Raw genomic sequence first — 63,866 nt, 5'->3', positions numbered from 1 at the left:
TGGTACTTGTATGGTGCCATTGTGTTTGCACTCCTAGTGGTACCCTAGTCTCTAACGCTAAATTTGGTACTCTCTTCATTGAGTTTCTTTGTTGTACCTACTGAGCGGTTGCTCTCAGATAGTAGTCTCAAGTTCAATACGACTATGTATTGACCTCACTAGAATAAACATTACTTTGCGTCCCCCCTATATTGCCTTACTAGTGACCCGCCCCGGCTGTAGAATGTCTTTATTTATAGTGTGAAGCTAGCTTATAAGATGTTATTAACATAATAACTACAACATTCAAAAATGCGTCGTTAGATTACACGTTGTTAGAGAATGCGTTGAAGAAATAAAGTTTAACTGCTCGTTCCCCGAAGGTGTTAACGTATAGTAGATAACGTAGGGTCGACATATATAGCCTAAATGTTGACCCGACTTCTTACTAATATTTGTGCCAAATTTAAACATGCATACAGACATACAGACAAACAGACAAAGATTCTAAAAACTATATTTTTGGCTTCGGTATCGATTATAGATCACACCCCAAGACTTTCCTACCATTCACCTACAAAAGGAGTCCCTTTGCAAGGTTCCAAAGATACTGGCAGCGTTCTCCCTTTGAATAGCTAGACTAATTCTTTGTCCGAAGTAGCTGCCAGCTCTTCGGTCTTCTGTGACGTCGAATAACATTTTGGCTATTTCCTTAAAAAGTATTACAGCGCTAGGACAAGTTAACCTATTTCTGAATATATTAATAATTGAATCACTAAATTTCAAAATTCTGTTGACCGTCTCCTTGAAAATAGTCCAAATTATGCACTTTGCATCTTAAAATACTATCTTTTCGTCCCAAAATTTACGTATGCGCTCCGTTACTTCTCCTTTTGGAAACACCCAGATCTTTTAACACAAGTAGACGACTTAATCACAATTAGCTTAGAATCGATTCTTAATATGCAACTGAACGAGCAATCTTGAACCCAAGCATCCCTACCTATCCGTTATGATGGTTTAGGGATTCGCAAAATTTCCAGTGTCGCTTTACCAGCCTTCCTATTGTCTGTCCATAGTTCAGCAAATCTCATAAGTAAAACTTTAAAGGCATCCCCTTCAAACTTTGAGATTGCTGGTTTAGAATAAGCTAGAAACGCTTTCTTAATTGCATGTCCAGGTCAAAATTTTCCAGTTTCCCCAAATTCACAGAGGAGCTGGGACGACATAAACTGCAAATTGACTTATGACAATATTTTAAGCTGTAGTACAGGTTCGGCGCGTGCTAGGCTTTTGGCCGTGGGTACGCACGAGGCCGACTACTTATTTCACGCGTACCCTTCGTCAAATACAGGAACATTTCTTGAGCCTGACACGCCCCAAATCGCAACCTGTCTACGGCTTGGGGTTCCGGTCTGCGCTCCTCATAAATCTCCCTGTGGCAGTGATATCGACAAGCTAGGACATCACGGTCTGTCATGCCAAAAAAGTACTGGCCGCTTCTCGAGACATGCCGCACTTAACCGCCACCGTCAACGTGCCAAGTATACTTGAGCCGACTGGTATTGCAAGAGACAATGGCAAGAGACCGGACAGTATAAGTTTGATTCCATGGAAGATGGGCCGGGTGCTTGTATGGGAAGCAACCTGTTCAGACACGCCGACCCCTTCCCATCTACATGGAACCAGCAACAGAGCTGGTGCGGCTTGCGAAGTGGCTGAAAAAACTAAAGCATACAGGGGTCTAGGTTCCGAATATGATTTTGTCCCATTCGGTGTCGAGACCCTTGGTCCATGGGGTCCTAACGCTATAAGACTTATTAAGGAAATAGCAAAAAGGTTATTCGACGTCATAGAATGAAATTAGGTAATAAAAAGTTGATACATAATCCTCACACCATATTTTAAAAAAATATAATAATAAGTTTGGTAATTGTGTTTGTGATTGTGAGGACATTTTCATTTTCATACAGATAAAACGTGACATAATAGTAGCCTAGTAAGTATAATTTAGTGCGTTCAAAGCTTAGGTACTTCAAATACTAGTTCAAAGTTTCTTACTTTCTTGTATTTGATTCAGTGGATTTGCTAATTAGCCAATAATAAATCAGTAACGCCATTTAACTCATAAATAAAGGATTAAGATCTGTTAAAATTTACTCTACATCTCTATTACATCAATATTTTGAGATATTGCTCACTGATAACAAAACATTAAATAATTTAATTCGAATAGATTTGTATCTGCAATTCGGAACGATCATATAGGTACGTCACTGTCAGCGTGACCAGATTTAGTAGATTTCTACTTTTTTGGTATATTTCGAGGTACCGGTAACAGTATCTAGTAGGTAAAAAATATTTGGTATATTCTGATAGAATTCACGATTTTTGACTATTCTGGTACTTTTTTTCCTTCATATGGCAAACCTCTCGAAAAAATGCGGGGCGTTCTCCTTTTTCATTGTAACTACTCTAATATTAATTATTCGAGAGGAAAAGCTGTTGGGGAAATCCCACATGTGTTAAAAAAAAATTATGTACGTTCATCTTTAATTTTTATTCTTTTTGTTACCATTCGTACCGTGAACCAGTGATATAAAATTACCGATTTATTAGTGGAACTCCTGATTTTGGTGAATAAATACCGATAAAATTATTTTAGTGTATAATCTCTCGATTTACTCTATTTTAGCACATGAAACTTAAATTATTCGAGTTTTGAGGTTTGTAACACTGTTATTACCTAAATTTAACTGTATGTAAACGGTAATTCCTGGAATCGTTTTACACAGGCCTCTTATTAAACAAGCCAATATAAGCTGTATTTCAAAGGTATTAAGGATTGAATATTATTGTCCTTGGAATTTAGGGGCTTCCCACAGTTATCGATTCCGAGTGAGACACAAAATTTCAATAAAAAGTAGAATAGGTTAAAAATGCTAAGAAATAGGGCTTTCAAATCAAATTAATGGACTCAAAACAGCTCTATGACAATGTTACCCAATATAAAGAAGAAGAACCATAACTCGATCACAATTTAAAAATATCTATATTTCTGTAGATTTTAATTTTAAGTAACAAACATTGATTTATCTAATTTATGGTGTTTTCTTCATTGCTTTAATGTTATAATCAAGATAACAATTATGCTTCTTTGTTGTAACACAACAGCGAAAAAATTTAATAGTTTTTTAGTATTATATGGTTCTATTTTGGTAGAATTTAGTAGATTTTAACCTCCACAAGCAGTAGATTCACTAGATTCGTTAAATGAAGTCTGGTCACACTGTTTGTCATTTTTATTCGTTGTAGGTAGGTAAATAAACAATGATAAAATTTGGATAAAATATCTCGCTTAATTGGAGGTGGCCTGTGATTACAAATTTGATTGACGTTATAAAATATAATGCAAAAATTGAAGTATTAATTAATTACCCACTTTTTGTTACAACCAACAATGTAAGTAGGAAGTCGTGCGCTTAAATTACCTTTGTCCTTTTTTTACGTTACATATTTATTGTATTTAAAAAACCTAATTATCTTATATCGCAGCAAGATGAAAACAGCAGTGACGGTGTTGCAGGAGCTGATGATTAAAAATGGGCAACTACCACAATACGAGTGCATATCCCAAGTAAGAATTATGAATTATTTGATTTAAAACAGTTAAACCATAATGGATAACTTAAAATACATACCCTGATATGGACCTAATAATGGCCATCAAAGTTTCCTTCAAACTGTAATGACATATTACGTTTTTACGTACGTTTTTATTTTTCATATATAGGTAGGTATAATGTAAAGAGTCATTCGACATGTTTCATTCCTGGTTATCTATTTTATTTCGATCAACCCTATTTTCTTCCATCATTGTGTCTCAAATACCTCTTGTAAAGCTATGCTTGAAATCTAAATTTTTATTGGTTTTATCTACGTTTATAGAAATAAAGGATGTTTTTTTTTCCTATTATAAACTGCAACTGCAATAGGTTTCCAATGCTTATAATTTTTATACATCTACAATTATTTAATTTATGTATTAAAAGCCTTACAAAGAAGGGGTAAAACGTAGGAAATTCAATTTGGTTTGAGACTTGGTGTAGATGTTGCAAACCTCAATCACATCATTATTGTGGAATATCCTAATCATTAATGTGTTAAGTGAGCTAGACGCGTGCTCTGTTCTTTCCTTATTATTCTAAATATTAAATGAACATTTAACCACGTCAATTTTTTTTTTTTTTTAACATAAACTAATAATGTTCAAATCAAATCCATGTTATTTGATTTCAATATGTAAATAAATAAATATGTATAACACTACTGAGTTTTAGTATCAATAAAATTTATTTTTGTCACCTGAGTCAATGGATTTAGAAAAGGCCTATAATAGAGTGATGAGGAATGAATTGTGGTCAGCATTGTCTGTGAATGGTGTGAGCAGTGTCCTCATACGAGCATTGCAATCTCTTTATAGGGATTCTAGTGCACTGAATGGTTTAATATCAAAAAAGGTGTTAGACAGGGATGTGTAGCGAATTACGTTTACTGCAGCCGATGGATCGAAAAAAAACCAAAATGACTTAAAAAATACTTTAATTAATTAAAATAAAATTACAATTAAGAGAGGTGAAACCTATTCGATGCGAGAATTAGGAATGACAAAATTTTTTATAAAAATTAATAATGAAATTAAATTTAAAATATGACGAAATCGCTGCGTCGGCGGCTCGTGGCTGGACGGACGTTGCGACATGGGCTGCATCGGTTTTCCGTTGTTTATTGAATATGGATATTAAATGCATGCTCGGCATTTTCATGGATGAGCTTAGGGTACTGTATGATAGATAGTACGGTTCCGTACTTAACACCTCCACCCGCAGAACAGCAACTATTTTGTCAGCTTCAGAGAAAATGTTGCTGGAAGTTCATCTCGTCTCTTGATGCCTTTATCCACATCTTCATATACTGGTGTCTTAGGCGTTTGCTGCTTCTCTTCATTTTCTGATTTTAAGGGCCAACATCTATATTTTCGGCTTACTAATACAACGATAACTACTGATACACATAAAATTAAGATATAAAATGGTATCGTTGTATGGTATAAAACAATTGATTGTGTCTTGTCAATCTGTATAGGGGTTTCTAGTAACAATTTATCTTGGATGCTGTGAAGATCATCTAGACTAATCATCTTGGAACCGGTATGGGTATAGGTAGTCGTTTGGTTAATTTGGTTGTATGGGATCCTTGATAGCTTCAGCGGCTGGCCTTTTATCTCATCATTTTCGTTGATAACGGTGAATTCTTTAGTTCGCAACAGGCAGTTCATGGGAATAGTGGCCAAATAGCTTCCTTGTAGTATATTGAATTCTTTTCTCTCACAGGCTAACTGTACTTTCTCCGGCTTAGGTAATGAAATAACATAGTGTTGATCATCCAGTTTATCTATTGCTAAAGCAGACAACATAACCTTCGTGAAGTGGCAGGTTTCCTTAAGATTTTGGTTGGTAATAAGCTCTTGAATGCAGTCTGGTTCTATACGAATTTGATGACTTATTTTTTGGTCACAGAGATATAATATCCTGCTATACTTCGGGCATTCAGCCTCTATGTACACGAATGCTTTTTCGTTTGTTGCTATATAAGGAAAGGGAGGAATAAGGGCTAGTTGTTTTTCATTTGGAACGATGGATAGTTTGTACAAGTTATACCTGTCTATGTATATTATAGGAAATTTGTAAACTATAACTATTGTTCTATCATGATAGTATGAACCTGGTTTGATTAAGTCATAATATTCCCGTAATTCTAAATCAGGAATTTGCTCCTTACTGTATATAGTTATTAACTTATCTAGCATCGTTTTTAATACTCCTATATCTATCATAGAATGATGAGTGCTGGAGGCACGAATAAAAGCCATTATATTTTCTAATCTAATTATTTCTAGCACTAAATCCTCTACATTATTACTTATAATTCCTAATAATTGGGCAAACTGAGCAGACTGGACTAAACTGTTGTCTCTACGAGTATTTACTTCTATAAGAAATTCTAATGTGTTATTAATTTTTTCTTGATTTATAGTTAACTGATCTAAAATACCTTTATGTTGTAACATCCATTCTTTACTAAGACTAATATGACTATTGAATTCGGAAATAATTTTATTCTGGTTGTTTTGCAATATTTGAATAGCCTCATTATACTTTTGAGCATCAAGATAGTCTAAATTACCAGTAACACTTTTTATTAATGATCCAAGACTATCTACAAGACCTCTTTTAACTCTAATGGGTTCTAAAGATTTAACTTGATTTAGTACCTTGTTTAGCTTGTCTGTAAGATAATTAATCTGGTACTCGTAAAGAATGTAAGTTTCATTGTTCAGTCTGGTCTTAAAAGTGTTAAGTTGTGTCTGTACAGAATTTATCTTATCTTCAATATCAGTCAATTTTACATACTGTATAAAGGAGTGGTAATGTGATATTAGTCTGGTCGGTCCTAATTTGTAGGGCAAAAGTCCAGGTCCATCGGCTAAGCTCTCAAGTCTTATGGTTTGAGGATGCGTCACGTGTATTGTCAGCAGTAGCAGAATCCTGCAACAATCGGTTATTTTTAGGGGCGCGTTTTAGACGTGACTTAGCTACGGGGCCTCGCTTTTTTGACGTGTATATATGAATTGGTAAATCAGCTAAGACTGTGTCTTGTGTGTAGCGAGGTGCAGTTTTCTGACGAGAAGCAAAGGGATTTTTAATAAAAACTTGTTGTCCTGGAACATATTCTACTTCTGGTTCGCGAGATTTATTTCTATTTTCAATTAAGGCTGTTCTATTGCTCAGTGAGGACTCATTAATTATGTCATAAACCTGTTTCATTAGTTGTTTATGATTCTGAGCGTATTGTTGCAAAAGATGTTCGGTAAAATCTATGTCAACGGGATCTCTAGGATCGAAATGTCCGTTCAATAAATCAAAAGGTCTACACTTTGTAAAACTGTGAATAGTACTGTTGTATGCTATAATAGCGTATGGCATTAATCTAACTACTGGTTCATCTTTGTGTTGTAACTTAAGAATTCTTATGTGTTCTAATAGGGTCGAATGAAATCGTTCAATGTTACCGTTATCATTAGGGCTATGAGGTAAAGTTTTATGATGGATTATCTTATGGAGACGAATAAACTCTGAAAAAAGCTGATTAGTAAATTCCGTACCGTTATCGGTTATTATAGTGAAAGGTATTCCGTGGTGAGTACTGAAAAGTAATAATGCTTGTAAGATGCTAACAGCGGTTCCATCTCGTAAATGATACGCTTGACCGTATTTAGTAAAGACATCAATGAAGGTGACATATTTTTCGTTTTGAACTGTAAAGAGGTCCATGTGGATAATTTCAAATGGCTTGGTAGCAGGGGGTACTATATTAAATTGAGGTTTAATGGGATTTCTGTCGTATTTACTTTGACCACAAATAGTACATTCATTAATGTATTTAGTGATCTGCTCTCTCATTTTCGGCCAATAATATTTCCTAGACAGAGCGAGGTAACATTCGTTAATACCACGGTGGTTCGTTTTACCGTTATGATAATTCTGAATGATGTCTTGTTGTTGAAGATAATCTTTAACATTTTCGAGCTCAGTTTTACTTAATACGAGGTTAAGAGAGGAGCTTTTAAACTTTTCTTGTAAAATTGGTATTATCGAATACATTTCTAAGGGAGGATCTATCAATATAGCTGTTTTAACTTTCGGGTTAACGTATTCATTAATAGAATTGATAACATCGTTTTCTAAACTAGATTTCGACAACTGAATAGCTATCCGCGTATGGTTTTCAAATGGCTTAGTTATAATCGGTCGTCGTTTTACATCACTAACTACAGTAAAGTAAATTTGTCTGTGAAACTTGTTAAGGGGAACGTCAGTGATCGGGACTTCTAATATAGGTTGTTCATTACTAGTGTGTACGGTGTCAGTTGAAGAGTTTCTATGTTGAGATGGGGGTGTTTCTGATGGGTTATTAATCATTGACTCAAGCTCTCTAATACTATCCATTACCGATTTAATTTCGTCAGTTTCACTGATGTGAATTTGAACACGAGATAGAGCGTCTGCGTTGGTATTAAATTTACCTTTCTTATATATGACCGTAAAGTCGTATTCGCTCAGTCGAAGTCGCCATCTTGTTAGTCGTGAGTTAGGTTCTTTTAGATTCATCATCCACTGTAATGGTCTGTGATCAGTAACTATTTTAAATGTTCGGCCAAATAAATAAGGTCTAAAGTATTTCGTTGCCCATACTATTGCTAATAATTCTTTCTCTATTGTACTATAGTTGAGTTCGCTATCATTTAATGTACGAGACGCGTAACAAACAGGCTTGTCAGAACCTATGGGTCCCTGAGATAATACAGCTCCGATGGCTACATTTGAAGCGTCTGTGGTGAGATTGAACTCTTTGTTAAAGTCTGGATACTGAAGGATGGGGTCGTTAATTAAAAGAGTCTTACACTTATTAAAAGCTTCTATAAATTCTTGACTGTGGACTACCTTACTACCTTTTTTTAAACATAACGTGAGGGGCTTAGTAATACGGGCAAAGTCAGGGATGAATTTTCTGTAATAACCAAGAAGACCTAAGAATTGTTTTATTTCCTTGGGTGTACTAGGTATAGGGTATTTTTCAATAGCTAAGATTTTGTCAGGATTAGGTTTAACACCTTCTCCGCTAATAATATGACCGAGATAGGCGGTCTCAAGTTTTAAAAACTCGGACTTGTCCATCTGTATTTTAAAGTTGGATTCTTTAAGACGTTGAAAAACTTTTTCTAGGTTTTCCATATGTTCCTGAAGGGATGTACTGTAAACTATTATATCGTCCAAATAAACTAGACATATGTTATTTTGAAGACCTTTAAGGACATTGTCCATGACTCTTTGAAATGTAGATGGTGAATTTTTTAAACCCATTGGCATTCGAAGAAACTCGAAATGGCCATGTTCCACATTAAATGCGGTTTTAGAAATATCCTGAGGGTCCATTTCGACCTGATAGAATCCACTAGCAAGATCAAGGGTTGTAAAATATTGACACTTGCCTAACTTGTCAAGGACATCGCTAATATTCGGTATAGGATACTTGTCGTCCATTGTTTTTTCATTAAGTTTTCGAAAATCGACTACAAGACGCCATTTCTGTTTACCGGATGCATCTATTTTTTTAGGGACTACCCATATGGGTGAACTCCATGCAGAGTCTGATGGTCTAATTATACCTTGTTGTAACATTTTTGAGATTTGGTCTCTAACCTCTTGTCGGTGAATAAAAGGATATCGATAGCTTTTAGTATATACAGGAACTTCGTCCTTCGTTCGTATGCGATGTTTAATTTTGTTAGTAAAAGTTAATGGCTCCCCATCTATATAAAACACATCTGCATAACGAGCACAAAGTGTTAACAAGTTAGCCTTTTCTTCTTCATTAAGATGATCGGTACGTAATCGCGACAATACTTCATTTACTCGGTTTGATTTTCCTAATGGTTTGCAATTAAAATTGAATATCTCAGCGTAAGCGGGTTGATCTAATGAAAATATGATGTCGTTAGGTGAAGGATTTTCTATTTCTACAAATCCGCGACTACCGGTAACAGTTGTAAGACATTCGTGAATAATGCAATTACATAGAACTTGTTCGTTAATAAAAACTTCGCCATCCGGGGCGTTAATGGGTATTTTTACTAATTTTGAACTTCTACCTGGGATAATATCTTCGTATAAATTAACGTTACGGGAATTGTAAACCTTAATAAAGTTTGTTGCATTTCGTGTAATTAATTTGAAATCTTTTAAATCTATTTTAGCTTGCCACTCAGATAATAAATCTAACCCTATTAAACCATCGAAATAATCATGAAAACGATAAACGAATAACTTTATATTATTATCTTCATTGAATTCGTTAAAACAGGGCAGTGTTACGGAATAATCATTTCTACTAATACCATGTACGTTTGTAACTTCGAAGGGGTCATAATTTAAAGGATAATTAGGATAAAAATTTTGTACGGCCTCGGGGCTAATAAACGATTGGTTAGCACCTGTATCTATCAAGAACTTTAAAGGTGGCTGTGAGATTTCAATATAGGGCAACTGTCGTTGAGTCTGTAAATTAACGTCTATCCTTGCTCTTTTGATTTTTTGTCTACTTGAAAATCCTGAGGTTGGGATTCACCGCTAGGGCCTGGCTGAGATTCTAACTCATTTACTATTTCATTGTCATAACTATCGTTACAGTAAGTCGGGTTGGCAGCATAATCATAGGGGTTGAAGTAGTCATTCGGGTCTGTATAATAGTCATAGTCCGGATAGTCAGTATAGTATGAACAGTCGGGTGAATAAAATTCATTTAGATTGACCTCGCGTGTTTTAAAATAATTAGTTGGTGGTGGGTTCCCAGATTTACGCCAATCATGACCTGATATCATAGGCTTAGGAGTATAATGTTGAACTCCACTCATTGGTTTCGCATTAAAATTTTGTGGTGGATTTGATCGGGGTGGTAAGCGAAACACATTACTTTGGGGGTTGTAATTCGGTGGTGGTGCGCGAAACATTTGTTGGGTTCGACTAGGGAAACGATTTTGTTGACTATTGAACTTAAAAGCTTGGGGCTGTGCGATAGGAGAGTTAAATCTAAAACCTTGGGGTTCCGGCTGGTAATAACGCGGTCCTACTGGAACGGGCCAGTTAGGTACGGGTCGCATAGCGCTGGGCGTATTTAATACTATGTTATGTGACGTAGCTTTAGACGTATTCTGAGTATTATGCTTAGGAAGATCATTACGCTGCTGTAAATAAATTACATTTAGTTCTTCTTGAACGAATTCTAAAGCCTTTTCAATAGTTTCCGGGCGCATGCAACGGATACGTGAACCTAGGGGTTCTTTTAAACCTCGTACGAAGGCCTGCATTGTAACCTTTTTATAAAGTGTCCGCTTAGCTTCAATTGTCGTCTGTAAGCTCTCATGTAACGTTACGTATGTCATTATAGTGCTGAACAAGGTTTGACATTGATCATAAAATTCCTGAGGGGATTTATTACCCTGCGTAGCTAAAGAGAGGTCATTGTACAAAGCCGTTTCATCTCTTTGATCCGAAAAATTATTAATTAATGCTGATCTTATACCAGTCCAAGTGTCAGGGATGCCGTTGGAATTAATAGTTGACGCGGCGGACCCTGTTATTTTATTTAGTATACCGTTTAAGAGACATAAATTACTTAATTCACTACCTGGCTCGGCACTCGCATATTGCAAAACTATTTGATCACATATATTTATGAACCTAGTTAATATATTCGGGTTACCATCGAACTCTGGCACCAGGCGTAAGGCCTTAAAAATAACGTCGGGATCGTATGACATGTTTGAATTATATGAAATATTTAAATTAAAATCTAATTTACTGTCTATATTTCTATAACTATCTACTATATAACGGCGAGCCTGACGGGATGCAGGTTCCCGGGGACAAGGCTTTTCGTGATGAAAAATCTTGAGGATAAAATGACTTAGGATAGAAGGAAGCAACACGAGAAAGATTCAAGTGTACTTACATATGTTTCATCTCTGGCTCTTTTTCGTGAATCGATGCTTGGATTCTCCACTCAGCTTGGCAGCTCCGTAGATTCTGGATACTCGTAGCGTGACTTGACAGCCTCCCGGGCGACTCGCGAACGCGAATATCGATATGAGAAAATTCTAATGCTCGCGAACCGGCCCGCGAGTATCCTACCGACTGCGCCAATTACGTTTACTGCAGCCGATGGATCGAAAAAAAACCAAAATGACTTAAAAAATACTTTAATTAATTAAAATAAAATTACAATTAAGAGAGGTGAAACCTATTCGATGCGAGAATTAGGAATGACAAAATTTTTTATAAAAATTAATAATGAAATTAAATTTAAAATATGACGAAATCGCTGCGTCGGCGGCTCGTGGCTGGACGGACGTTGCGACATGGGCTGCATCGGTTTTCCGTTGTTTATTGAATATGGATATTAAATGCATGCTCGGCATTTTCATGGATGAGCTTAGGGTACTGTATGATAGATAGTACGGTTCCGTACTTAACAAGCGTCACCGTGGCTGTTTAATCTGTTCATGGACAATTGTTGAGGTTGAGAATGAATGAATTACTTGTCAAATGTCTTCTCTATGCTGATGACCAAGTATTACTTGAATCTTCGGCCCTGGAGTTGCAGGAGATGATAACTGCTATGAATGGAGTTTTTGTAAGAAAGGAAATGAAGATGAATGTAAAGAAGACGAAAGTGATGGTGTTTGAAAGAGATGAGGCAGTGACAGACTGCAATATCGTGATTGGAGATGAACAAATTGAACAGGTGAATGACTTTGTGTATCTGGGTTCAAAGTTTACAAGAGATGTAAAGCGAGTAATATTGAAAGAAGAGTCCTTTATAAGCAGTCGGAAGATGTCTAACAAGGCTCGTTTGGCTGTGCATCAGGGGATGTTGGTTCAGACACTCATGTACGGAAGTGGAAGTTGGGTATGGCAAAAGAATCATGAAAGCAGAATAAATGCGGTTGAGATGTGAGCGTTGAGAAGTATGCTAGAAGTTCAACTGAGTGATCAGATAAGAAATAGTGAGATACGGAAATGTTGTGGTCTGAAAGAAGATGTAGTGACAAAATTGAAAAAGGTATGCTCAGATGGTTTGGCTATGTCGAGACAATGAGTGAAGAACGATTGACGAAAAAAAGTGTATAAGGCGAGTGTGAATGGAAGGGTTGGAAGGGGTAGACTTAGGCAGACGTTCCAAGACCAAATAAGGGACGTCTTGGAAAAAGGCCAGGTCAAGAGTACCCTAAACCGAAGAGCATGTATGAAGGGAATAATAAAAGTAGACGAAGCGAAAGAAGTATGTAAGGATCGTAGCAAGTAGAAAGAAGTGGTCTCTGCCTACCCCTACGAGAAAGAGACGTGATTATATATGTATATATAATCACGTCTCTTCACGTGTATGTATGTACCTGAGTTAAAGTTTTAAGTTGTTCTTATGAAACTCTTCTAAGAGAATTGTTTTTGTTAGTACAAAAACAATTCTCTTAGAAAACACACATGCATTTTGCATGCAAGTATGGGGAGCGCTTACTTTTAAACTTCTTTATTTTCATAACAATGTATTAATTTCATATAGAAAATTCTTGTGTAACGTTTGTTACAATACTCCTCCGAAACGGCTGGACCAATTATGAAATTTTTTGTGCATATCAGGTAGGTCTGAGAATCGGCCAACATCTATTTTTCATACCTCTAAGTCATAAGAGGGGGGGATTAAGGGGGTTGATAACATATATGGCAAAACAACGTTTTCGGGGACAGCTAGTATGCTCTGAAACGCACATTTTTATACAGAATACAATTTTAACTATAAATTAAATAAAGAATTTAAAAATGTATAAATAAATAAATAAATAAATACAATGTTTCAGTCTGGTCCGCAACATCAGGTCACATTTGAATATCGCTGCACAGCCCAGGGAATCATGGTGACCGGGCAGGCTCGTTCTAAAAAAGAAGCCAAGCAGGAGGCGGCGCGCCGCATGTTGACGAGGCTGCATACGCTGGGAACGCTCGTGCCGCCGCCCTTCGCAACGCCGCCCTCGCCACCGCCACCCTCGCCGCCTTTGCCGTCCGACGACCCTGCCCTGGTGAGTCCCTCGAACTGCCGTCTTAAAAATATGAACATTAATTTTTTTATATACAACTAGGACGGCAAACAAGCATTCGGCTTACCTTGTTATAAGCGATTAGAATAGGTTATAGACATCTGCAACACCAAAAGCATCGAAAGTGCGTCGCCGACCCTATTCCAATCCCTCTGAAAGGAGTTCTGGTCACCTAACTCCCCACAAGAACACGACACTGCATTAAAAAATGTTTATTTATTAGGATTACCAACAGAAATTACAAAAATAAAACAAAAATAATTATTTTACGTAATAGATTCACATATATTATGTTATTTTTGGCGTAAACTTGTGGAGGCCTATGTCCAGCAGTGGACTGTATAGGCTGTAATGTATGTAATGTATGTATTCACATAAGTCTTTCGAGGTCCACTACTGGACATAGGCCTCCCAAGGTCACGCCAAAAATGGTGTGAACTCATGTGTTTTGCCCATAGTCACCACGCTGGGCAGGCGGGTTAGTGACCGCAGGGCTGGCTTTGACGCACCGAAGACGCTGCTGCCCGTCTTCGGCCTGTGTATTTCAAAGCCAGCAGTTGGATGGTTATCCCGCCATCTGTCGGCTTTTTAAATTCCAAGGTAGTAGTGGAACTACGCTATCACTTAGTCGCCTCTTACGACACCCACGGGAAGAGAGGGGATGGCTATATTCTTTAATGCCGTAACCACACAGCATACACACACACAGCACATATAGATTAAAGAAGTTTAATTGTATTTCTTTTCAACGGTAATCACAGCATGCAATAATCAAACAGTAAAATCTAGTAAACAATTAGCATTAAAGAAATTGATCAATTTTAATCTCAAGCCATCAAAAGTAATGTCAAGGCCAGAAATCTTTGACGACAGATCGTTATAAGTACGTGCCAGTCAAGCCAAAGGGGAATACTTGCCCAAATTGGATCTATAGAGGGACATTTAACAGGGGGTGCGGTTCCCTGCGTAATCTGGATGGTATATTATAATGAAATAATTGAAGTATTGGTGGACAATCAATGCTGTTATTGAGTATTTTGTGCAGAAACATCATGTCCGAAATAATTCTTCGTGATTGCAGTGACAACATATTATATTGAATCAACCTACCTCCGTATGAATTACTACTATGATTCCCGTTCGAGCGGTATACAAGATGACTTTCAATTCGGATCGAATGGAATTTGTAGTGAGGACTCCAAATTTGACTGCAGTATTCTAGCTTACGTCTGGCCAGACTACTATGAAGCTTAATTGTAGTAGCTGGTTTTCTGAACTCTTTGGGATTCCTCAATACAAAACCCAGTGACTTTGTAGCTGAGGTGACTATGCTATCGATATGTTCGGTAAATTTTATTTCACTGTCTACACCAAATCACGCATCGATCGAACCGCAGCCAGTTTTTCAGTGTCAATATAATATTGACTCTGAACATAATTATGTTTTCTGGTAAACCTGATGAAGTGACATTTTTTGGCATTGAGAAACATTTGGTTGTTGTTACACCACTGGGAAAGACGGTTGAGATCTTGTTGCACTAGATCAACGTCAGAGATGTTTCTGATGGTTTTAACCAATTTGAGATCATCAGCAAACAGACACACGTTCGAGTAAAATCGATTATGTAGATGTTAAAAATACTCGTCCCAAAGTAGAGCCTTGTGGTACACCAGAATAGGCAATATAAGACTGTGAAACTTATCCGTCTATCACAACGGTCGAAAATCTCTTCTGAAGATAAGATGCACACCAGTTCAGCAAATTCTCTACCACACCAAATGTTCTCAGTTTATTAACAAGTAATGCGTGATTTACCCTGTCAAAGGCCTTGGAGAAGTCTGTGCATATGTGTATATAGCATCAACTTGCAGTTTTTTCATTGAAATGAAACAACTTTTTCGGATTTTGTCGCGGTTTATTATCTTTTTAGATGCCCGTCGTTTCGGATAGGGTGGATAAATACCTCCCGTGACCATGGTTGCTGTAAAGTATCCGTTTTAAACGTTGTTTTATTTCAATGAGTGAAATTCGCGTAAACATTAGAAAACAATTTTCAGTTTGTTATCAGCATTCTCAATTAAGTTGGTTACGTACAAGAATAAAATTGCGACTGTAGATCTACCAGAAATATAAAACCATGCTGATGCCAACCAATGTGTCGTACCAAGTCCTTGAAAAAATGATTTATAGACCAAGCTCTCAAGGACCTTTGACACAGTAGATAAAATGGATATAGGTCTATAATTAATAACATGTGCAGCGTTTTCACCTTTAAATACCGATACGATCCAAGCCTCTTTCTATTTTTCAGGGAAAATACCTGTCCTCAAGAAGGTGTTAAATATGAGAGTCAGAGGGGCAGTTAGTGAGCTTGCACATTTATATATCAGTACAGGTGGAATTTCGTCAGGGCCAGGACTTTTTGTTTTGTCTAACCGCTTTAGCTCACTCTCAATGTCTTGATTAGGGAAATAAGTGCTGCCTATAAAATACTGTCTGTGAGAATAAGTTGTCATTGATATTTTTCCTAACAAAAACTGACGAAAAATGACTGGCAAACAAATCACAAATATCTTGCCTACTACTTGCCTCATTCAGAGACATTTCTTTGGATAATTTGACACCTTATGACGCATGTTTTATATATGTGACCAGAAATACTTCGGATTATTGCTACGAATATTAGCTTCCTCAGCATGTAGAATATAACGGTATTAACATAGTTTCATAAGTTTGTAGCAGTCCCTCTGTAAGTAAGCGAATTCAATTGGTCGCAGGAGGCGGGCCCGTCGCGAGCCAGCGGGCCGGCGCCGGCGCTGGACGCGCGCAGCTACGTGGCGCTGCTGAAGGAGCTGTGCGAGGAGTACCGGCTGGGCGCGCCGGCCTACGAGCTGGTGGGCGACACGGGCCCGCCGCACGCGCGCCGCTTCACCGTGCGCGCGCGCCTGCGCCTGCACGAGCGCGTGGCCACCGCCACCACCAAGAAGGCGGCGCGCCAGCTCGTGGCGCAGAGCCTCTACACCTACCTGCGGGAGAACCTCGCCCGCCTCACCAAGGACTTCGTCGAGGTCTCTCTGTTGCACTCGATTTTCGTGTTGATTTTGAGTTTACTTTTTGTCGTTTTGGTACGCGCTGTGTGCGGTTTCTAGTAAATCTCAATTTTTTTAGTAGTATGAGGAAGTCAATGTATTCATGGGTATAAAAATATAGAAAATATACGTATTCGACTGTACTTCTCATCATGCTCATTAAATTACTCTTATCTATACGAGCTCTACACAGTTAGCTTCGCACGGTACTGTAAATAATATAAATATATATATTTGAACTTTTATAGTATCAATATCGGTCGGTCTTCATTAATGCTGTTCTCGTGATACAGGAGGAGGCGCTGGCGCGTGCGCACGAGAAGCGTGCGCAGGAGAAGCGCGCGGCTGCGGGGGCGGGCGGCGCCGGGGCGGGCGGTGCGGGGGCGGGGGCGGCCGGCTCCGGGGCGGGGGCGGACACGGCAGAGGCTTTGCGACGCTACGCGGAGCTCAGCGAGTCGACGCCGTGGCGCCATGACCTCGGCCAGCGCGTCGCCGACTACCACCTCGGTCTGCTTACACACATTGGTAACCCATCCCGTGCCCTGCCGCCTGTCTTTGTTTGTGTGTTTCCTTTTTTTTTACCGACTTTGGCGTGACTTAAAAATTTTATTACATAAAAGTCATTAATTGTTACAAAACTTGACCTTCGTGAATTTCCACGCGCGGCTCTGCGTTGCCAAGTTCATCTGTTCCCTACGTCTACATGGTATCGTATCCATTCAGTATAAAGTTCTGAGACGCCCTAACTTGAGCTCCTCATAACAAAAGACTCACTCACGCAGCGACTATATCTCTTGACAGGCAGAACCACAGAACATTATTAGCAACACATTTCTAAGACTTTTCCCTTCGATCTCCAAGGTATCTTGGACGAATTGATGTCTTGTATATACCTCCCCTCGAATATGTCGTATGTAGTTGAATCAGAGATACATATTCTAAAACAGGTAATCGCAAATTACCAACTGCGACAGAACATGACCAAATAATATTTATTTTTGGTCATGCTTACTTAGTTCTTGAGATATCCTTTTATACGCCACACACTTCCAGACACTTCCTCCGCACGGTGTGCTGATATAAGTGTACGTCTACGTCTCTCTGATCAGTGTATGAACTATGCAGACATTATAGGTCGGCTTCCTAGATACAGAACAAACTGCCGTATTGTCATGCGCCATCAATTCCCCTTATGTCTCGAATGATATTTTTGAAATCTTTTGCAAGTCTTGTCCTACCGTCATTTAAACTGCTGCTAAAATAACGAATATTAGAACCGCCAGGAACTATGAATGTCCTATTTTTATTGCAATTAAAGCAACTGCCTAAATACCAACAGCGCAGACGGCTTGTCTCCAGACCCTCCTGAGTGTGTTTCAATCTAATCCTACAAAACACCTTTTAGGTCAGATCCTTGCTTGGTAATCCGTAATTGGCAGCTAGACTTGACGTTTAGAGTCCGTTTATAGGGCGTTTTTAATGAGCGAGTTTTATGTAATGGAATTAGCGATAAATCAAACCGAAATGTCGTATAGATATTTAGATATTAATTATGCGTCGCCCTTTGTCTTGTTCTGTGTCGAAATACAGGTTGCTTTCCAATTACACAAAAAGCGACGCTTTGTAATGCAGTGTTCGATAAAGCGCTTTCCAACAACAACACTCGAAAATTGTTGTACACTGTTTGATACTCGAAAAAGTCGCGTTTGACAGTGTTTTACACAATACTATCAATAAAATAAAAAAAAAGCATTTTTGAGGAATATAAAGAAATCCAAAATAAATTATTAGACGAAACAATGAATATAAAATAACATCTGAATTAATTAACGGTTTTTTTATTAGTATTGTTATTGCGTATGCTATAAATTTCGTTACAGTTTTGGGGGGTGTGAGAAACAGTAATATTGTTACTTTTTTTTTATGTCACTAGGTCGGCAAACAAGCGTACGGCTCACCTGATGGTAAGCGATTACCGTAGCTTATAGACGCCTGCAACACCAGAAGCATTGCAAGCGCGTTGCCGACCCAATCCCCAATCCCCCCAGGAGCTCTGGTCACCTTACTCACCAACAGGAACACAATACTGCTTGAAAACAGTATTATAATTTTGCTGTGATCTTCTGTAAGGTCGAGGTACTACCCCAGTCGGGCTGCTCCATATTTTGAGCAGGAAATTCCTGCTGTGCCCTACCTCAGTTAAAACTACTTCGATAAAACGTCTGCTGAGAGTACATATATTCGGTGCGGCGACTTGATAGTTATAATTAGTTCAATAATACTTATTTTAAAATTATGTTTGGTTGAAATACTTATCAATCAAAATTATTATTATTATAGAATAACTATTTATTTCTCTGCGAATTGTGAAAGTCTTATAGGTTAGAAAAGTTATGTTTTTAAATTAAATAAATGTTGATTAAGGCCGATAAAAATGTTCTCAATAGTGCGTTCAACCAAAGGGGGTAGACTAGACGTAAACAATGCCCACCATTTACTCGTAGCGACGACCAATAATTGTGTTTGCTCGCAAACGAAAAAAAAAACCGACTTCAATTACATCGACAAGTAATACAACGTAGATCAACGAAAAAATAGTCAAGCAACTACGCGTTATCAAAGATTACTCAAAAAGTAGTTATCTGATCTCGATAAAATTTATATGTGACCACATGATAAACATCAGCTTTCGATTAAGTTATCAAAATCGGTACACCCAGTAAAAAGTTATTGCGGATTTTCGTGAGATTTTCTCAATTTCTCTGGGACCCTATCATCAGATCCTGGTTTCCTTATCATGATACCAAACTAGGGATATCCCCTTTCCAACAAAAAAAGAATTATCAAAATCGGTACATCCAGTAGAAAGTTATGCGGTATAATACAACGTAGGTCGACGAAAAAAGCGTCAAGTAAAAACGCATTATTAGATATAACTCGAAAAGTAGTTGTTAGATCTCAAATAAATTTAAATGGGACCAATTGGCACACACCACCTTTCGATTAAAACAAAATTTGTTGAAATCGGTCAACCCGGTCAAAAGTTCTGATGTAACATACATAAAAAAAAAAAAAATACAGTCGAATTGAGAACCTCCTCCTTTTTTGGAAGTCGGTTAAAAAACCAAAATATAGTCTATCCCTTTCTATCTTCTTTGTCTGCTATCTGCTGCACGGCTCTCGGTTAGGGACGGGCAGGGTCAAATGAGACTACACATGGGTTTGAAAACACATGGACGGCCCTTTGATTTTGTAGTTATTTATTTTTATTTCCTTCCTTATATATATTCTAACTAATTGTTCATTTAGATAATATAGTCATATAAGATTTAATACTTTTTAAATAGTAATTATCAAAATATAAATTTATTTTACATTTTAAAAATTTATTTATTTTTATTTAAATTCTTTATTGTACAATAAATAACGCTAATACAAGTGTGTACAAGAAGGCGGGATAACGCTAATGCATTTTCTACCAGTCAACCTTGGTATGTGTGCTGTGTGGTTACGGTAGTAAAGAATATAGCCACCCCCCCCTCTCTCTCTTCCCGTGGGTGTCGTAAGAGGCGACTAAGGGATAATACAGTTCCACTACCACCTTGGAACTTAAAAAGCCGACCGATGGCGGGATAACCATCCAATTGCTGGCTATGAAATACCAGGCTGAAGACGGGCAGCAGCGTCTTCGGTGCGTCAAAGCCAGCCCTGCGGTCACCAACCCGCCTGCCCAGCGTGATGACTATGGGCAAAACACATGAGTTTACGCAATTTTTTGGCACGAACTTGTGGAGGCCTATGTCCAGCAGTGGACTGTAAAAGGTTAAAATGATGATGATGATGATGATGATGATGATGATGATGATGATGATGATGATGATGATGATGATGATGATGATGATGAAGATGAACCTTGGTATGTGCAAGAAAGTATTGTCAAATATAAAAAGTGATAAAATAATCTTACGTTATTCGAGCTCAGTCATTGTAGCCAATATTCTCCTAAAGATATTTTAAAATTTATGTAAGTAAAAAAGGTTACAAAACCCTGCATAGGCAAATGACTTGACGTTTGGTTTGTGTACATCTGATATATCCTTTCGTTGAACGCACTGTTGTCTTATTTTCAGACATTACATGTTCTATTTAATATTCTCACACATGTTAATGTCAAGATTCGCCAGTGTTGCACAGTGTAACACAGACCCTCTGTGTTAGTAAATGGAAAGCAACCGTAAACAGTTCACAGTTCAACTCACGAAAGTCGACCTTCGAAGCCGCTACCGATATTTAAAAAGAAATACTCAATATACAAAACTCACTCATCGACTTCAAAATTAGTATCGAGGCTCCGTCGTCAACTTTCGTCCGTTCGTCGTTCCTCACGTCGACGCAACCTTTGGCGGTAAGGGATCTAATCCCTGGACCCGGCAGTCGCTCGACGCGCACGTGACCCCCCCCCCCCCGCAGACGAGGAGCTCCGCGCTCTGGGCGCGCAGGCGCTGACGGCCACGGAGCGCGAGTCCCCCGAGCGCGCGCTGCAGGCGGTGAGCGCGGCGCTGGGGCTGCGCGTGGAGCGGCCGGCGCTGTGCGGCGCGGCGGTGGTGCGCCTGGTGCCCACCGCGCCGCTGCTGGCCTTCGCGGGCCGCGACCCCGATGCCGCCGCCGCCGCCGCGCTGAGGCACCTGCGGCGCGCGCTGCGACTGCACAGCGCCGGCGCCGCCCTCGCCGCCAACTGAACTCCGCTGTCGAAGATCTGTCGCATGCCGTTTGAGCCGAACCCGGCCCTACTCCTCCCGACCCGACCCGACCGCGGATGTACTACTGAATGCTCGAAATTTCATCCTAATGTCGATCGAATTAGTTGTATTAAAAAGAGGGTGTCAAATATTCCTTTTAATTTAAAATTTATTAAAAGTAAATAAAAAGTTTTTTGGTTTATTTGCATAGATGTTTTAGTTGATCCCGATGATTTATGAAATTGTATGATGAATAAATAGGAAAAAAGTAACACACTTAATGAGTATAAAATACATATATTCTTATAACAAAAACAAATTAAAAGAATAACATATCATATCTTAAATATTGACATCAATTATTTATGGAATAGCAAAAAATAATAAAAAGAATCCTGAGGCTGAATTTTCAAAATTAAATTGTATACATTTTTAAAAACTACTTCAAAAATGTCATAAGTCATCCTGGTCCCATTTTCTGTATAGTGTGTCAGCACATTATATTGGCTTCTGTTATCATCTTATCAATAGAGGCTCTCAATTTAGCGACACTCATTTCAATGATAGAAATGTTTTTTAGTCCCAATTAAAAGTACAATTTTATAAAAATGTGATGAAATCATTCCAGCTTTCGTCATAATTCAAGACTTCCTTGAGTGTTTTTTTTTTTTCTTACTACTAAATTCGCAATTCACCATCCACACTTGAAATATTTAGGAGTAAAAATCTCTGATTTATATTGACGTGCATATCAGTCTGAAATTTCAATATCGGACGATTCTCGTCGACTGCGCAACGACCTATTGGCAATAAAGGTTTGTAATTTAGAGGCGGACCTCTCCGCCGCCGCCCGGCGCGGCGTGCGCCGCTCCACGGGCGGGGAGGGTGGCGGCGGCGAGGCGCGCGCGCCTCGTGACCGCCCTCGCCCCCGCCCGCCCCTCGCGCCCCGCCCGCGAGCCCTCGTCGTTGGCGGCGCCTCCTCATCGCTCGACACTACGATCGAATCGCCCTTTGCCGATGCACCTTTTTTACTTTCTGACTCAGCCTTTTTACCGGCTGCCGTAATGAGAGTTTTAAGTTGTTCGGCGTCAGCCACATCCAGCGACTCCTTACACAACTTCATCCTATCGATGACTTCCTCCGCGGTTTCAGCGTTAGATTCGAGCAGAAAATCGACGCAGTGCTTCCGATGAGCGTCTAGTACACGACGAAAAATGTCTTCATCCCGTTTTAACGTGAAATCGCGAACGGCTTCTGTAACCGCCCGTACGGATAGCACGTTCAGGCGACGGTCCGGCGGCTGCGCCTCGTAGTAGGCGCGCAGCAAGGACTCCACGTCGGTCGCCTCGGCTGCAGCGTTACCGATATCGACATCCTCGTCACCTATAGCTCGTTCTTTTCTATCACGAATTTTTTTCTCCCTCTTCATGATAAGCACATCATTTGGATTTGCAATGAGACCATTAAAATTTTGACCAAATCTTACACGGTTAAAATCTTGTCCATCATGCTCATAAAACACACTAAGTCGGACGAGTGGCAAGGTGGGTTGTTTTGGATCACCACTTTGAATGTTTTCAGCTTCTTTGATAGCTTCGTGAACCTTTTCCTTTAAGAAATTCTGTACTTTCTCGTTTTCATTCACACCTTCATCTCCAAGATTCTCTTCAGACAAGACAACTGTCTTAAATACAAAAGGACGCACAGTCTTCAGCGGTAATGGTGTGACTATATATTCTTTCTTGTGCAACTGCAATAACACACAATGCTTGGGCAGAGCCTCTCCTGCTGCCAACGACGTAGCCACTGTACTCCCTGGTTGGATAACAAAGAAACTTTCATTTTCTCTTTTCACATCCTTAGTGGCAAACACCTGGCTGTCATGCTCGTGACCCCAAATGACAAGATCTAAAAAGGTAGGCAACACATTTTCTGATATATAATTATTTGGTCCTCGATCTGCTCTATTTTGATGAAGGACTAATATATTAAACCAATCGTTGCCATCCTCAACCAGCTCGAAGGTGACTTTTTTCTCAGCAAAAAGTCTTGCAAGTCGCTGATCTTTCAGATGACTCAATCCGTATAAAGATAATTTTGTTTCACCCTTCTGCAAAAGTACTGGTGAAACGCGAACTTGAGTATAATCAGTCCACTTACCGAAGTAGTTGACTAAACCTGATATAGACAAAATGTCCAGAGAACTCACACTACCATGTCCTACTGGATCGTCATGGTTTCCGTGAATTGAAAGTATAGGATAGGAAACATTCAAATTAGGATCCTCGTAATTGACAGTTCGAGAGAAATTTTCTAATTGATCGGACAGTACTTCGACGTTTATTGGTTTGTCACCGAAGCAATACTTGCGAATTATCTGCGTGCATTTGTACATACAACTCGGCGAAGGCTTAGCGTGGTCAAAAAGATCTCCACCTAGCAAGACCAAGTCTACATCGTATTGTACTGCCAGAGATAGGACCTCCTCGAAAGCGATAAAGCTGTCTTCTCCTCGTACAGCATCATTTTCAAGATAACCTAGATGAATATCTGAAGCAATTAATACTCTCACAGTGTCATCAGATGACCAGGAACCATTGTCACTTTGCACCATTTTAAACGAACAAGGCGTTTTTTATTCCTTCGCAACAGTTAGTAATTTATTTACACAAATTTTCTACCGGTTTTCTCTTGTATTTGTAATTAAACATTAACCACAGAGTCTATAAAGAATTGAAGATAGCTGTTGTTGTTGTTTTAAAATTTATCCCCAATAGGGAAAGGCAAAGGACTATAATCCATACAGCCTAATTTGAATTTGTAAGTTTCGTTCTGATATATCAAAAGGCCGGAGCCAAGTCTGAAGTAACTTTAGTTTTCTTCTGATTCGATGACTGGTAAAGTAAGGCCAAAGCCAGTCTAATATTTAAATTATAAGTCTGATATTTCATATTTTCGCCTACTCTTCTTTGTCTATAAATGATAGGCGAGGTCGAAACCAAGTCTATAATAGTCAGGCCGAAGCCTGAAATATCATGATAAAATTTCACATCCGATGAATGAAGGTCCTGATCCTGTTTCAAATATCATTGATAGAATTGCAAATAAGTTCAAATATACTATTATTATTATCTATATTAGTCAATAAATCTTGTGTATTGCGCGGGACATTTTTTGATCCAGAAGTTGATAACAAGTTGGCTATAAATAAAAGGCGTTCCAAATTAAAAGCGGAGCATTCAAAAAATATGTGGTCTAAAGACTGTGTAGAGTTGTTGGTTCAATGTAGGCAAACGGGTGATGAGATGATACGCATACGCAAAGAGTAAAATAACTTGCTTAAACAACGCATACAATTCAAATGTGCTTGAAGATAGCTTTACATAAGTAAATAATTACAAAATACAGATAATCTAAATGCGGATGACAAGTGTAAATGTAAACTTGTAAAGAGTACACACTTCACAGTTTGTATTTTGTAATTTGTATAGATATTTACGTATGATGTATATTGTATTTATGTATCAGAAATACAAAAAAAAAAATGTGTATATCAGCTTCCACCATAGAGCAACACGGAGGGGAGTGGCCATTGCGTTTGTTACCGATACAAAAGTTTCTGTCATTTTTTGCGGGGGGAAATTACACACATGCACACTTTATCTAATTCCCACACAAAAATAATCGTCTGTCACTACGAAACTCACACATACTAAATTAAAATCACACTTACATTTTTCACACACACATAGATACATTCTATGTCATTACAGTATAATGACACGCCGCAACTACACTGAAAAGTTGCTAACAGCCGTGGTTGTAACAACTGTCGATATGCATTATCGATAAATTCAACTACTCCGTTAGGGAAATAATGTTTTTAAAGTGATACAAAGGTAAGATATTATTATAAAAATAGACTTAATTTATTATATACTACAAATCAAACATCTTCATGTAAAATAAACGATTATAAAGAGTAAAGATTTGATTGTTTGTTTGTTAGCATTGAATAGGCTCCGAAACTATTGGACCGATTCAAAAAATTATTTCATCGTTGAGAAGCTACATTATCCTTGAGCGACATAGGTTATACTATATTTTTAAAAATATTAGGGATCTTTACTAAAACTCCAATAATGTAACCCAAGGGATAAAAAAATATCCTAAAAAATTCCTTACATTGCGTACGCTGCAAAAACTAATGATAATAGAAATACAAAATGTAGTAAGACTTTGTAGAATACATCATTATCTACTATAATTGTATTTGCTCGCAAACGAAAAAAAAAACTGACTTCAATTAAATCGACAAGTAATACAATATATGTAATATATACGCGTTATCAAAGGTTACTCAAAAGGATGTTATCAGATCTCGATGAAATTTAAGCGCAACCACATGATAAACATCAGCTTTCTATTAAATTAAAAATTATCAAAATTGGTACACCCAGTCAAAAGTTCTGAAGTAACATACATAAAAAATACACTCGAATTGAGACCCTCCTCCCTTTTTGGAAGTCGGTTAAAAAGTGTCGCGACAGCATATGTCTAACTATTATAATTATGTCACAATACGTTTGGTGCAACGTTGTTGTGCCAAACAATGCCAGTCTACAATAAACTATTTAAAATTAACCCACATTTTGAGGAGTTGATGATGTACACTGTGATGTCAACGAATCAGGAATAGGGAGCGTAGCACTAATGGCATCATAAGATGATAGCCTGTCATCTGCTAGATTGAATGATTTGTTGATGACTCTGAAAGGATGGATTTAACATTGCTAATTTTCAAAGTTGACAAATCTAAGTTTCGTTTCACTACTATGACAAAGGTGAACCATATCTTGATTACCTTGTACATGAGACAAAAAAAAAAAAAATACGGGACAAAAACAGTGTGGCGTTAGTGTTGGTTTGGTGCCCTCGACTAATCCTTCTATTGTTCGCCAACACTTGAAAGTTAGTGGTATTGATATGATCTGAACAAATTACACTATTTTTTGTGGGCGTCCAGGTCTGTCTGTTATTACATTTTTTTTCCATGTATCCCTTAAATTTGGATTTTCAGAAAACCTGCCAAATTTTTATATAAAACATTATGGTCGAAGTTCACATTAAGTAATTCTAGTAAAATGTATTAATACTCGTAATACGCGTATCATATTTAATTTAATGCAATTTTATTATATAACTATGTTTATTAAAAAAAGCTAGCAATATTATATTATAAATAAATCAAGATCTCAAAAATGTCTGTCACCTCTTTTGCCTTTGCCGTTTTTATCGATAACTATCTACAAACAAACCGGTAACAACACTATCGCTCGGCGACAGTGACTTCTCGGAAATAGACTCCGATCAGTCGCTCGACCGATCCGCATATTGTATGAGGGCGAGCGGCCTATGTTGGTAAACAAATCGAGTCAACACGACCGATAATATTTGTAATTTTTAAGTTTAAAAAAGGTTTAAAAGTAGTAGACAAGTAATAATGTGATTAAAAAATACTTACGTATGAAAGGTAACGCCATGTTTTAGTAAATTTGACGTGGCAGATCTTTTTTTGAAGCAAAAAACAGAACAATTTGGCATTTTTTGAAGGACGTTGATTCAATCGCGCAACTAGATTTAGTCTAGTGATCAGTGCGGCTGCAACTAGTTTTATTGTACGCATATGGCCATTTGGCCTTATACCTTGACAGAGGGGAACGCCTGTACATGGCTACTCCCCTCCGTGTTGCTCTTTGGCTTCCACAGACGACTGTGACGACTCCTTTATAAAAACGATTTCCGTTACGCTTAAAAATATATCTTCTTATATATAAAATTTTCGTGTCACAATATAGTTACCAACCATACTCCTCCAAAACGGCTGGACCGATTTTTATGAAATTTTGTGTGCATATCGGGTTGGTGTGAGAATCGGCCAACATCTATATTTTCATACCCCTAAGTTATAAGAGGGGGGGGGATTAAAGGGGGTTTATAACATACATGGCAAAACAGCGTTCGCGGGGTCAGCTAGCTTATAATAAATATTGTTCAGTAAAATGTCACACGTGGCGTTATCCATACCACGTTGAATACACTGGTTCTCGTCCGATCACCGAAGTTAAGCAGCGTCGGGTGCGGTCAGGTCAGTACTTGGATGGCTGACCGCCTGGGGAAACCGCGCGACGTTGGCTTTTTGTTTTTTTTTTTTTCAATTAGTTTGCCAAAGAAGTTTCACTTCTGACATGTGTACTTTGTACGCATGCAATTTTTTTTTGTATACCACGATCCTTATATTGTTTCTTAATGAGTAAACTCCAACAAATGTAATGTTAATGTATCAAATAAAAGTTAATTATTTTCATACTTTATTATTATAACAGCTGGCAATTTGACGTATTGTCTTTGGTATTGTGTATTTTACAACCAGTTGTGTTAAGTGTCAACTTGTTGGCCTGGCATATGAGTTATGACAATATTTTGTTATTTTTAATTAAAGTTTGGTGTGTAGAAGAAGATTTTAAACATGTCTTAAAGCAGTGATGTGACGATTCTATAGCTCACAGGAAACAAATCATGCTTCCTCGGGACGAAACTAGTGTTTGTTTGGAAGAGAAAGTGTCATGTGAAATCAGAGAGTCGCCTTCAATGATGTGGAAGAGGTCGATTGTGCAAGCGAAGGCTGGTTACACACGCGCCTCGGCGGCTGTGGCGCTTGCTCTCGCTGTCTTTATCGTGAGTTAATCACTCGTTTCTTCTGTCTCGTTCTGCCTCCACCTGCACCCACTCATAGATGTTTATAAACCTGTTACATATGTACTCACCCAATTTAAACAGTTCTTACTGCACTAACATATTGAACAACTTCTAACAATTACGTTACAGTTATAACTATACCTGAAAGCTTTAAATGATATAATTGTATGTTACTACTCCCTGAAATCAACCCTGAAACAAGTGTAACATTTTTTTAAATAAATATTCTGTGACCAGTGTGACACATAACATAGCTGTTGACTCCTACTTAGGTACTTTTAGGCAATTTTATATTCTATCGTAATTTATTCTAATTTCTATAACAATTATTTGTACACTTCCTAACCGCTTTTCTATGCCCAGTTCTATACCCAAAGGTTGTCTGGAAGAAATCGCTCTTTTAACGATAAGACCGCCTTTGTACATTTTCCTCCAAATGTACTGCTTTTGTTTGTATCTTTTAATGGTGTGCAATAAAGAATATTATTATTGTTATTACATAGAAACGTTTATCCCTTACTTCACCTTAAATCTGGAATCTATCATTATATATTTTTTTGGCATAAAATAAAGTTTCACAATAAATATACGTAAAAAAATTGCATACATAATTTAATCCATTCTTTTTAGAAATATTTTTATGTAATCAATGTATGTAATTTTAAAATTTAAAAATAACTACAAAATATTATCCTCATATTTACGTGCACATTTTGATAAATCAATTTTTAAAAGGACCTCAGAAATAAAATTACTATTCAATAAATTAAAATACTACACTCAGCGGCACGGAATCTTGGCCAAACAACAATCGTGTCATTTATCCGACGAACTCTACATTTTGAATTGTGTTGTGGAATTTGCAAGTGTTAAGTTGTCGAAGTTCTTTGGTTTTATTGTGATAAATAAACATCTAAAAGCGCCTAAGAATTCATAAAAATGCCTTTGTCACCAAGTCAGATAGCACAAGCAGTGGCATTACTCGAACAAGGGATAACCCAGTGGCTACTATCCTTAATGTACCGCGTTCTTCGATACAATATGCACTAAAACGCTAGCAAGAGACTAGCCTCTGCACACGCAGATCAGGTAGTGGTGGTTTACATTGCATGTCAGCTCATGACGACCGCTTTATTGTGTTAGAGATTTTAAGAAATCGCTTCCTTACTGCTGTCGAGATCCAGCAGCGGCTTCAAATCTCCAGGAACGTAAATGTTAGTGAGCGTACGGTGAGAAGATGTATAGAGGAAGTTAATTTAAGGGTAAGAAAACTAGCCCGTGGCCCACAGCTTCTCCCACAGCATAGAGCACCTCGACTTCAATTTGCCCGCGAACATGCTAACGGTCTCATGAACAAAGGGCAAGGGTTTTGTTAACGGATGAGTGCAGGATCGCTTTAAATGCATCTGATGGTCACGTGAACGTGTGTGGAGAAGGAAAGGTGAACGATATCTGGCGATTAGTACCACTCCAACAGTGAGTTTTGGTGGAGGCTCTATAATGGTATGGGGTGGCGTTAGTTCTGATGCATGTACAGAATTGATCATCGTCAATAACGCTCTAACTGCAACACGATACGTCGAGGATATCCTTCAAGAACATGTTTTACCCTTTGGAGGCATGAGGCATCTTCAGCATGAGAACCACACCAACAACAGCAATGGAGGCCATGCTAAATATTCTGCCACTTCACCTATTTATCCAACAAGAAGCTGCAACTACTGCAGTAAGACTAAAGACTCAAAAACTACTGTGTTCAACAGGCACACCACACATTAAGATTCTGGAAGACATAGCCAAAGACATTCCGTTCATGGAAGCACCAAATGACGGAATACAGATAAAATATATTTTTGATAAAAAATACAAAATACAGCTGGAAGAGGATTCACGTGTAGCCTCAATTGGGCGAGACCTGAGTATCTTCACGGATGGCTCAAAGACGAAAACAGGGTCAGGAAGCGGTATCTTCTCCAAAGACCTAAATATTAATATATCACTACCCATTGGTACCTATAACACAGTGTTTCAAGCAGAGTGCTTGGGTATACTTGAGGCAGCCAGAACAATCGGGAGGAGGAACGTAAAGGATTCCCACATCCGTATACTATCGGACAGCATGTCAGTATTACAGGCACTGGATAGTAACTCGACCACGTCAGGTATAATCTATGAATGCCATAACACCCTGATGCAGGTAGGTGAAAATAATGACATCACACTGCAATGGATCAAAGGTCACAACAACACACGCGGTAACGACAAGGCAGATGAGCTAGCAAGAAGGGGGTCAAGTGTGACGGCTATAGGGGCCGAGCCGATTATACCGTTACCTTCTTGCTGGCTCACAGGCCAAATTCGACAACGCATGAAACGCAAACATATCACACTATGGTCCGAAACTGAGGACTGTAGGCAAGCCAAGTTGGCGCTGCCAGAAATTGATGCCAAATTGGCAAGAATTCTAATAAATCTGGACAGACGCCAACTGAGACTAATAACTGCGGCACTGACTGGACACGGTCCGTATAACAAACACCTATTTAATATGGATATTACCGACAGTCCCCTGTGCAGAGCTTGCATGGGAACAGAAGAAACGGCTACGCATGTACTTCTTTACTGTCCAGGTGTAGCGGCTTACCGGGCACAACATCTTGGCACCTTGGAGACACTTCCGGAGATCTTCAAGAATCCAAAAAAGCTTCTAAAGTTTCTGGAGGAGCTTGGGTGGCAAGAGTGAATCGAATCACTCCCACACACGAAAAATAGGCGCAAAGTCGTCGAGTTGCGGAAACCAGCCCGTGTTAACCATACCATACCATACCCTTTGGAGGGTTTATTGGATATGACCAATTCATTTGAATGCATGATAATGCACATCCTCACGTCGCTCATATCGTAAATGAGTACCTTCAAGAGGTTGGTATTCAAAAATTGCAGTGGCCAGCTCGCAGCCCTGACTTAAATCCAATAGAGCATATTTGGGATAAGCTAAAAAAGGACAATTAAAACAGCATCGAACCCACCACAAACTCTTAACCAGCTTCAAGATGTTGCATTGATTGCCTGGCGCGACTTGTCGCAAGTGGACATCAAAAATGTTATCCAAAGCAGACCAGAATGCAGGTGATCATAAGGGCTAGAGAAGAAAACACGCGATATTAAAAAACTCACCAAAGATCAAACAGTTCAAACAGTTTTTAATTACTAGTGCTCAAAACTGCAGTGTTTAATTTTGTGTAAATGTTATTTTGCGCTTAAACTTCATTATAAACTAAAAAAAAACATATTTATGTTTAATTGCGTATTAAAAACGTTAATTGGATGAACAACGATCAAAATTGGCTTTAATTTGCTGTGTAAACTGAAAAAAATTAAAGTTATCACAAATTTTATACTTGGCCAAGTTTCCATGCCGGTGAGTGTATTGAATGAGAAAAAAAAATAGTGAATTTTATCCTGCTGCTATCTCTATAGTCTATTTCACGTAGGATGGGTACGGTGACACATGTCAAATTAACTCTATAGTGAGGTGACCATGCATAATTAATTGATGTAATTCGATTATCGAGTACAAATGCGGTTAACCTTTAATCGATTATATAAAAAAAAATTTAACTGCTTATTAAAAATTAATCATCGCTATAGTGAATAAATAATATTTTAAGGTTGGTGTTAATCGCGAGAAATGAGTTATCGACAAACCCATTAACACAGCTCACGTGGCAAAATTATTAGTCGTTCGCCTTTACCCTCCGGTACTTTAGTCGAAGAATGAGCAGTGTCGTCTGTCCATACTTTGCCAACAGTATGATTGGCGTTCAACCATGTCTAGTCAAGGAATACTAAGTTGTTCCAATTCGTAATGTTTTTCGCCTTTTCTAAGAATGTCACAAAGTTTTCACGCACTTTTCCGTTTGTTAACTTTTTTTTATTTTATGGAATACTTAAAATTCGCCATAACGATGTCACAATTCCATTAAATAATTTAGCACCTTTCAAAGACATTAATTATTGTAAAACTGTGGGTAACTCATTTCTCCGCTAATAATCATATTCAACCTCAACGAACAAACATTTTTTTTTTAAATATATAGACTAGCGCTAGACTGCGATCTCACCTGATGGCAAGTGAAGATGCAGCCTAAGGTGGTGCGTGCTTGCCTAGAAGATGCCTATTCACTCTTGATTTAAAGATACCCAAGTTATAGTTCGTTGGAAAAACGGAAGCCGGAAGGGCATTCCAAATTTTTGCGGTGCGTATTAGGAACGAGGAAGCAAATCGTTTAGTGCGAGATCGTGGGATTTCAACCACATAGCGGTGCGGATTCATGCGATGCCTTGCGGTTCGGTGGTAGAAAGGTGATGGTGGAACCAAATTGTATAGTTCTAGAGCACACTTTCCGAAATATAACCTGTAAAATACCGACAAACAGGCAACCTTGCGCCGATGTTCGAGACTTTGAAGTCTACAGCGAACCAGCGATTTGTCACCGATGAGTCTTCTGGCGCGTCGATCCACAGAATCTAAAGCAGCGAGCTGTACTTGGCAGAGCCATCCCATAAGTGGCTGCAGTACTCCATACACGATCGAACTTGTGCTTGGTAGAGAGTAAGAAGCTGTTCCGGTCTGAAGTACTACCTGACTTTATTGAGGATACCAAGTTTCTTACCAGCAATCTTTGCCTTGGATTCTATGCATTGTCCGAAGTTCATATTAGACGAAATATTTATGCATTTATTTCCTTTGCCTCTTTTTGGGAGTTGATAACTTATTATCTTCCATATTGGTGTCACCATACTGTTCTTTAGTTATTTTTGACACTAAGCTGTGTGGCTACGGCAATAAAGAATATAGCCACCAGCGTCTCTTCCCGTGGGTGTCGTAGGAGGCGACTAAGGGATAACACAGTTCCACTACCACCGTGAAACTTATAAAGCCGACCGATAGCGGGATAACCATTCAACTGCTGGCTTTGAAATACACAGGCCGAAGACGGGCAACAGCGTCTTCAGTGCGACAAAGCCGGCCCTGCGGTCACCAACCCGCCCAGCGTGGTGACTATAGGCAACACACATGAGTTCACGCCATTTTTTGGCACGCGTTTGTGGAGGCCTATGTCCAACAGTGGACTGCGATAGGCTGAAGTAATTTTTGACACTGTATTACGCCTAATTTCAAGTGCCTGTGCAACTCGATCCACTATGTGGTTGACAGATAATAATAGACCGCTATTTTCTCACTCCCGTTCAAAGTATTCCCGAAAGCGGACAACCAATTGACTGTTTGAAACGGTCTTCTTTTGTCCTTTTCGGCATTTTACAAAACAGAACACACACACAAAATGAATAACTAAAAAAAAAAAAATAACAGAACTTAACGACAATAAAACAGCAACAAATACAACTATAGCAACTAGCAAAACCAAAACACGGGAAGCATACAAGAGACAGAAAGTACTGATTGAGATATCTCGAGTCAGTGAGATGACGCGATTCACAAGATAGCCGTTACGATTATTTATTTTAGCCGATTACTACGTGTCAATCCCTATCATTAAACGTTTCGTTTCATGCCTGTAATTTTAAGTTATCATTTTTTCTGTACCTTTTTTATTTTGTTTAAAATGTAAAAACGCATATATAAATATAATTTCAATCTAATCAAGCATTATTATTTGCTTTGGAAACTAATTGGTGATTTTTAAAAATGTATATTTATCCAATTTGTTGAAAATAGTGAGCGTGTTTTGGAACATATCAAATGTCACAGTACCCATCCTATGTGAAATAGATTATAATGTAAGAATTTTTTAATATTATTCTTTTTACAAAATAAAAAGAATTTTAAATTGGTACTTCTGTCCTACCGTCTGTAGTTTTTTTGTAGTATCTTTGCTTTGTTCTTTGCTTATCACAGCTAACATTGCATTGACTTGTTGTGCACAAACATTAAAATTTTCAAACATTTAATATTTGATTTATATGTGTGTATATAGAAAGACAAGATTCGAAGTGAAGCATTTATGCTCACCTTAATATACTACTATAATTATATAAGTTTATCATTGAAAAGATTTTTTTTTATTTTTTTATTCATTCATTAAAGATGTTACTAGCCTGTATAAAGTCCAGACATTTTTAATTTGAAATTAAAGTAAAAAAAAAATAATTATAAATATGTAAACACATCTTTGAATCATTCTTTTCATTTTACTCTTTGGGCACAAGGAGCTACTACCCATATAATTATAATAATAACGTAAGCCTTTATTTAGACTATACAATAATATTAAACTTAATCTATCGACCCCAAGTCGGCAACACTGACAAAACATTCTGTGTACAACTCAGGAAATATTATATTTATTATTAAAGTTACGTAACCTTTTTTTTCATGCAACAAATTCATAGTATTGGGTCATCTATAAATTACGTAAAATAAATTTTACAATTTTTTGACTACTACTCCTTCTTTGTCCAAGCTTGTTAAATTTTTGAGACCTTTTACCACTGTGAAGTTACATATTTTGCAATGTTACACATTGATTTCTACACTATTTCTATTTAATAATTTTGGGGAGTTAAATTAATTAAACATAAAATAAAAGGTAGACTCCTAATACCAATACAGCGAGTGTCGATTCACCAATAAAACAATTTAAACTTTAATATTTTTGTTTATTGTAATTAGCTACATAGTTTGAATGTCATGTTTTTAATACCTCCAATTAGATATTAACATTTTGAAATGTGATATCACAAAATTTTGTACCCCCTCCTTGTAACACAATGTCACACTTCATCTATTACCTACCCTCGTCCTCTACATGAACATGTGACGTTGGTTGGGATGGCCCCGATGGGATACGGAAAATATTCCATAAAATTTAATTAAACCACTGATGATGTTTTTATTTCGTCCAAAATTTAGTTTTTCCATGAGGTATAGACCTACACTCTTCAAGAAGACGAAAACTGTAAAATAATGTTTCATTTTATATATTTCATTTCTTTCAACATTGCTAGTAGTTATGATCATTATTGAATGTTCAAATACATCAAAATTCTCAAATGAATGCCGCTCTCTAAAAACCTACAACTTATAGAATGTTTATGGAATTTTTCTTCACCTTTACACCCAAAATAGTTGTGAATCATTAACATATTAATAATTTTTTTATAATGACTACATCAACATGGTCATAAATCATTAATAATAAACGCCAAATTGTATCGAAAAATGAATAATGAATATTTTTTATAAAGTTGACCGCCTACTAGCTATGGTTTGATTTTTCTTTTATAGTAAATAATATTGAATGAAATTATATCAATTAACACATTACCAATTTATATTATTCTCTTACTTATGGGCATAACCCTGTCGCTTCATAATAGTTTAGTGCCCCATGGGCCAAACATAATAATAATAATCATTTATTTGCAAGAACATGGTCTTGAAGTTGTACAAGGTTAACATTAGTATAATCCAAATATTGGCGTGCAAATATTAAATATTAATGAGGTTCAGTACAATATATTTTTAACGTTATCAACAAAATATTATTTATTATTGAATTATTATACATTATTAATCTATGATATAATTTCTTCCCAAAACTAATTAATATTACAATAATTGAAGGTAAGGCTCAGTAGATTATACCTGCATTGAATGTTAAAATTTCCTGTTTACTGTTATTTATCTATTGGCCAAAGTTATAAGATGTCCTAGTGGATAGCCGCATGGCTCTTAAATCTTAACCCAATGCTATTCCTTAACATTTTCTATTTTGAACAAGCAAAACTTTATTTCCAATGCTAAAATGTTAAATGTTAAAAAAAAAACTTTGAAAGCAAACCTTCATGTCTCGAGAGAAGTTATGAGATTCATAAAGCAGAGCAGCGAGGTGGACAATTTTTCCCAATAGATTTTTTTGTATACAACTAGAATGGTAAAAAAAAGTCTAAGGCTGATGGTAAGCGATTACCGTTGCTTGTAGATGCCTGCAACACCAGAAGCTCAGGAGCTCTGGCTACCTTATTCACCACAGGAACACAACACTGCGTGAGAGCTACATTATCAGCCGTAGTCTTCTGTACGGTCGAGGTACTTCCCCAGGCGGACTGCTCCAGAGTTTGAACATTTGAGCAGGATATTTCCTGCCGTGTACGTCTGTTACGTAACGGTCGTAAAGCAAGCTGTCGCACAGGCTACCTGCGGCGGGGCGCGCGGCGCGGACCTGGTGATCGAGATCCCGGGCTGGGGCGCGGCGGGCGCGGAGGGCGCGCACTACCGCCTGGACTACCGGCCGCCGCAGGGCTCGCCCGCGCCCAACTACACCGTGCCCGCGCGCGCCTCCACCATCAACTTCCAGGGCCTGCCCGGCACCAAGTATCACTTCATGCTCTACTACTCCAACGCGACCTTCGCGGACCTGCTCACGTGGAACCAGACCATCATCACCGGTTCTTAGCATTTTTTTTAATATTTTTGTTCTCGTCATATCGTCTTGCATATATGTATTTTAATATTCACTTAGTAGATTAAATTTCTAGGAAATTTTAAAGCGATGATATAAATATGATATATCTTGCTAATTTTAATATTATACAGTTTATTGACAGCAGGTCGTAGTTATTAGTACTAGCTGTTGCTATTATTTATCGCGGATTCGATTTTCGCTCATGACAAATAGACGTATAGACTAAGCCGTACAGATGTTTTACAGCTTTCACAGCCACTATCAACTTTTTTACTTATACGGGATTGTCATTTTGAAACGGCCGATATTTCGGCGACGTTGCAGACGTTACGATACATGAGACCATGTGCAAGTAAAAGTGGGGTCGTTTACATGTGTGAAACCTTTTTTAAACGGTTTTATTTAGCTCACCCCGTTTGTTTTATTTTTTATTCTTGGGTCAAATTTAGTAATTCAAATTTCACCCTCTTCCTGTCAACCGATTAATCTGAAATTTTGTATACACTTTGGATTTTGGTGACAATACAATTATGTTTATTCATTATCATTATAAATTCAAGATGGCCGCCGCTACAAAATGGCGGATAATTTATGTTTTATTAATCCCATCAATATGGGTATCAAATGAAAGGTCTCAACAAGTAGAATACAATTTACTATGCAAAATTGAAATCTAAGCTGGCCGCCGCTACCAAATGTCTGATAACAATTTTTTATCAATCCCACCAATATGGGTATCAAATAAAAGGGCTTGACAAGAAGAATACAGTGCACTATACAACCTCAATATTTAAGATGGGCCTTGCAATAATGAAGCACTAAATGAATTAAACAGAATGCGAAATAAAAACTAAAAACTAGAAAATAAAAATAGGTAAAAAAACTTTTTAAGTTAAACGGTTTTATGTTAAACATACATTGCAATGTTTAAGATAAATGTACTAAAAACCAAAAAATAATAAAATAGATACAGTCGTGGGAATTATAAACATATGCATAGACTAGACTAAAATAAAACCGTGGGGCACGTCAATTGTCTACAATCGTTGATTAAAATGTTTGTTTTGTAATGTTACACTATAATTAGGCAGTTGTTCAACCGACAACGATGGACGTGTGATAAGTAGGGCTAGAATGTGGAAACAAGCTAGCAAGCTCGATTATAAGCGAGTTTTAGGGTTTAACATAAAACCGTTTAACTTAAAAAGTTTTTTTACCTATTTTTATTTATTAATATGTAGGCCGCTATCGTTTTATACCGAGGAGAAACGCTCTTAAATCGGTCGATCGACACGCTCATATGTAAAGGAGGACGGTTTCAGCTCCGGAGCCGCCGACGAACCTCACGGTGACGCTGGGCCGCAACAAGCAGGCCACCATCTCGTGGTCGCCGCCCGCACACGGCGACTACACCGGCTTTCGCTTTAAGGTAATGTGTTTTTTTTTTATACAACTAGGTCGGCAAACAAGCATACGGTTCACCTGATGGTAAGCGATTACTGTAGCTAATAGACTGCATCGCACACCGGATGCCCTTCCAGGAGCCCTGGTCACCTCACCACAGGAACACAGCACTGCTCGAAAGCGGTACTATTTAGCTGTGATCAGAAGGTCAGGGCAGTCCCTCGGTCGGGCCGCTCCTACCTGCGCCCACGCCGGTAATGCTGGAGGGGGGGCGTGCGCAGGTGATCCCGCTGTGGGAGCGCGCGGAGGGCGGCGCGCGCAACATCTCGGTGGAGGGCAGCGGCAACTGGACGCACGTGCTGCGCGAGCTGGCGCCCGGCGCCACCTACCAGCTGCACGCCTTCACGCTGCTGCACGACAAGGAGAGCGCCGCCTACACGTCCTACAACTTCACCACCAGTGAGTGAACACCCCACGTCCCGCACTTGATTTAGCTAACTATTAGCCATCTCGAATACTATTGAGGGGCCATTCATAAATTACGTCACACGAATTTCCTGATTTTTCGGTCGCTCCCCCGTCCTTGTCACAGGTGGTCACATTTATGAGACCCTGTCTAGCGGGACGTCGCATATTTTTCACATCTGTTTCGACATTATTTTTATTTCCGTTTTAATTAATGTCACGACTCATACGAAACAATTTAAACTTTCATATTTTAACTTAGTTATGTATATTACGAGACATTTGCGTAATCGACTGAATGCCATTATGCCCAAGAATTAATTACGTGATAGGTATGCAGTTCAAAAATCATGTTTTAATACTTATAATTAGATTTATCATACTAATACGAATCCCTCCTCATCCCTTGTCACACAATGTCACACTTCGTCGACCCGCTCGTCCCTTCTACGAGGTGTGACGCAATTTATGGATGGCTCCTATACCGGAATATCTTTTGACTGTAACTGTGCAAATTAACATGTAAGGATAATAGGGATCTTGGCACATCCTCGACACGGGATATTCTGTCTCGACTGGTCGGTCGCTGTCATTTGAAAAAATAAATAAAAAACAGGTAAGAGTTCGTTTCATGCTTTTTAACGGGTTGAGTTTTGAACAAATTTAAACTTGGTAATAATATCATAATAATAGTCGGCGGTCGGTCACGGCACGCCTATTGGTCATGCAATATTATACGACATACAGTTAAATCAACGCAGCGCATATTAATCGGGTCGCCGAACAGTCGAGCAGTTTTCCGCCTCACTTCGACAGCTCAGTGGCAGTGCGTGTGAGGAGGTGGAGGAGGAAGGTCATCGAGTTATGTTTAGGGGAGTGGAACTTGTATGCTAATATAATTGCTAGCATAAAATATGGAATGTCATCAACGTTTCTATACGAACTTGTTCGCGGGCTACTGATATCATCGATAACAACAGATAGTATTTACTGTTAATGATATTTCGAACAGGTAGTTTATGTTTAATGTCAAAAGTCTAAATATAAATAAATCTTTTGACTGCGCGAACTTAATTAAGAGCTAAGATTCCTATAACACGGCGCTGCTTGACTCACGTGCTAAACGGAATCTTTGTATCGCAAACGACGTACAGTCAAACTTTCGAATTTAGTGTTCCACAACGATATTACCACTGGAGCATTCGACCGGTCGCTGACTTTTACGTCAAAATAAAACTTTTAATTGCGAGAATTTAATTAAAGAACTTAGGTTTTTACGTGAATAGTTTTCGCGTATGACATCAGCGAGTATGATATCAAGGTCGGTGCGACGCGGCACCGACCGCTGAACGTGCCGAACGAAATCTTCCCATTGCAAACGACAACTTTCAAATTTAGCGTTCCACGACAATATTACCACTGGAACATTCGACCGCTGGAATCCACTGGTAATATTGACAATATGAAGACTGAGTGTTGACATCATGAGCTTGACCTCTGACAAAGCTCGCCCAGTCTCCTCGGGCACTCCTTCACCACGAGCAGTAGTGGTGCGAGTACTAACGCAAGTGTGTCGCTGTCCCCAAGATATGCCGGTCGGCGGGACGCTAGCGCGGGACGCGCGGCGCAGGACGTCGCTGCCCGGGACATCGCAGCCCGGGATGGCACCGGTACTGCACTACATCCTCTTGCCGTCGTCCCGCTTATCGAACCTCGGTTCTGACTCTTTATGACATAAATTTCGACATGCTCGCCACCGGCCCACCGGGCATTGGGCTATTCTTTCGATATGTTTGATGTAACGCTTATAAAGATCTTAAGTTTCTTGATCGAATTGGACATGTCATAGCGAGTCGGGGCCCTCGCCTGTTGTTGCTGTGTCTCGTCACCGCACGTAGCTTCGGCCGACAGGTCTGCGGCACGAAATTGTCCCGCTCTTTTGTCATTAGTCCCGCCTCGCATTGTTATTTTTTTTTTTAATATCACGCGCATGATATATTTTCTGTCGCTGTTTTCCTCGTTGACATTTATTTTGATCATTTTTTATACGTCTTTTTGTTGTTACATTTACCCGCAGCTTGTGATCGTATGCAGTCATTATTATTATTTTTTTTTGACCTTCAATATTTCTTTTTGATTGATAGTAAAAAATACTATATTTTTTACATCGTACTAAAAAGATGAGGAAAATGCTTTCAATTTTTTTAACAGATGTCTTATATTAGGTCCTAAGTTTTGATGAATATTAAAAAGGATTTAAAGTGCGACGAACCGGAAAAAAATTAAAAAGAAGTAAATGCTAAGGTGTCAAACATGTATTTATAAATCAAAGTCCACAGCGCCATAGTACTGGTGGTATAAATAAAATAAAAATGTATAAAAATATGAGAAGTTCTGTAAATTTTCTATCGAGCATCTAATGGAGCTGGTTCACTGTCTGCAACTGTCTCGACATTACGATAAGTAACATCACGTCTTCCACGCCCATGAAAAGATGTACCGGCGAGACGCTTTGTACAAGTGTCCATTATATGTTCCTCTTGATAACAATACCGATTACGTGAGTATTATTCGTCACACTTGCTCGCTTCGCACACATCATTATGTCATTGTGTTTGAGAACGTACATGTCACGTCTGATGCGACACTCGCGCTGATAAATAGTACCAGTTGTTGTTGGCTCTGAATGTTTGTTTAAATGTTTTCATACATATTAGACACGCGGAACCGACTTCGATAGCGAGCACAACTGACAATAAGTCGGAGTGGGCATGGAGCTAAGTAGAGTTATATCGTAGTAGGATAGACCCTGTACAACCTCATCAGTCGCGAGTCGTACATGTTATATATTATTTTTTGCCAGTAATAAGAAGCTTAAGTTTTTTTTTGTATGATTAAATTTTGTTCTGAACACACATTATATTTTGTTAAATATGACATAGTTTGATTTAAACTGGTGAGCTTATTGCAAACCGGAAGCGCACAGTATCAGTTCTTCGAAGCGCACGCCACACGGACATGAAGTCAAACGATATAAATGTAAAACGTTCCAGAGCCGAACACTCCGGGCAAGTTCATAGTGTGGTTCCGGAACGAGACGACGCTGCTGGTGCTGTGGCAGCCGCCCTACCCGCCCGGCGCCTACACGCACTACAAGGTGTCCATCGAGCCGCGCGACGCGCGCGACTCGGAGCTGTACGTGGAGAAGGAGGGCGAGCCGCCCGGGCCGGCGCAGGCCGCCTTCAAGGGGCTGGTGCCGGGCCGCGCCTACGACATCTCCGTGCAGACCGTGTCCGACGACCAGCTGTCGGCGCCCACCACGGCGCAGTACCGCACCGTGCCGCTGCGGCCGCGCAACGTGACCGTGCCGCCGCGCTCGCTGGCCGAGACGTCCTTCCGCGTCACCTGGCTGCCGCCCGCCGAGCTCAGGTGAGCGCTCTGCTGGCCGGGGAGCCGGTCGGCCGGTCGGGGCACGAGAGGGACGTTTCTCTCATAGCCGGTTACGTTTCGGGTATCTAAGACACAGTGCAGGTCTATTGCTAAAGAAGTCTTGTGGTTTAAAGCACACTCGTTTTGTTCTAAATTACTCTAATTATTCACATAGGCTTTAAAAAGCACTCTGAATCCTCAATTTACAAATTAAACTTATAATAAATATTAACTTATCGTAATTAATTAATTGCTAATTGCTGTGGTTACGGCATTAAAAAATACAGCTACCCTCTATCTTTACGTGGGTGTCATAACTAACTAACTTAACTTAAAAAGTCGACCGATGGTGGGATACCCATCCAAAATTTTGCTTGCTTTGAAATACATAGGCCGAAGACGGGCAGCAGCGTCTTCGGTGCGACAAAGTCAGCCTTGCGGTCACCGACCCGCCTGCCCAGCGTGGTGACTATGGGCAAAACACATAATATCGCGCCATTATTGGCGTGAACTTATGGAGGCCTATGTCCAGCAGTGGACTGTAGTGTGTAGTGTAGTGTAGTGTGGAGTGTGCGGCTGAAGTGATGATGATGTGATGTGATGAAAGCGAAGCTACCGCCGATTCAGAATCTAAATTCTGCCGAGAAGAATCGACCGTAAAGTAGGCAGTTACTCTTTGAAAGGAATGTGTTTCCGTGTAAAACCTGTGAGCGTCCCTTGCGCCGCAGCGAGTTCGAGAAGTACCAGGTGTCGCTGGCGGCGGGCGCGGGCGCGGGCGCGCGGCGCCTGCCGCCGCAGCTGCGCGCGCGCGACGAGCCGCCCGCCTGCGCCTTCGACGGGCTGGAGCCCGGCGCGCACTACTCCGTCACCGTCAAGACCATGTCCGGCAAGGTCACCTCGTGGCCCGCCACCGCCGACCTGACGCTCAGTGAGTGCCCGCCGCCGCCGCCCGTCCGTCGCCCGTCGCGCGCACACTGACGCTCTCCTCTCGCCGCAGAGCCGCTGCCCGTCCGGAACCTGCAGGGGCGCTCCGTCGAGACGGAGGAGGGGAGCGGCGTCTTCCTGTGGTGGAAACCGGCCGAGGGGAGCACCCAGGACGAGTACAAGGTCCGGCTCGACGATCTTACAGAGATAAATACAGTAACGTGTACAAAACTTATCTTCGTCTTCTGAATACATAGGAATTAATATTGTATCGTTGTCCCGTCGCAGGTGTCGTACCACGAGACGGGCCCCTCGCGCGACGACAGTAACACGCTGACCACCGCTAACACCAACGTGACGCTGGAGGCGCTGCTGCCCGGCCGCAACTACACCGTCACGGTGAGCACGCCGCGCCGCTGTCGTGTCGTCCCCACCGAGCCCCGCTGACCCGTCCTCTGTATAGGTGGCGGCCGTGTCCCGCGGCGTGGAGTCCAACGAGAGCGTATTCCAAGTGGCCACGCGGCCGCTGGCGCCGGTGCTACGCTCCGCCGCAGCTGAGCAGCGCCGTCTGCTGCTAGCCTGGAGCTCCGACGTCAACTCGCGCCAGGACCTCTACGAGCTGCGCTACCGGCGCCGCGGGACTGAGGAACCCTACGCTACGGTACGCCTGTTCCTCTCCCGGCGCCTCAGTGCGCCTCGTGCGGTCACTTGACGTCACCGACTAATGCTCCGTTTTCCGCAGCTGGTGACGACCGACACGAACGCGACTCTCGAAGACCTGTACCCGGGAGCCGTCTACGAGATCCAGCTGGTCGCCATCAGCCACGGGCTGCGGAGCGAGCGGCACACCGTGCTGAAGCCAGTCCGGCCGCTGCCGGCCGAGTGGGTGGCCGTGGAGCGCGCGTCGTCCAACGCGGTGACGGTGCGCTGGCGCGGGCCGCGCTCGGGCGCCGTGGGCTCGTTCGTGCTGCGCTACCGCGCCGGGGGCGACTGGCGCCGCCTGGAGCCGCTGCCGCCCGGCACCGACGCCGCCGAGATCGGCAACATGACGCACGGCGAGCACTACGAGATCCAGCTCGACACGGCCAGCGAGGACGCGGCCGGCGAGACCGTCGAGAGCGGCCGCCCGCTGGCCGCCGAGCACACCGTGCGCCCCAACCCCGTGTCCAACGTGGCGCAGCTGGCCGACACGCGCAACGTGACGCTGGAGTGGCCGCGCCCGGAGGGCCGCGTGGAGCGCTACGAGGTGCGCTGGCGCGAGGAGGAGGGCGCGGGCGCGGGCGGCGCGCGCAACGTGAGCGCGGAGGGCGCGGGCCGCACGGTGCGCGCGCTGCTGGACGCGCTGGCGCCGGGCCGCGCCTACGCCGTGGCCATCACCGCGCACGCGCACGGGCTCGCCAGCGACGTGTTCCGCATGCACACGCGCACGCGTACGTACGCCCGGCACGAGCGCGACTGCGAGCGCGAACCTCCTGCTAGCCCTCGACTGCGACGGCTAAACACGTACAGCGTTCCGTTCGGTCGATTCGGCCTCGGAGATTCACGTTCGGCTTTCACGTGTCATTAAATAACAGTGTAGTCTCCTCCGATTCCGCTATGGAGGAGATCGATTTATCGTATTTCATAATAATAAAAGTTGATAAATCTTGTCGTTCCCCGTTTCAGGACCCTTGATCGAATCCGACATGACCATCGGGAACGAGCCCGACGACGGTGAGGGCAACGACACGCTGCCCGCCATCCGGGTACGTCACGATCCACTTTACTTACACCGGTCGAGCGTCTGAAGCTGGCACACGCTACACTTGAACATTCAGTTGCGTGTTTGAGTGTATATGTGTGTGTATGTGTGACGTTACTGCGCTCGTCTCGAACCTGTCCTATCTCTTTCGCACACGTAACGGCGGCGTAGGCTGATAACATAGCAAAGCATGATATTTTTTAACATGGTTCGACGCCGATGTGCCAGCTTTGGTTAACTGACTTTTAATCATAATTATATGATATTACTAACAGTTTGAGGTGATCATGCATCCGCACATTTTTGTATATCAACTAACGTTTATCTTTTTCCTTCCGTTTCTCTCAAACAGATTTTAAGTAAAGTATAAGCCTCGTTAGTGTATTTAAATAATACGATATTGTTTTAGAAATATTTCGTAGAAATAAAGTAACTTGCTATCATAACCGATTTGTTTTAGGATTCGATAAAGAAAAAGCAACTAACAAATTAAATCATTATGTCATTAAAGGAAGAGGATCCGACGTCGTCAAACCTCCACGCTCCCCGCGTAAACGAGCTATTGATTGAAAATCACTAGTACTGTCGATGTAGCAGAGTGAAATTTGCAATACCTCTTATGAAAAATTCAATTTGTATTTTCCTTAGACGCATTTTAAAGTATTAATAAAAAATTTGATATGTTTTATACTTTACATAGTTACTACATTTACACATTTCATTTAATAAAATATGATCATACACACCAAACTTTATTAAAATATACTTTACTAAGAGGACACACTTAGTAGAAAACTTCCAAGAGCGTATATTGATCATTTTTCGTTTTGCATTTCCGTCCTTAAGTATACGTGCGGGCACACAGCTGTATGTGTGTGCATGTGTGTGAGTTGACATGAGTGCGGGTGTTCTGAAATATCACACTATGGCATCGCACATTCAGACGAAATAGTGATCTTGTTGACATCTTAAGCCAAATCAAACTTGACACTAAGCAAATGCACTGCTTAGAAGACCGTATACCAAGGTAAAGTGACCAAAACACAGGTTTTGATTTATAAAGATGTTAACATCTTTGAAACCAAAAAGTTAGTGCTTGTTTTAAACACATCTTATTTCAGAACTCATATCTTATGTTAATGTGTGAAAACACTAACACGACACTGGGTTATAATGTTGATGCACTATTAGCACTTAATTTATATATTTGCAATGATTCTTACTTACTGATTGGTGGGATTAACAATTATTAAATTATTAAAAATAGGTTACTAACAAGTAAATGTGTCCCGACACATTTTAGAAATAATTTTAAAAATCACGCATTTTTTGTAGTCTATAGATATAATAAAGGTGGATTGTTTAACACTTGTATTATTATTTTTCCTAGCTTTTAGTTATGATATCAAATTTTTAAATTATAACCTATACTTAATTATTTACTTAAAAAGAAAATTGGGTTAAACTTTAGATTATCGAATGTCGATTTATGGGATTTTTTAGGGTGAGGGGGAGAGGGAGGCCGGGGGTGTTTACCGCTTGATACCACTCCAACCCTGCGGAACCCCACTGTTATAGAGATATCCATGGTTAAAATTTTGAGGTTAGAATAACGCTAACGCCTTAGGTCCGGCGCTGCGGGAAGTTTTGGTACCAGGGGGGGCTACCACAGGGTGAAGGGCGGCCTTTACTCACAAAACCCCATAAAGCAATGGTCCATAATCTAAAAGTTTAGCCGAAAATTGATTAATATAATGTAAAATCATATCTAATATGTATAAAAATGAATGTTTGTCTGTATTTCATTTATATAATCGTAAACATTTATTCAGCAAAGTGTCATGCATGAGCCCACAAAGGTTTCTGAGTAGGTGCAACCAAAAAAAATGATTATAAATAATGACGCAATAGTTAGATCTCAATGTTATAAACCTACCCTTTATTTTTTCACTTGTGACCTCTTCACTTATTTGCAAAGTTTATATTTGCAATAAAACGGTCAACATCTACAAGTTTTATATAAAACTAGCTGACCCGGCGAACTTCGTATCGCCTAACAGTGACTTTTAAGTATTATCACAAATCTTTTGTATGGGAGTATAGAAAAGTGTTGTTTTTTGACTTTTTCAGGAAATTTAAATTTTTTTTTTTAATTTTTCTCTCCGTAAGAACCATCCTCGTACTTCAAGGAATATTTAAAAAAAATAATTAGCGAAATCGGTCCAACCGTTCTCGAGTTTTGCGCTTAGCAACACATTCAGCTACTCATTTTTATATTATAGATTACCCAAAAAACTTTTTCATCGCAGGCCTGTGTTATTAAGAGTCAAAACTTATATCTAAAACTCGAAAATATATACAATTAAAAAATATTTACGTTAAAGTGAGTTAAAACTTATACAACAGTTAGAAAAGTAGGGACTTTATTAATTACCTGCAGATTTTTCAGAATCTTTTTTTTTTTTTTTTTTTTTTTTTATGACAAATAGGCAGGCATTTGACCACTATCTCACCTGATGTTAAGTGACGATGCGGTCGAAGGTGGAGCATGCCTGCCTAATAACAGCCTATTCACTCTGGCCTTGAAGGCACCCAGATTGTATCGTTCGGGAAACACAGACGCGGGCAACGAGTTCCATTCCTTAGCTGTGCGCATCAGAAAAGTAGAGCCAAAGCGTTTTGTGCGCGTAGGTGGCATATCGACGACATAAGGATGGAACGATCGACCGCGCCTAGTGTCCCGATGGCGGAAGGTTGTTGGGGGAATTAGATCGTGTAATTCCTTCGCACACTCACCGAAATATATTTTGTAGAACACCGACAGACGAGCTACCCTACGCCGATGATCGAGACTCTGCAACTTGGTGTCTGTCAGAGTAGGGTCACCTATGAGTCTCTTAGCTCGTTTTTCCACCGAGTCCAAAGTTGCCAGTTGGTATTTGGCGGATCCATCCCAAAGATGGCAGCAATACTCCATACAAGACCGAACTTGTGCTTGGTATAGTTGAAGCAGCTGTTCTGGAGTGAAGTATCGCCTGACCTTAGAGAGAATACCTAGTTTTTTTGCTGCAGTTTTTGCTTTGGACTCGATGTGTTGCCCAAAGTTCAGATTGGACGATAGCTCTACACCGAGGAGCTGTAGGGAGTCGGTAATTTCCACAGAAACATCCCGGAAAGTCGGAGCCAGGTGTAAAGGGCTCCGTTTAGAGGAGAACACACACGCCTGAGTTTTTGTAGCGTTGAACGTGACCAGATTGGCATCGCCCCATTCGGAGACAGCCTGGAGGGCGACGTTCAAGCGGCTGACCATATCCTCTCGACAAGACTGGATAACATCCTTACTAGCCCTCGCACCCGAAAAGTATCTGTCCGTCACTGTGCAGTCGTCAGCGTACCCAAAGGTACCGGGGACGAGCAGATCGTTAATATGCAGCAGGAAGAGGGTAGCGGACAAGACTGATCCCTGAGGAACACCAGCGTCGATAGCCTTTTGGTCCGACGAGTACCCGTCAAGGACAACTTGTATTGAACGTTCGCTCAGGAAGTCAGAAATCCAAGTGCAAAGGCCAGGTGGAATACCATATGAAGGAAGCTTGCTTATAAGGCTCGCGTGCCAAACCCTGTCAAAGGCCTTCGAGATATCGAGAGACACGGCAAGTGCTTCGTCGTGTTTGTCAATGGCCTCACTCCAAATATGTGTGGCATACACTAGAAGGTCCCCAGTCGAACGGTGCTGGCGGAAACCGTACTGCCGGTCGCTGAGGAGATCGTTACCTTCCAAGTGGGCCAAGAGTTTGTTGTTTAGTTCACGTTCCATAGTCTTACAGAGTATGGATGTGACCGAGATGGGACGGTAATTGACAGGGTCTGCACGACTACCTTTTTTGGGCACAGGCTGCACGTTGGCAAGCTTCCAAGACTTCGGCACTTTGCCAGTCTTAAGTGACAGGCGGTACAGGCGTGTAAGAGGTGGAGACAACTCAGGGGCACAGGTACGCAGGACTATCGCTGGTATACCATCCGGTCCGCTGGCCTTGTTTACGTCTAGAGTTTGCAGGATTTTAAGGATCTCTTTTTGGCGTATGCGTACTTCTGCCATAATGCAGTCAGCACGAGTTGAGATTGGTGGTGCTTTTCCTGCAACAACCAGACGCGAGTTCTCAGCAAAAAGAGATGCAAACAAATCCGCTTTCTCCTTTGCAGAGTGGGCCAGTGATCCATCAGTCCTCAGCAATGGTGGAAGTGACGGCCGACAAAAGTTAGATTCAACGGCTTTTGCCAGGGACCAAAACGCTTTGCTCCCAGAAGGGTAAGAAGCTAGTTTGGCCCCAATGCGGCTGATATGGTTGAATCTAGTCCTGCGTAACGTCCTTTTACATGCCTTGGCGGCTTGGTTAAAAGCTTTCTTCAAATTCCGAGAATTTGGAGACTTGCGCGCTCGAGCTTCAGCCCATGCAGTGTATGCCGACCGCTTTTTGGCTTCTGCACGATAGCATTCCGCATCAAACCATGGGCGAGCTTTTCCATTCGTCGCTACGTCAGAGTATGGTATAAAATATTCCATACCCTGACGTATTACCGCGGTAATGGCTTCAGCGCAGCTCGACGGATCATCAGAAGAAAAGCATACCTCTCGCCAAGGATAGGACGAGAAAAAGTGACGCATCTCATCCCAATCCGCTGCCTTATATCGCCACACCCGTCTTGGGCCACATGGGGATTCTTCGGGTGGGGAACAGACGGATATTGATTTTACCAGACAGTGGTCAGAAGTACCCAGTGGTGCAGAAACTGTTATTGAGTACCTGTCTGGATCAGTTGTTAAAAATAGGTCTAAGCAGTTGGCGGTATGAGAGTCTACGTCTGGTACCCTGGTAGCACAATTTACAAGCTGGGTGAGGTCCAGCGTCAAGGCTAGTTTACGCACTTCTCTCCCAGCATGGTCGGTCACCTGGTATGGGTACAGCCACTCCTGGTGGTGGGCGTTGAAGTCACATTTAATAATATATCGTCACATTTAATAATATATCGTCACATTTAATAATGAATCACATTTTATAATATATCGTAACATATCAAAATACATGCACTGTAACTATATAGGTTTTTATTCGTAATTTTTAATTGATTGATTGGTTTAATGCCTTTCAGTTGTGTCAGAGATGCACGGTTGACTCCGTCAATGTCACGTAGAGTGGAGAACACGTATTTAGGAGATTAATCGATCGGGGCAGTTGAGATAACAGTCTCAATTTATTTTTGAAAACAGGCAAAATAGTCAGACTCTCATTGTTACACCTTAACCGAAAACAACACAAACATTTAATGTTAAACTAAGACTACCGCTGTTGGTTACTAAACTATTACAAACTAATTACACTAGGACAGACACGTGGTTTATTTACAACTTAATTTTATTTATTTCAAAATATTTACACAGAAATGTACAGTAGGGACTAAACACCAACATTAACAAACATTGATTCGTAATTTTTAACTGGTTTATTAAAGTTTTGAATTTGACATTGACATTTATGCTCGAGTCAATGACACCTCAACTTTGAATGATAAAAAGCTGCCTTTTAGTTTCAATTTTTATGATAAAGTCAATTTCAATTGTATACGAAGCAAATGTAAATATATGATAATTATTTGACCGATTCGTTAAAACACAATTTGGCATTAAATAAAAATAATAATAGTTTTCATTATAATATCATTCCAAATATTTTCATCGGTAAGATAGCGAACTATACTGACAAATTTATAAGTCGATGAATAATATTTATATATAGTAATTATAAAAATAATTCATTAATCGGAGATAAAATAAGATGTACGAGTATTTAGTGTTTGTTGTTCTATTCGTTACCTACTCAACAATGCAAAAATAAAGTTTAAATTAGAAATGAAACAAACACACACTTCTTAATTAGGTTCAAAAGAGGTCACAGATCAGACTTAACAAAATCAAAAATTTCCTTATTCAAGTAGGCTTCTAAACCACTTAGCAGGTACCAACATCTGTAGGTTATTCTCGTTCGTTACTCTAGAAAAGAAGGGCTAACTACACTTTAAAATATCAGAAGTTAATTAAATGATCCATGATTCGTCATCCACGTGTGGTTGAGTTTTCATTTTATGCTTACGGGGGACCCGGACCACAAGTGGATGAGATTTCTCATCATCGATCTAATTCAGTGAGCAATTCACTTTTGATTAAAAAACATTGTTTTAAACTAAAAACACAACAAACTAAAAAGATTTGTTTAACTCGCTTCTACCTCACGACAAACTCTAAAAACTACAAAAACTCTAAAAACAATGTCAGGGCTTTTAGTCCTGAATATAGCTGAGGTCCAACCTTTTTGTGAAACACACCGTTGCCGCGGTGCTACTATCTTCTTTTATTGTTTTATTTTTATTTTATTTTTTGTTTCTCAATTATTGTGTTAGATTTAATACTTTGAATGGAATGCCTGCTTCGGATGTTATATGTATATGTATATATTGTGTGTGTTAGGATCAGTGTGTTTAACAAATACAATTATTATTACGTAACTGGATCTCACTCCATCCGCTCAATATAATAGATACATATATTAGAATATATACTTATGTAAATAATATAGTATTATTATTATTACTACTAAAAGCGGGGCTTGGTAATGATACCGATAACGCTACCTCTGACGTCACTAAATAAGTAAATAAACACGGTAGTTGTAAGGAACGTAAAAGTTAGTAGGTGCTTTTATTTATTTTTATTCCATCGCATAACGTTATAACTTTCCACATGCCACGCCACGCCTTGTTGCCGCTCTTATCAATCAAGTGCGCGACTTGATGCAGTGCGGGGATTCCCGCGCGACGAGTTGAATATTTATTGGACGGAACGGCAACGCCTAGCGGGTGTCTGAAAGTGAGTCTGCAGCTTGTCAACGCTAACCCGAGCGGGCGTGCGCAGGTGCTGTACACGCTGACGCCGCTGTCGGTGAGCCAGTTCGACGCGTACCGCTTCCGGCTGGAGAGCGGCGCGGGCGCGGCGCGCTGGCTGGAGCGGCCCGCCGCGCCCGCGCCCGGCGCCGTGCGCCAGCTCGTGTTCCGCGACCTCACGCCCGGCCGCCTCTACAACCTCACCATGTGGACCGTCTCGCACAACGTCACCTCGCACCCCGTGCAGCGCCAGGCCCGCCTCCGTAACTATCCGCTCCGAATCATTTGTCCGATTCGATTTATTAGCTAAATAACTTGTGTCGTGAACCCCTGAAATTCCGACTTCTGACAGTCGATTAGCCAACCCAATGGGCGCTAATTACCCCAATTTTATTTGATACTATGATACGTTGACACTTTTCAAACCCGATACCACCTACGTGTCGGTCCTCAGAGCCGCGGCCGATCACGATGCTGAATGCGACGTCGATCGGCGCACGCGAGATTTCGATGGCGTGGCCGAAGCCCGCCGGCGACTACACGGACTTCGAGGTGCAGTTTCTGGCGGGTGCCGACCGCCTGGAGACTCGCACCACCGACCGCCTCTCGATCACGCTCACCGACCTGCACCCGTACACGCTCTACAACTTTACCGTAGTGGTGAGTGCGAGACTGCAGTCTGCGAGTTTCCCGCTCGGGCCCCCACTGACCGCACGCGCTCCCGCAGGTGCGGTCGGGCACCCCGGCCACGATCCAGACGCGCTCCGGCCCGTACTCCGAGGCGTTCCGCACGCTTGAGGCGCCGCCCGCCGCGCCGGCGCGCTTCCAGCTCAGCGACGCCACGCCCACCGAGCTGGCGTTCGAGTGGACGCTGCCGGAGCGCGACGCGCACGGCGTGCTCACGCGCTTCCGCATCGACTACGCGCCCACCGCAGACCCGGCCGCCGCGCGTTTCGTGGAGTTCCCGCCGGACGGTAAGCGGTGCGCCGGCCCCCGACGAGCGCCCCCACGGCCCCCACTGACGCGCCGCTCTGTCCGCAGCGAGAGCCGGGCGCGTGTCGGGGCTGGCGGCGGGCGGCGAGTACGAGTTCCGCCTGCGCGCGGAGAACGGCGCGGGCGCGGGCGCCGCGGCACGCCTGCGGCAGCGCATGGCCATCGCGGCGCCGCCGCGGCCCACGGCGCAGCCGGCCGAGGTGCGGCGCGCGTCGTCCACGGTGACGGTGCGCTTCCGCGCCGACTACTTCTCGCCGGCCAACGGGAACGTGACGGCCTACACGCTGGTGCTGGCGGAGGAGCCGCGCGCCGACACGCCGGCGAGCCTGCCGTCGTGGCGCGACGTGCACCGCCTGCCCGTGTGGCCGCCCTACCAGGTGCGAGCCGCCCGCCCGCCCGCCGGCGCCGTGCGCAGCGAGCCGGTCCTGACGCGCGTGCTTGCAGGTGACGGAGCCGTACTACCCGTTCCACTCGTCGGCCGTGGAGGAGTTCACGATCGGCTCGGAGCGCTGCGAGGGCGGCGGCCGCGCCTACTGCAACGGGCCGCTGAAGCCGGGCTCGCGCTACTACGTCAAGCTGCGCGCCTTCACCGCGCCCGACAAGTTCACGGACACCGCCTACACCGTCGTCTACACGGGTACGGACCACTATCGCTACTGCTGTGCCGGCGCTCACGAGACGTGAACGTTTCTTTGGTCATCATTTTTAATTTAAGTGTTATTCGAGTAGATAATTAAAAACTATTCACTTCATTTTGTATCATGAAGCAGTAAGTTTAAGCTTTAAAATTAACTTCAAAAATTACTTAAAAAATTGATGGTAATATTAATTCTTACGATTTATTTTTACCCACATATTAGGGAATTCTGAACAATTTTTAATGTCATGTCAAAAATCCCTTAGACCGAATATAAAATCATCATATCAAAAAGTTCGATCTAACGTACGACGTCGTCGACGTAACGTACATCGTTCCATAGCTTAATTGGCTAGAGCACCGACACGGTCAGTCGGAGATGCAGGTTCGATCCCCTCTGGAACAATTAATTTTTGATATGATGTTAAAAATTGGTAATATTCATGTTTCTATACTGTAAAAAGAAGAAAGAAACACTTTTAAACTTATATACTTTAGTAAAATAATATTATGACTTCATTTTTTAACTCCCGACGCAAAAATTGTTATAAATTTGACACCATTGTCTGCCTGGGTCTGCGACGGACAGACACACCATAGCGTCGTAGCTCTCGAACAGGTAGACCGAGTTTACGTTGTAATAATATTCCAGAATTTACTGTACCGACACGAGTGGGAAGCGCCAGTTTATATTCAGATTTAGAATAAATAATTTAAAAAGAGTTTCATTGTAACCGCAGTAGCGTGTCGTAGCTGACCATACATCCACCATTTTCTTTAACGACATCTTATTCAAATTGAAATAATGCAACAAACTAACATAAACATTATGTTCCCAGTATTTATTACCGCGCTATAACTTGGACGATTTACGTGAGACAGACCAGACATAACACATCTATACTTTAGTGCGCATTCAGAACTTGTTTGTCGTAAATTATCCTTGATATCGTATTGTTTACATCGTCATAGTTGTATTTTTCCTTTTAAATTGATTAGATGATATATCAGCGGTAAACAGCAATATCGTATAGTAACAAAAGTCCTTGACATAGAACGGAAGGTCTTTTTTCAGCTGTAACATCCCACTGCTGGACATAGACCTCTTTCACCATGTAGGAGAAGGATTGGAGCTTAATCCACCACGCTGCTCCACTACGGATTAACGGATATTCCCTGCTAAGAGTAACGATCACTATCAGATATTTATGATAACAATCGGGATCGACAGCTTAACGTGCTCTTCGAGGCACAGTGGGGAGGCCCACAAGGTCAGAAATCCAAACCGGAATACTCATCCAGAGCGAGAAAAGAACCCGTGAACCGTGGATGTTTTAGGAGCCTACACGCACCACTACACCGGTTGCTCATTGATATATACTATCCCTGTGGAATGCTGAGCGTATCAGAAGTAATCTAATCAAGATGTGTGAGTTGTTTTCAATATAACAATTTTAAATTTACTCAAGATCGTAAACGCGATTTCGTTCAATCAGATATCACACAGTTCAGATTCATTTCATAGATGAGTCACTTTAATTAACGCTTATCTGGAGATTATAAATTGTAACGTGTTGTTCGGTAAATCTATTGTGATTGAAATATAACTTACAGATATTTGATTTGATTTTATATCAATGTGTGATCGTTATCGACTCGTCGCCTTCGAGTGGTGATGATAGCCGCTATCGAGCGCGGCGGCAGTTCGCGCCGCGCCAGCCGCGAGTCGCGTTTACTGACACTTAGTTGGTGGTCAAAGTGCCGGCGAGCCGTGATAATGTCAACTTTATGAAATCGCATCTTACACTTGTAGAATGGAAGATGAATCGGAACCCTTTAATGAAGCTGGTATTGCATAATAAATCTATAAGTTTCATTATACGCGTTAACGCAACGGTCACAGCGCTGGTTTGTGGCTGTTTCGCTGGTGGTTGCGTGTTCGATCCCTGTGCAAACATTTGTATTGACCGTACAGATGTTTGCCGTGGTCTGGACGTTTGTGCTTGTGTATTGTGTGTGTTTCCGGATCCCCGACACAGGAGAAAATCCTAGTGAGGGCCGTTGAATGTGAGGCGTTAATTTATTGATTATTATTTATTTATTTTGGGAGGAACAACAGCTGAGAAATACAATGTACAAAATTGTATAGAAATAAAAAGCTACCAATAGTTCCAAGAAAACTTACGCTACATATAAGCCGTAGTAACAAAAACACGTATAGATTACAAAATGTTGTTAGTGAAACGACGTAAGCAAAGAGAGTTAGGTGCAGTCGAACTTTAGATACAATTATAAAACTATACATATAAAAAAAATATAAAACTATACAATTACTTACTAAAGAAAGAATTACTGATTAGGTTTCTTGCAGCCGCACAGCTAGTGTTAAATAGATCTAAGTCAAATTTTTTTGAATATGCATTAAATTACCACCCGCCTGCCAGACAAATGAGTTCTGCGAATAGTGTGTGGAAACTAGTGGTGTATGCACTAACGGATTATTGCGAAAAAGTTTAGCAGGTACTCCTAAGGAGACTTTGGCTAAAATATCCGGGCAATCTTTTAAGTTACTTGTAATTTTTAAAAGATAAATTAAGTCGCTAAATTAACGTCTTAGTTCAAGGGGAAGAATATGAATTTTTTTGCAAAGTTGCAGATAGTTCTTCGAGTTCTGTGGTTGTATTATGTATCGTTAAAAGTTCAGACAATACAGAAGTTCTTAAAGCTGAAGATGGACTTATTAAATAGAGACGACGCTTCCGACCATTGTTCTCGGATAACCGATATTTTTACGATTTGTATACGACAAATTTTAAATGTTGCCTATTGTTAATTGACGACGCGATTGCGCAGCGGTCATGAGCATTCGATCTCCGTACACGGTAAATAAATGTTGTTGTAGGCCACATATCGGCGTACAGATGTTATTCGGTCGTTAGTGGTGTGTGTTTTCATCATTATCATTACAGCCTACACAGTCCACTGCTGGACATAGGCCTCCACAAGTTTACGCCAAAAATAACGTGAACTCATGTGTTTTGCCCATAGTCACCACGCTGGGCAGGCGGGTTGGTGACCGCAGGGCTGGCTTTGTCGCACCAAAGACACTGCTGCCCGTCTTCGGCTGCTGTGTGGCTACGGCACTAAAGAATTTAGCCACCCCCTTTCTTCCCGTGGGTGTCGTAAGAGGCGACTAAGGGATAACAAGGTTCCACAACCACCTTGGAACTTAAGAAGCCGACCGATGGTGGGATAACCATCCAACTGCTGTGTGTGTTTTACCTTTTTTTTTTCGAACCTTATACAAAGTATTAGAAAACTTAAAAAAAATTGTCGAATTGGTTATACATTTAGCTATTTTTTTCATTTATCCATATCGATCAATTAGATTTCATTTGTTGTTTCGCGCATTGTCGGGACGTAAACGAGCGAGTGTTAACTGCGCGGGTCGAGTGTCAGAGGTAACGGCCCGGCGTGCCCGCAGAGGCGGACAACACGGGCTGGATCGCGGGCGGCGCGGTGGCGGGCGCGCTGCTGGCGGCGCTGCTGGGCGCCGCGCTGCTGCTGCGCCGGCGCCGCGCGCGCGCCGCGCCCGCCGCGCCCGCGCCGCTGCCCGCCTCGCGCCCCGTGCGCGTGGCGGACTTCCTCGACCACTACCGCCTCATGTCCGCCGACTCCGACTTCAGGTGAGCGCCCCCGCCGCGCCCTCCCGCCCTCCCGCCGCCTCGCCCGCGCTAACCGCGTCCGCGCCCGCAGGTTCAGCGAGGAGTTCGAGGAGCTGAAGCACGTGGGCCGCGAGCAGTCGTGCGCGGCGGCCGACCTGCCGTGCAACCGGCCCAAGAATCGCTTCACGAACATCTTGCCGTACGACCACTCGCGCTACAAGCTGCAGCCCGTGGACGACGAGGAGGGCTCCGACTACATCAACGCCAACTACGTGCCCGGCCACAACTCGCCGCGCGAGTTCATCGTGACGCAGGGCCCGCTGCACTGCACGCGCGACGACTTCTGGCGCATGTGCTGGGAGTCCGGCTCGCGCGCCATCGTCATGCTGACGCGCTGCGTCGAGAAGGGCCGCGAGAAGTGCGACCGCTACTGGCCGTACGACACGCGGCCCGTGTACTACGGCGACATCGCCGTCACCGTGCTCAACGAGAGCCGCTACCCCGACTGGACCGTCACCGAGCTGGCCGTGTGCCGCGGCGCCGAGCAGCGCGTGCTGCGCCACTTCCACTTCACCACGTGGCCCGACTTCGGCGTGCCCGACCCGCCCACCGCGCTGGCCAGGTGAGCGCCGCCCCGCCCCGACCGCCCGGGTCCCCGCGACCCGTGCCCCACGCACCCACTGTACCCGCCCTCGCTCGCAGGTTCGTGCGCGCCTTCCGCGAGCGCTGCCCGCCCGACTCGCGGCCCGTCATCGTGCACTGCAGCGCGGGCGTGGGCCGCTCGGGCACGTTCATCACGCTGGACCGCGCGCTGCAGCAGCTGGCGGCGCACGCCGAGTACCTCGACATCTTCGGCATGGTGCACGCCATGCGGCGCGAGCGCGTCTGGATGGTGCAGACGGAGCAGCAGTACATCTGCATCCACCAGTGCGTGGTGGCGGCGCTGGAGGGCGCCGACCTGGCGCCGCCGCAGCCCAACAACCACCACCACAACGCCGCGTTCGAAGGTACCGTCCGCCCGCCCTCCCCCGTCCCGACCGCGGGCTCGTCGGCGGGCCGCCCCTGAGAGCGCCCGTGTCGGCCGACGCCGGCCGTAACCCACTAACGCCGGAGTACAGCGTGCGTGTGTTTCAGACGACGAGGGCATCGCGGAGTCGGGCATGTGAGCTCCGCCGCTCTCGCCGCCGCTAACGCCCCACTAACGCCCGCCCGGCCGGCGCGCCGCCGGGCTTTGCATTTGCAACTGTTCGCGCTTCTTCCTTGTACTTAAACCGTTCTCGGTCAGCGGTGAGTCGTTCTCTGTACTGTAGTGCTAAGTTTTTTATTGATATACTATTTTGTAAAAATGTACATTGGGTAAAGTGGACCAATTGTGTATATAGATTGAGATAAATATAATTTCGTATGGACGGTGGTTGACGGCGGGCCGTAGAGCGCTCGACTACTCGTTTGCGAGACGACGAAGAATTGTCTATTATCATTTTTTCTGTGTTTTATTTATTGGTATGTTTTATAAATTATTAATTTTAATTAATTGTTAGTCACTCATATAACATAGTATTAAATATACCTAATACGACATGGAAAATATTTTGAAAAAAAAAAACGCGTTTATTGCCATTAAGATTTTCGAATTCATTTTATATTAAAGCCCTGAAATGATCTGTCTCTATCTCGTTGATGAGAACAAACACCCTTCACTCGAAACGTCGACACTTCGTTCACGAACGAACGATGTTCTCTATCTTTTGATTATTGAAATCGACCAATAAACAGAGTCGCTTGACGATTCGGTACAGGCCTGCAAACGAGTAAAAATTTATGAAAGATTTGAAATAATTTCCACGTTGTCAATCAGTTTCGTCAATTGTTACGTCACTGTGTTTAGACGGTCAGCTCTGCCCCCTTTCGTCTCGTGCACGAGTCAGTGTAAACATAACCGACCAGCCGCCCGCCGTGTTACTTAACTTTTGAATTCCATATTTTTATGGCGACATATACTTATTTTTATAGGATATGATTTTAAGCAATGACTATTTGAATCTCAACATGTACTTATTTAATTATCAGATTGTGAAGTCGTTAACTGAACCTTAATTAAAAATGTTTCTCGTCACGATCTATGTGTATTCCACTTCAATAGAAAATAGTCGAAAAACTAAAGCAAAAATAAGGAAAGGCGTAAGTCCAGAAAATTATATATTTTTATCTTTTATCTTATGTCAGTAACGACGTATTAAACAATTGCTATTATTTTTTTTCCTTCACATTTTACTGTTTGTTTTTCGTACAACTTGTATTGAAATGGATTACACATATTATGTTTATTATATATACAGGGTTATAATAAGAAGAGCCGGTGAGGTGTCAAGCTTTATAGTGAAAGAGTGTCGCTTAAGGCTCGTTTGTACTGGGCTAGAGATTTGGTTCAGGTTTTATTTGTCGCCTGAGCTCTTACAAGTACATTAACCATGTCCTCAGAATCGGCACTCACAGCTTTACACTTTCATATTGTTACTAAGCTAAATTTATCGTGTGATTGCCATATAACGAAATCATAAAATAAAATGCAAGCGCTGTATTCATTTGCGTCCACTATTTTAAAATGTTATTATGCGAAAGTCTTACATCTCATCGTCAACTCGTCAATCTTTATTTCTCAATAATATATTAAACTCTGTAACTGAAGGTTTTTAGTTTGCTTATTAAATGTACTTATTAATATTAATGTGTAACATAATTATTGTTTTGTATTCCAGCCCTTCGATATTATTAGACTCGTATAACTAAATTTGTACAAAGCTTAACAAACTCACTATACATAGTTATATTTATGATTTCTACACTTACATGTTTTATTAGTTTTTATCGCTTTCCTTAAAGTCAATTTACATTGTTTATGCTTTGTACAAATTATTTTAAAACGCAGCTTATATAAACAATGTATTCTAAATTTAATAAATATTTGAAATATTTTAACAAAATTTATAAAATGAGGATATGAAAAACAAGGTTGATCCAATTGAAAATTGGTAAATAATTCGCATTGAAAATGCTATGAGTGATAACACTGACATTGTATCTACTGAGAATTACTAAAATATACATTATTTTTAAAGCTTGTTTCATTTCATGACACCTTATGACTGTAATTGTTGTTGTTGTTTTATACGACTGTTATAATCAGGTTTCACGGTTCGAGAAAATAGCTAAAGCTGAAAGATAAGAGGAAACTTGCGAAAGGGTGGGTATTCGAGTGGTCGAAATTTGTCAATATGTTTTTAACCCTAGAGAGATAACCTACGTCGAATCGATTTTGAAACATCGATATAACTCTTTTGTTTTTCGCGTCACTAAGCTGGCCGTTCCTGCCAACTCAGTCAGCTGTTGGAGCATGTAGGACATACCCGAATTGCTCCGGTAAGTGCAGTACTTTCGTCAATATTTACCTACCATACGTCGAAGAGACGTATGGTTATCTTTAGTGTTAGTTTTTGATTTTTGAAAAAATATGTTATTGCTACTTTTTAACCGACTTCCAAAACAGGAGGAGGTTCTCAATTCGACTGTATTTTTTTTTTATGTATGTTACACCAGAACTTTTGACTGGGTGGAGCGATTTCGACAATTTTTCTTTTAATCAAAAGGTGGTGTGTGCCAATTGGTCCCATTTAAATTTATTTGAGATCTAACAACTACTTTTCGAGCTATATCTAATAATGCGTTTTTACTTGACGCTTTTTTCGTCGACCTACGTTGTATTATACCGCATAACTTTGTACTGGATGTACCGATTTTGATAATTCTTTTTTTGTTGGAAAGGAGATATCCCAAGTTTAGTACCATGATAAGGAAACCAGGATCTGATAATGGGATTCTAGAGAAATCGAGGGAAACTCTTGAAAATCCGCAATAACTTTTTACTAGGTGTACCGATTTTAATAATTCTTTTTTTGTTGGAAAGAAGATATCCCTAGTTTAGTACCATGATAAGGAAACCAGGATCTGATGATGGGATCCCAGACAAATCGAGGGAACTTCTTGAAAATCCGCAATAACTTTTTATTAGGTGTACCGATTTTAATGATTTTCAATTTAATCGAAAGCCGATGTTTATCATGTGGTCACATTTAAATTTCATCGAGATCTTATAACTAATTTTTGAGTTATCTTTGATAATGCGTTGTTACTTGACTATTTTTTCGTCGATCTACGTTGTATTAGTCGTCGATGTAATTGAAGTCGGTTTTTTTTTCGTTTGCGGTCAAACACAATTATGTTTATTATTATCCAAATTCAAAAATTACTTCATTCAAGTAGGCTTCAAAAGCACTTCTTATAAATTTAGTCATCTTGTATAAAATACAGCGCTACTAAGCCCACACAAATTGAGCAGTAGCTATGTTGGTCAGTTGATGAACTTTCCTAAGTTCATTCGAAATTAGGAAAGCTTTGGAGCTGAGTCATCCGGTCATGGATAACTAACTGGGGTCAGATAAAATAATTTTTAACAAAAAAAAAACCGACTTCAAAAAGGAAACTAAAAACTAAAAAGTGAAAAATTAATTTACTTAGTACAAAGTAATTCGTATTTTAATTTAGTTAATCAGAAATGATTAAATAAATATTTTATAATTTTAAAGTCGGTGCCAAGTAAAACAATAACTACTCTAGTATCTACTCGTAAGTTGTATTCAGTTTTCTTTCATAATTTTTTTCATTGACTATTAGGTTGAATACTGTTATTATTCTGTTATTGTTTTGACATATCTAATATTTTTTTTGTCCTTGTTTGTTGTGTGTGTGTTGTTTGTATTTGTTATTGTAGCCAGGTTGTTGTAGTATTTACTTGGCACCAACTTCAAAATTATAAAATATTTATTTAATCATTTCTGATTAACTAAATCAAAATACGAATTACTTTGTACTAAGTAAATTTATATTTCACTTTTTAGTTTCCTTTTTGAAGTCGGTTTTTTTTGTTAAAAATTAATTTATTTTACAATTTTTAGTGATGGGTAGATCTAACAAGGATGCTTTTTCTCTTATGTCGGGGGTTCGGAAACATACACAATACACAAGCACAATCACCCAGATCATGATAAACATCTATATGGCCAATACAAATGTCTGTCGTGTGCGGGGATTGAACCCACTAACGCCAGCCAACAGCCGGTGCTGTGACCGCTGCGCTAACGCGTCGACATACTATGAGTAAAGTTCGCTATCAGGTGTACGTAATAACAACCGGGACTGACAGCCTAGCGTGTTCTCTGAGGCTAGGTTGGGAGAACCACAAGGATTAACAACTAGACCGAAAATAAATATTTGTATAAACATAAATATCCACTCCGAGCGGGAATAGAACCCGCGACCGTCGGTGTTTAGGCGCCGCCGACACGGCACATGCACCTTTATATTAAAGCGGTCGTCAAACAGCAAAAGGTAACTGCTGTAAATTGTTGAGAAATCCCCTCGAGTGTTTACGGTCTTCATCATCAAACCTGGTCCTGCGACACAGATGATCACACAGCAGGTAATTGCTATAAATCGTTGAAAAGTTCCCTCGATTATCTTTCGTCTCCATCATCAGACTGTAATGGCACTTATAACTCATACAGGTGCAAAGTTCTCATCAATAGAAACGAATTAAGTTCAAAAACCAGGTAATAGCTATAAATTGTTGAAGAGTTCCCTCGACTATCTTTCTTCTCCATCATCAGATCGACTCCAGACCTTTATTAAATAGTAGTGCTTTATAGTACTTAATGAAAACATGATTAAATTTACTAGTCACCCTTACAATTTTTGAAAGTTTCCCTCGATTTCTCTGGGATCCCATCATCAGATCCTAGTTTCCTTATCATGGTACTAAACTATAAATATCTCCTTTCCAACAAAAAAAGAATTATCAAAATCGGTTCATAAACGAAGAAGTTATCTCCGAACATACATAAAATATATATATATATACGGTCGAATTGAGTAACCTCCTCCTTTTTTTGACGTCGGTTAATAAACTATAAACAATCAAGTGTTAAAACAAAAAAAACTTGAGCGCCTCAAATTAAGGCAAAGTTAACAAAGTGAGTTAATTACATGCAGAAAAGTATGCATTTCGATACCCAAATAATTGGAGCGTGACATAAAGTAATAAGAAAGTTACAAAATTGCAAAAAAAATATATTATTCTATATACATATATATATATATAAATATAAATATATATATACAAATATATATATATATATATATATATAATCTTGATTTTGAATTTACTGTAAAGGTAAAAATATAGGAATATACGCAAACAATACAATACAATTTGCTGATTTACACAGGCTGAACTACCTAAAATCATTAAAAATCATCAGTAACTTTATCACTTCTCTAACATTCTCTTACTTCTTTACCACCTCTCTAAAGTTCCAATTTTGTCACAACTAAATCCAGTGTGTCTACTCTAATTTGTAATACAGTCTTCCATTATATTTTCTGCGAATTCATCTGTGGCACGGCACTAGTGAAAGCCATTATTTCTTCATTCATTATATTTTCTTTCATCAAGGACCGAGGAAAACCATACGAAAATAACGTCGTCTCACTTCATCGCTAATGGCTGAGGGATGATTATTAAATTAGCCGAGAAGATTAATAATAGGATATTACAAAAATATAAGAACTTTAAATACCACGTAGTTACGTACCTATTTTTCAATATAAATAAATTGTACTTGGGTCATAGGAATATTATTATCTGTATCATATTAAAGCTCTATAGAATAGAGTAAAATCATAGTAAAATATTATTTTGTCTGTGGAATAACTTTCACTGTCACCAT

General features: G+C 40.8%; 3 protein-coding genes across 3 annotated transcripts; 2 read left to right on the top strand and 1 right to left on the bottom strand.

Moving 5' to 3' along the window:
* The first annotated feature begins 3,247 nt into the window (after positions 1-3,247).
* LOC123670056 lies at positions 3,248-21,871 on the top strand. Its single transcript, XM_045603565.1, has 6 exons — positions 3,248-3,441; positions 3,535-3,616; positions 13,514-13,713; positions 16,552-16,819; positions 17,134-17,365; positions 21,311-21,871. The coding sequence occupies exons 2-6, from the start codon at positions 3,539-3,541 to the stop codon at positions 21,577-21,579; spliced, it is 1,047 nt and encodes a 348-aa protein (XP_045459521.1). The 5' UTR covers positions 3,248-3,441; positions 3,535-3,538; the 3' UTR covers positions 21,580-21,871.
* LOC123669984 (double-strand break repair protein MRE11) lies at positions 21,861-24,193 on the bottom strand. The gene has a single exon (XM_045603489.1). It carries the CDS (start codon positions 24,191-24,193, stop codon positions 22,331-22,333), a length of 1,863 nt encoding a protein of 620 aa, XP_045459445.1. The 3' UTR covers positions 21,861-22,330.
* A 3,965-nt stretch (positions 24,194-28,158) lies between these two features.
* LOC123669983 (tyrosine-protein phosphatase 10D) lies at positions 28,159-58,190 on the top strand. Its single transcript, XM_045603487.1, has 20 exons — positions 28,159-28,317; positions 36,558-36,813; positions 38,153-38,259; positions 38,516-38,693; positions 41,753-42,128; positions 42,857-43,056; positions 43,126-43,235; positions 43,341-43,451; positions 43,516-43,713; positions 43,795-44,482; positions 44,718-44,797; positions 51,761-51,992; positions 52,184-52,389; positions 52,457-52,703; positions 52,771-53,099; positions 53,167-53,359; positions 56,844-57,045; positions 57,116-57,646; positions 57,727-58,031; positions 58,159-58,190. The coding sequence occupies exons 1-20, from the start codon at positions 28,159-28,161 to the stop codon at positions 58,188-58,190; spliced, it is 4,740 nt and encodes a 1,579-aa protein (XP_045459443.1).
* The last annotated feature ends 5,676 nt before the right edge of the window (positions 58,191-63,866 follow it).

This window comes from Melitaea cinxia, chromosome 4, assembly GCF_905220565.1.
Source record: "Melitaea cinxia chromosome 4, ilMelCinx1.1, whole genome shotgun sequence".
Taxonomy (NCBI): Eukaryota; Metazoa; Arthropoda; class Insecta; order Lepidoptera; family Nymphalidae; genus Melitaea; species Melitaea cinxia.
Note: the sequence above shows the minus strand (reverse complement) of the source record. Positions and strands in the feature narration are given on the sequence as shown.

Excerpts from the sequence above, each read along its gene's own strand:
- LOC123669984 (XM_045603489.1), bottom strand. The coding sequence starts at position 24,193 with ATGGTGCAAAGTGACAATGGTTCCTGGTCATCTGATGACACTGTGAGA.
- LOC123669983 (XM_045603487.1), top strand. The coding sequence starts at position 28,159 with ATGCTTCCTCGGGACGAAACTAGTGTTTGTTTGGAAGAGAAAGTGTCA. Across the intron at positions 38,260-38,515 it reads ACACCGGCTTTCGCTTTAAG|GTGATCCCGCTGTGGGAGCG; the intron begins GTAATGTGTTTT and ends GGGCGTGCGCAG. Across the intron at positions 51,993-52,183 it reads GCAGCGCCAGGCCCGCCTCC|AGCCGCGGCCGATCACGATG; the intron begins GTAACTATCCGC and ends GTCGGTCCTCAG.
- LOC123670056 (XM_045603565.1), top strand. The coding sequence starts at position 3,539 with ATGAAAACAGCAGTGACGGTGTTGCAGGAGCTGATGATTAAAAATGGG. Across the intron at positions 3,617-13,513 it reads AATACGAGTGCATATCCCAA|TCTGGTCCGCAACATCAGGT; the intron begins GTAAGAATTATG and ends ACAATGTTTCAG. Across the intron at positions 16,820-17,133 it reads TCACCAAGGACTTCGTCGAG|GAGGAGGCGCTGGCGCGTGC; the intron begins GTCTCTCTGTTG and ends CTCGTGATACAG.